Genomic DNA, 72,089 nt, shown 5'->3' with positions numbered 1-72,089 from the left:
CGGGTCTTTAACACTCTCACTAAATTAGATAAATTAATATATTAGCTTCAGTTTCAGAATGAAAAACAATCGCAGAACCCAAACAGTAAAAATGTACGATACTCGTCGTACGCAATCGGAAAAAGTACGATCCCCAAAAATGCAAGATTATCGCCGTACAAGATCGTTGGGGGACGTACTTACTGGGGAATTTGAGAAAGTACTATCCTAAAATATGCCCGGTAATCGCGGTACAAGATCCTTGGGGGACGTACGTAACGGGGAGGTTCAGAGAGTACAATCGCAAAATATGCCCGGTAATCGGGGTACAAGATCCTTGGGAGACGTACGTACTCGGGAGTTTAACCAAAATGGGCAAAAGGTACACACTGAGCATGAGGGACATAATGTGGGCAAAAAAACATCCCTACTGCGGCGGTTCGTCAAGGTTTCATTTATTGTCCTTCTCCTTCTTGCTGTCGGGTTCGGTGTGCTGGTTTTACTCGGTAAATACATCGAACTCGTAGAAGCGGAACAATACAGGTGTGAGGTGAGAAACTTTAAGTCGGCTATTGATAATGAAAATAAATACTGGATGCACACCCTATTTAATAAGTTGCTGGCCAGGACGCCTATCAGCGGGTATCAGCTGACTGTTCCTGAGCCACAACTAGAGTCATGTGAGTTTAAAGTAATTGCCCGCCGCATCCTAAACGAATATATTGGCCATTGATAAGGCTTATTTTTTTCATGTTGACAAAAAAGAAAATGTAAAAAAAAATAATTATAATAATAAAAATCACCACCCAAAAAAAATTATATGGAAATATTTTTATAAAAATTTCACCAATATGTTTGTCTCATATATTTTTACATTTAATATGAATGTATGTGTGTGTTTGTGTATGTGTGTGTCTGTGTGTGTTTGTGTATGTGAAGGTTGTCACACATTAACTGTTCCTGACACTTCATTATCCTGTACAGTATTAACCCACGATGCCTTGAGATCTATCTTTAGGATCACGTGGAGATTAGGCACCGCAGCTTATTTCACCTGATAATTAAATACCACAACACTAGCTTATCATAAACTAACATAACCCAATATAATATAATCGAACCCGAACCCCAGGAAGAGTTATGGTGTGTAATTTTTAGGTGAAATAAATTTGGGTGACTAATCTTCACCTGACCCCATCTCTGTATCGTAAGAATAAGGGTCTCACTTGGACAGGTTGTCACATCTGTAATTAGTGAAAACATTAACATACAAAGCATTGAAAATCATCCTTGTTACGCTTAGCTTAAAGGAGTCAGTTGTTTAGTTCTTTTTATATCTAGTTCGTGGAGAAAATTCACATAGAAAACTTTTGAATTTCTCTCGTAGAAGTTTTCGCGGAGAAGTATGTAGACTTGCAGCGAGCGTAGGATAATAATAATATGGTAATATAATGTTGATATATGCCATCCCTATCACACACTAACTTAAGATGCCCCACAAGAACGAGCCGCCACGGGAGGGGCTAAAGGGGGGGACACACCCCGAACTCCTTGTCGAAATTTGCGAAACTATCTCATCTACTTCAGCGCCTCCGTGGTGGTAGTAGCAGCCTCCTAGTAGAGGTTTACCCAGATAACTTCAATTTCTTTAGTGTCATTATCCCCATTTTCTTCTAGTGTGGAGCAGAGTAACTGTAGTACCTTTATCCTCGTTTTGTTCCCTTGCTGTTTTTGTTGAGTTCACCATAATAGTTTTATTTCTCCAGTCCTTCACCAACCCTCTTCTCCATTGCTTCATTTAGTTGAATCTCCATTTCATCTGGTCCCATTGTTCATGTTTTATTTTGTGTTTCTTGTGGAGCACAATGATTACTCCATTTTCTCTGGTAACTTAACCCATTTCTTTCTTGCCTTATTTAGTTGAAAATGCTCCGATAATTATTTATTTTCTGATGCCTTTTCCACATTTTCTTCATTATAATTTATACCATTTTTGTTATTCCTCTACCACCGTTTACTTCCTGTCTAGTATAGCAAAGTCTGCGGCAATAACTCCATTTCATCTTATGCCTACCTCAGTTTCTTTCTTGAATCATATAGAGGAGTCTACCATGACGACCCACTTATTTTCTGTAATGGCTTCCTTTTCTAAAACGTCTTGCTATTGTGATAGTCTTGTATTGTCACTTAAGGTATCCCAGTGATGGATCGTTTTCTTAGCATATATTTAAGTTACTCATGTAAAAAAAGAATAAATGTGGGAACAGAAATGAAAGAAAAATACGAATATATATATATATATATATATATATATATATATATGTTAGCGGGAGAGAAAAGGAGAGAAGAGAAGACGGGAATGCTGCATTTAGCAAAAGGGGTGAGGTGCAGTCCTTAGAACAAAATTTTAGGGGGGTCGTATGCATGTTTTCTCAGCACATGAGGACAGTGCTGTCTTTTTTTAGGGGGGTCGATTGTAATATTCAGAAATTTCAGAGTAATTTCAAATGCCCCGCCATGAGTGATACTGAGCGTTCAAGGTCATCTGAGGGGAGGGAGCGCTGCCTGCTCGTAGCGAGAGACTGCGGAACTAGGCCTATATGATATTAAATGTAATTTACCGAATTAATAATGATGCGATTCATGAAGTTAAGGGACTATTATTGAATTTGAAATTATTATAGATCGTTTAGCAGTCTGAATAATGTTACGGGTGTCCCAAGGAGTTATTAGTTAGGCGGAAAATATATCACGTAGGCCCAAGCTAGCGCCTTGGGGAGACGCGACGCTGGCTAGGCCCAGTCCCGGAGAGCATTCACACAGACAAGACGTTCCGCGCGTCCATCAGAAATAGTCACGTGGCCTAGTCACCTGTGCTGCGCTATTGCAGTATAACAAGTAAGTCTCATTCGATCTCAGACAGGGTTAGATAGGGCAGTGATAAAGTAAACTAGAGCTAACAGTGAGTTCATTTCAGGGTTTCCGTCAGAACCCACTTGATTGGAGTTGACCGGAGTTGACTGAGAGAGATTGACTGCCGTTGATGATTGAGGGTGGCGATTGTCGCCATTGGACCGATCAGTGTAGGCCTGTCACTGTTTAGCGGGGTAGCAAAGGATCTCTTGAGTGAACGAGTGCTCCCGACAACTAACACGACACGGGACCAGCATCAGCAGTGGGTGATCAGTTCTTACCACTCCGGTGCACAACCCCACATGTCCCGAGCAGCTAGTGAAACCCTCTTGCTAACGGGAAGCTAAAGTTTCTCTCAACTGCACAAGGTCTGATTGGCTCACTCTCTTCCTGCCCATGGACGCACTGGGAGTACACTGAGGCTATCTGAGTATATTAATGGTCACACACTGAGACCGTGAGTCTAGGACTCTAGGAGATACCTAGAGGAACATTTTATCTTCCTTATCACGGGTGTAGTTAACACCATTCCTCAGACTGATATTATCTTGACGTGTGTAGTTTAATATTTCTTAAATAATTTTGATAGTAGTGTTTTTTTGAATGTTTGTGCCATTAAGTGGAACCAGAGTGATACTGTGATTTGATTCTTTTAATGCCTCTAATTCTTCATAATTCTGATCTCAGGTATAACCTTGTTCCCCAGAGCAGTGGTTAGGTTAGGTTAGGAAGTGTACACCTGTTGGGGTGCTATAATTTTGTTGAGTGATATTATTTTGCTGAAAGCCCTTAAGGCCTATTCATTGTAGAGTATTTAATTTCTTATCTTTTATTACCATTCCTCAGTGACTGATATTATTTTGTTGAAGACCCTTAAGGCCTATTCATTGTGGAGTATTTAATTTCTTATTTTTTAGTACCATTTCCTAAGTGACTGATATTATTTTGTGAAAGCCCTTAAGGCCTGTTCATGTGTGCAAACAACATTTCTTAATACTTCAAATTTATTGTTGCCTGTGTTTCTAATAATTTCTATGTCATGTATAACTTTTATTCCCCAGAGTAGTGTTTAAAGTTTAAGTTAAGAGGTGCGCATATTGGTGTACCATTATTTGATTGTGTTTGTAGTGTTGGAGGGAATATAAGTGTCTAAATTTTACAGTGTGTCTCATTCATCCCAGTCACAGACGCTATCCTTCCACGGGTCACGGACAGTTCATTTTGTGTAGTAGATTTAAGTGTTCTTGTGCTGGTTCGGGATTTTTCTCAAAGGGGCGCTTCCACTGCCTTTACCATCTATTAAATTTTAATAAACCCCAAGTCAAGTGAGAAATTAAAGTCCAGCAAATTCCGACCGGTTACATATATATATATATATATATATATATATATATATATATATATATATATATATATATATATATATATATATATATATATATATTAGCCAATTATTAGCCTATTAACTCCAAAACCTATCAGGACTGGTGCACATTTGAATTTATGCCAATTTTCACTGAGCCAGTTAGGACCAATCACCATTTTTGCTTAGGTCTCCTTTTTTCATTGTCGCTACGGCGTTGACGTATTGGCCTACTGAAGACAGTTTCGACGCCAGACGATGCTAACCTAACACAATCTGACGATGCTTACTAACCTCACCTAACCTAACCTTACATAACCAAACCTAGAACATCATCAATGTAAGGTTCGGTGAAGTTCATTTACTTTAGAAAATTACACACACACACACACACAAAAAAAATAGATCGAAATAGAATAATTAAAACACAGAGACAAGAAATGTAAATGATATAATTACAAAAAAGTTGTCGTCATGGTAAACTCCGCTTAATAAAACAGATCTCTTAGTAATTAATTATTATTATTAATATTATTATTTATTCAGCTCTACGCTGGTAAGTTCAGGCAGTTGGTCTATTTTCGGTTACTTTGTTATGCACTTTAATGTCCAGTGTTAGTACAGGAGGAAAAGTGGAAAATAAGCCCAGAGGCGGAAACCTGTGATGTTTGGTGGATGTCACACTGGATAACACCCATCCCACATCTGTCCCGAACCAAGACACGAACCCAACACATAATGGTGAGATACGAACGTCCCGCTGCGCCACCAACACCCTACAACTGCCCACTGACAACACTCTAAAAGTCCTTTCCACTTACACTCATTCTCCTGTCACACACTCCAACCTCTTCTTCTTTCTGTCCTAGTTCTTGTAAGTATTTGCACTGGGAGGAGGATGAGGAGAGGGTGCAGGAGAAGACGAATGGGAGAAAGGGGATGGGAGGGGAAGGAGAGAAGGAACAAGAAAAGAGAAAATTGAGGAAGGAGGGGAGTAGGAGAGGGGAGGAAGAGGAGGAGGAAACGGTGAAGGAGAAGGAAGTAAGGAGTAGAATGAGGTAGAGACAACTAAGAATATTTTTCATTAGTTATAATAAGTTGTAGGAAAAGATGAAGAAAAGGAAGAGGTAAGCAAGAAGAAGTGGCAAGAAGAAGAAGAAAGCCTTGAGAAGAGGCACGAAGGAGATGAGATGAGAAGGTGGAGGTAACAAGGATGTAACAGAGTTCCCTCGCCACTCACAGTATCGTGTGTGTGTGTGTGTGTGTGTGTGTGTGTGTGTGAAATGACATGGGATACTACCTCTTCCTTTTTCTTTCCTATCCTTCCTGCCTCACTCCACCCCATCCTTCCCTCTCGTCCAAGTTTTCCGACGAAAAAGAAGAGGAGTAAGAGGAGGAAGGGGGAAGGGGTGTAAAAAATGAAGCCGTAATCTCTCCTCATCTCTACGACCATCTCAGTAGATTCTCTCCCCCCCCCCCTGGTGGAGGTAGGAGGAGGTGTTAAGAGGGGGAGGGGAGTGGTGAAGGTAGGAGGGAGTGGTGGGGGTAGGAGGTGTTAAGAGGGAGGAGGGACTGGTGAAGGTAGGACGGAGTGGTGGAGGTAGGAGGGAGTGGTGGGTGTAGGAGGGAGTGGTGGGTGTAGGAGGGAGTGGTGGGGGTTGGAGGAGGTGTTAAGAGGGAGGAGGGAGTGGTGACGGTAGGAGGGAGTGGTGGAGGTAGGAGGAAGTGGTGGAGGTAGGAGGTGTTAAGAGGGAGGAGGGACTGGTGAAGGTAGGACGGAGTGGTGGAGGTAGGAGGGAGTGGTGGGTGTAGGAGGGAGTGGTGGGTGTAGGAGGGAGTGGTGGGGGTTGGAGGAGGTGTTAAGAGGGAGGAGGGAGTGGTGACGGTAGGAGGGAGTGGTGGAGGTAGGAGGAAGTGGTGGAGGTAGGAGGTGTTAAGAGGGAGGAGGGACTGGTGAAGGTAGGAGAGAGGGTGGGAGGTAGGGAGGGTGGAGGTAGGGAGGGAGTGGTGGAGGTGGGGAGTGGTGGAGGTAGGGGAGTTGTGGCAGGGGGGAGTTGTGGCGGGGGAGGGAGGGGAGGTAGGGGGGGAGTGGTGTAGGTAGGGGAGTGGTGGAGGTCGGAGGGAGTGGTGGTGGGGAGGGTGGGAGGTGGGGGGTGGGGAGGTCGGAGGAGTGGTAGAGGTAGGGAGTGGTGGAGGTGGGGAGGGAGGTAGGGGGAGTTGGGCGTAGGGAGGGAGTGGTGGAGGTAGGAGGGAGTTGTGGAGGTAGGAGGGAGTGGTGGAGGTAGGGAGTGGTGTAGGTAGAAGGGAGTGGTGGAGGTAAGAGGGAGTGTTGATGGTAGGAGGGAGTGGTGAAGGTAGGAGGGAGTTGTGGAGGTAGGAGGGAGTGGTAGAGGTAGGGGGGAGTGGTGGAGGTAAAAGTAATAATGATGTAGGATTTTCCCTCACACCTTAGAATCTTAGATTATCTCACGTGGAGGAAGGTGTCTGCTTAGGTGCTTCTTGGAGATGACATGTGGAGTCCCTCACATCTCTGACTTCCTTCCTTCCTTCCCTCACCTCCTTTGGTTAGGTTAGGTTAGTGTTAGGTTAGTGTTTGCTTAGCATTAAGATTGTTAATCTTAAAGTGAAGCAATCAGAAAATAATCTTTAGGCTATCTCAAAAATTCTTCAGAAACTTTTATGGATTGATTAATTTGGTTTTTTCTGAGATGGATAGGAGTTGAGTGGTTAGCTGAGGTTAGAGACAAACCCCCAAGGCTGGATAGGAAAGATAGTTGTTGACAGGAAGGTGTTATTGCCCTCGACTGTTGCCTCTGATAATATTGTGTAAAAATACTGATAGGTAGATTACGACGTTCGCTGTTGTTTAGGGATATAGAAAATAGATAGATAGATAGATAGATAGATAGATAGATAGATAGACCAAAATGTATAAATAACTTTATATTTGTGTGTGTGTGTGTGTGTGTGTGTGTGTGTGTGTGTGTGAAATATGACAAGACGTTGAACAAACATAAAAAAAAGTTGCAGTACAAAGGCAAATAATATTATAGAAGACTCCGCGAGAGAGAGAGAGAGAGAGAGAGAGAGAGAGAGAGAGAGAGAGAGAGAGAGAGAGAGAGAGAGAGAGAGAGAGAGAGAGAGAGAGATATATATAGAGAGAGAGAGAGAGAGGTTTAACTCAGATTGAAATAAATGGAGAGACAGGGAGAGTGAAAATGCGGGTGATGAAAGAGTAAAATGCGGATGAGAGTTGAGGAATTGAAAATCCTGGTGTAGCGGAGTGTGTGACCAATAGTTAGGGGGGTAGAGAAGAGTGAGGAAAGGGTAAAAGAGAGAGAGAGAGATAAGAAAATAGAAGAACAGAGAAAATAGTGTCAGAGAGAGAAAAGTGCAAAGGACTAAAAGGAAGATAAAAAAACATATTGAAATGTAAAATGAAGAGAAAGAGGGAATAATAATAAAATTTGCTAGGAAAAGAGAAACACTGAGCAGAGACAGAAACAGATAGACAGTTAGACAAAGTTGAATAAAGATAGATCTAGAGATAGATACATAGGGAGATAGTGATTGGTAGAGACAGAGACAGAGGGAGGGGGATGGGGGCAATATAAGATAAATAGCTGACGCTTCCAAGGATAGAGCAAAAAGTCTTTATTGACCTCATCTCAGCCTTTGATGTAGCCAAGAGAGAGAACTCCTATTTGACAAACTAGCTAAACTTGTCTTCCAAGGTAATCACCTGTCTTGGGCTGAAGGACTACCCTATCTAACAGGTGTGTCTGTCTTATTTACGGGAGTCAAACTACAAAACTGAGAACATCTAACATTGGTACCCCACAAGGAGACGTAGTGATGTATTGATGGGCGAGGTTGTGGATGACATCCCAGCTAATAGTTGCATTATGGCACAAGACAGATCTATTCTCTATGCCTTATTTGACGCATCCCCCCAGAAAACGGTGGAATGTGGTCTCATAATATGTTGTCAAGACGAAGGTTCTCAGCTCTCGCCCTGTTCACCCTCTCAGTTTTAATATTAATGGGATGTCCTTGGAACTACAGTATGTGAGTCTTAAGACTAGCTTATAATAGAGGTTAATTACAAAAGATTCCTCAGAAAACTTCGCGATAGAACTTATTACACGATTTAAGCTTCTCAAAAAACGTTGTGGGGAAAAGCTTTGGAGTTAACTTTAAATATGCCTGTACCTTCTACCTGACCGTCACACCTTGTATCTTGTTAGTCTTCCTCACAAATAACTCGACAGACTATAAAAGGTAGCTATGAGTATCGTCTTAGTATAACCTGAATTGTTAACATGATAAAACAACTCGAGCTGCCTTATAAGACATAACACCCAGAATTATCTCTGTTTTGTGTTCAACTCTTAGAGAATAATGGTCCCCTGACACCTAACACTCCTGATCGTCTTCACAACCATCCATAAACGAATATCTGCAGAGCGTCACTTGGTGTAATAGTCTCCTGGAACTGTGACAGACTGTCTTATGGTATCATTGTACACAACAGTCAGCCCTGGTAAGATGTACACGTTTATCTCCAGTGTTGGTCCATCATAAATACTGAATTGGTGAGATGAGCAACACTCCACACTGCTCACAGTCATCTCCATAGTATAAAATTCTGTGAATATTATACCTGTTATACTTTAAATTATGTATCTTAATAGTCAAACACAGGTAGATCAGACTGTACTGTACATGTTCAATATACAAAGAGGGAGAACTGCTTATGTCAAACAAGCCAGTACTGAACATAGAGGCCAACATAACCTAAACTAAATTCCTGGGAATTTACTGAGCCATTGACTACCATAAAGAAATTGGTGGAGTATTGTGTTGTGACGAACAGTGCAGTGGAAGCATTAAACGGATCATCACCTTCTATGTGTACAGCGGTGTATCATATCAAGAGGTTTGTTATTGATGGTAATAATAAGAACCTTTATAGTGAACCTGCGTGATGTCGTCCCAAGGTTGGAGTTAGGGAACTTGACTGTGTGGTTGGACTGAACAACTAGAGAGCAACAGATAATATATAAACTGTGACCTTAAACTGTCTAATACAGTAATTGAAAACTTACAAGTAAAAGTAATTCTCCCTGGGTTAGAAAGACTGAAAAACACAGAAAGATTTGACAGTAAAAGCCCTGGCAAATTAGGTACTAGTATGATCAATACAGTGAACCACACAGTGTGACACAGTCGTAGCCAGGATCAGGTCAGGATGTAACCAGTTAGTGAAGAAGTACCCACACTGTAACACCTTTAATGTGTAACCTTGACCACCATAATGTAACACTGATAACACACCTCCTGAAATGGTCTTATCCAGTGAGTGTCTCTAGAGAGCTATGGGTTGTGGAAGAGGAAAGTGTGGGCGTGAGAGAGCCGTGGGCGTGGTGAATATGACGTGGCGAGGCTTTGGGGCAGTGGGAGGGGAGGGGTGTAATGAGGCCAGGAAGATGTGACCAAGGTACAGGAGAAACGACTGGAGTCTGACTGAGGCGCGGGGGAGTGGGAGAGGTGCGGTGGAGTGGGAGAGGTGCGGTGGAGTGGGAGAGGCGCAGGGGGAGTGGGAGAGGTGCGGTGGAGTGGGCGAGGCGTGGGGGGAGTGGGAGAAGCGTGCATAGAGAGAGTGACGGAGTAGGTGGGAGGATAGACGAGGGGGAAATGGTGAAGGTGGTGTTGTGAAAGTGATGTGACGCTCGTTAGTTATATATAGGAAGTAACAAACAGAAACTGCGTCTTTTTTGTCTGTCTGTCTGTCTGTCTTTCCTTCCGTCTGCCTGTCTGTCAGTCTGTCATCTTCCCCTTGTTGACTTTAGCTTAATCATCACCCACCACCTCATCTTACATGGGTCCTTCTGCTAGTGGTCTCTAACAGTATATTTTTTTTCATGTTTTTATATAATTTTCAGTTTCTTGCTTTTCTTTTTTTATTGTATTTTTGCTCTCCGTATCTCCCTTTTATTTTATTTGCTTTTGATTTTTTTTTTTACTTTAGATTTTATACTTTCTAATTACTTTCATTTTTTTATCTATTATTTAGTTTTTTATTTTTCATTCTTTCCTTTTCTATTTTTTTTATTGTATTCATTTTTTTTATCTTATTTTTTTTCTTTACTCTTTCATTAGTTTTACATATTTATTGGTCAGGTTAGGTTAGGGTTAGGTTAGGTTAGTGGCCTTAATAACTTAATAACTACAACTATAAACTACATCAACAACCACCACTACTACCACCATCAACTATCGCCATAACTTACAACAACCACATCTACCACCACTGTCATCAACCACTGCCATACACTATAACAAAAACAACAACTACTATTACCACCATCAATCATAACCACAGACAACAACAACCACCATAACCACCATTAAAACCACTACCACCAACACCACCATCAACCACCACTGCCACCACCATCAACACCACTAAACACACTAACCACAACCCCCACAACCACAATCCACCACAACAACCACAATTACAACATACCAGGAGTTTTAGGCAACATATGGAAATAACCCAAGACGCTTAATAAGGCCTTGTTGACACCCTGGGGAGAGAGAGAGAGAGAGAGAGACGCGTATATCATAAAGACAAGGATTAAACACAGAAGGAGAATGAAGGAAGAGAACGAGAAAGAGAACGAAATAAATGGATAAACAGGAGAGAAGGGGTGAAAGGAAGAGGGTGATAAAGGAGAAGAGAGAATGAAAGAAGCAGGAAAAAGTTAGAGACATGAAAAACGATAGACTGTGTGTGTGTGTGTGTGTGTGCGCGCGCGTTCATATCCATGCTTAGAGAATATATATGTATATGTATTCATATGTATATGTACTGTACGTCACTCACTTCTCGACACCCCAACACACCTGCCCCAGCCTGTCAATCATCCTCATTAATTTATCTCCAATATTGATCAACTTACACCTGTTCTTTTAAAACACTAATTAAATCAACACCAAACCAGAACAAAGGAAACATCTTCAATATGTTTATGTAACGTCTGAGAAGTTGTCATAATTCTGTAAATGTATTCTCTAAATTATATACTTTTTATATATCATCTAATTAATTCCATATACGCCCTAAATCCCAAGAGACAGGTAACATGCCTTACCTGTGTACTTAATCTATATAATCAGTAGAAACTTCTCCAGCAAAGTCATACTCACCTGCAAGGGAAAAGAAACTGCTGTAAAAAAGAGGTAAACAGATATATAAATAAATAAACATGTATTTAAACACACACACACACACACACACACACACACACACACACACCATAAAATACCTTCACACTGCACCTAATGCACAGTAAGTTACCACCTGTTCAATATCAAGTGTAAACACGTAAAGAGGGACCCTGCGTCACCTGGTAAACATTTATACCAGGGGTCCCTTGACCGAGGATATTGGCTGCCATACCCACATTCTTTGAGATTCTTGAGTCCTTTCTGCTTCCTAACTGGTGTTGAGAGAACGTGGCTATAGATAGAGTTTCAGAAAAACTTCGACGCCATTTAAGCACTACATCTCTACTTCGTTGCAGATGTGAGGAGATAAAGAGATACGTCTTCACATGTCTCAATTAAGATTTTTTTTTCACAAACAACAATCTTACGAACTTTTTATCCAGTTTCACCTTTGACTATATTTCTTTCCTCGCTTATTTCATATCCCAATATATCCTATTATATCCTAATATGTCCTTATATGGATGTAATGTCCTGTAAGGAGGTCATATTCCGCATGAAAAAGGAATAAGTTGAGCGGAAAGGCGGGAGAAAAGACAGGTCCAATATTCTGTGACGCTCAGGCTTGTTTTTCTGCCCGGAGATGGAGGAAGTGTTTAAAAGAGCCACCAAGAGAGAGAGACGCTTTGTTCTCAGTTATCAATGGAGACCAGGTTATTAATATGTGTTAAAATAACCTTTGTGTGTTCTACTCAGTGACACTTTATTAATTTATAAGTTAAAGGAGGAACTTAGGATTTATTGACATTCAATTATACATCTGTGTTAAGGTAATATTGTATGTTATATTGAGTATTATTATATTGGATAAAAGAAAAATTAAAACTGATGTATTCAGTTATTCTATTGTGATTTCATTCCTTTATATGGTGGAGGAAGACTGTGGTGATTGTGGATTGTCATTGTGTTTTTTTAATGTTGTGTAGTACGCTGCTCAAACAGGGAGGTACTACCGCCTGGGAAGATATTGGAAGCATAATGTGTTGTCCAATGGTAGACCCTGCTGCTGTTATACGGCATCACGAAAATTGTGACCAAGTCCCAGGTTGCTGATCTGACTTTCTGTTTGTTCAATAATGATTTTTTTCTTTATGGTTCTTTATTACTATTATTACAGTGTTGCTATTATTATTATTGTTATCACTATTATTTTATTCTTAATTTTGTATTTTTATTATACGTTTTGTTTACTATGAATTATTATTATTATTATTATTATTATTATTATTATTATTATTATTATTATTACTATTATTATTATTATTATTATTATTATTATTATTATTATTATTACATTTTCGCCCCCCAGGCCCCGATGTGGGTCAGTAACCTGTGACCGGATGGGCTAATCCCCGTAAAAAAAAGAGAGAAAAGAAAAGGGGGTCGTTGTCTCTCTCTATTTATTTCTCTCGTGTACAGCAGAAGGAGGTTTTAATCTCTCTCTCTCTCTCTCTCTCTCTCTCTCTCACACACACCGGAATAGGTAATCCCTTCTAAACTTAATTAACCTAATTAGCCAAAAGTGTTTAACAAGCTCTTACCCCCAAAAGCCTCATTATAGCTTATCACCTCCCACTCATATCCACCATCGTTATCACCTTCTCTTCTGTGCACCATATTACCATTCCTTTCCTTTATCCACCACGATCATTAACAATCCGCATTATCTTTATCTTCTTTTATTATCGTATTATCATCTCTTCTAATATCCACCATTATTATCATTTATTTTCTATTCATCCTATTATTCGGTTTTCCTCCCATCTACCATCTTTATCACGTATCCTAATTATTATTATTCAATCATTACCTTTATTTATCCTAGTACCCCATTTTCTTTCACCCACAGTTATCACTTATTATCGTTATTATATTTTTTCCTATGTACCTTGTTATTGTATTTTTATCATCGACTATCGTTATTAATTATCCTTCTTCCCTACTTCTATTTTTTGAGGTAGTTTAAGGTTTTGTTCTTTTTTTATTGATTGCGAAAAAGAAGAGAGAAAGACAGAGAGAAAGAGAGACAGACAGACAGAGGAAGAGAGAAAGACGAATATGAACGTAAGGAGAATTGGGGAAAATAGAGGAAGGGAAAATTAATTGAGAAATGGGGGTCTTTTTTTTTTTTACGGGAATTAGCCCACCAGGGCACAGGTCAAACGACCCACAACGGGGCCTAGGGGGCGAAAAAAAAAGCAGAAAGAAATTGAAAATAAAGAAGAAAAAGGTTATTGTGTTAATCTACACCACGAAGATGCCGGAAAACCAGCTTTTTAAAGTGAGACAGATTGTATAAGTATGGAAACACAGAAGAAGGCAGAGCATTCCACAGTTTGGCTGTGTGAGGAAAGAAGGATGTACTGTAGCGGGTTGTTCTAGTGTGACGACAGCCACAGAGAAATGGTGGACACCGCGGTACACAGGATGCGAAATCCGCGGAACATTGCCCGTTAAAGTACTTGTAAACGAGAGAGAGTGAAGCAACATTGCGGCGAAGAGAAAGGGAAGAGAGATTGTCGACTAAAGGAGGAGAGTTAATAAGACGAAATGCCATTGATTCCACCCTATCTAACAGTTGGACAGCAGAAGAGCCACCCCAGATATGAGAGAGGTACTCCAAGTTAGGACGAATGAATCCCTTTTATACTTGGAGCAACTGCTCAGGAGTGAAGTAGCTACGGCATCTGTACAGCATTCCCAGCTTTCGGGAGGCAGCTTTAGCTATATCAACGATGTGTGATTTCCAGGACATATTGGAGGAAATGGTGAGGCCTAACATATTTATTTCAGAATTTGGCAGGATGATAGCGTCCTGAAATGTAATTGGTGGGAGATCGTCTAATTTACAAAGTGTAACTGGGAAATATTGAGTTTTATTACTGTTGAACTTAACCAAGTTTGTACCTCCCCATGCAGAGATGCTGCACAGATCCGCATTGATAGAAGTAAAGATATCAGTTCTAGAAACAGATCTAGTTTGAGAGTTAGGAGGAAGGGGAAAATGTGAAGAGTGAAGAGTAGAATCATCAGCGTAAGAATGGATAGAATTAGTTGTAGAGTGAAGTAAATCATTGATAAAAAGAAGGAAGAGAGTAGGTGAAAGAACAGAACCCTGTGGGACACCACTACTGGTAGAGAAAGGGCGAGAGATCGATCCCTCGACAACAACTGCCATGGATCGGTTCTCAAGGAAGCTAGAGATTAGAAAACAAAGTGGAGGATAGAAACTAAAAGAGGGAAGTTTAGATAGCAAAGACTTGTGCCATACCCTGTCAAATGCTTTGGAGATGTTGAGGGCCACGACCAAAGTGTCCCCATAATCCCTAAGAGAGGATGACCAAAGATGGGTGCAATAGGAGAACAGATCACCAGTAGATCTCACCTGGCGAAAGCCGTACTGGTGATACGACAAAAGAGAAAGGCGTTCAAGGTGACGGAGAAAATGGGAATTCAAGATAGTTTCGAAAATCTTAGAGAGGGATGAAGTTAGGGCAATGGGGAGATAGTTAGAGGGATTAGAATGGTCACCCTTCTTCGGGATGGGCTGAACCAAAGCATGCATGGATAGGAAGTGAGAGAGAGAGAGAGAGAGAGAGATGAAGATGTACTGAATTATGTATAGATAGATAGATAGATAGATAGATAGAAGGATAAGCAGAAATAATGGGAAAATAAGTGTGTAAATCAATGAATAACTGAAGAGAAAGATAATGTGAGTGAAAAACACTTCCGAAAAGTTCCTACAAATTTCAGTCTCTTCCTCTACACTGTCTCGCGGTCCGCCCGTCTCCCCTTTTACTGACAATATCTCCTAATCTCCAATCACCAGATGTCTCCTTTCCTTGATCTCCCTCTCCCTGGACTATAACATCTCCAGATTATCTCCCACATCAATAGTTTCGGCCTCCACACTCCATCCTCCATGCCCACGTCTTCGTCACATACAGAAAAACAACTGAGCAACGACACCCTAAAAAGGCTTCTGAACCTTTATGATATGACATCCTGGTCCATGAGTCTCAAAGGATCACCCATCAGATAGTAGTGATGTGGGAACTTATGCAGGTGGACCAGTTAAGGTATCTATACAAAGATGGATTCTCAAACATCCATAAGTTAAATCGTCTCCTTAACTGATGAGTTGAGAGCGAATCAAACTGGCTCAATTCAGTTACGACACAAGGATGCATTCTCAAAGGTTCGTATATTCGATATTCTTATTTGACGGGTGATATGAGAACGTATCTAACTTGGTCACTTAACTTGCGATTTTCAAAAGATCGGATTAACGAATTTGTCCCTAACGTATCTAATGTTATATTCCACTAACTGGTAATATGATGTGAGAACGTATCTAACCGACTCATGTTAAGGCACACATAGAGTTCTTCGGCCACCATAACCACTAGAAGTGACGCCAGGCTAGAAATAAGGTCAGGAGTCATAGTCCGAGTGACCCAGGCTAGAAATGAGGTCAGTGGGGTCATATCAGTAGTGACCCAAGTTAGAAATAAGGTCAGTGATCATAGCAAGAGTGACTCAGGCTAGATATAAGGTCAAGTAGTCATAGCAAGTGACCCAGGCTAGAAATATGGTCAGTGATCATAGAAGAAGTGACTCAGGCTAGAAATTAGGTTAGGTGGTCATAGCAGTAGTGACCCAAGCTAGAAATAAGGTCAGCGGGGTCATAGCAGAAGTGGCCCAAACAAGAAATAAGGTCAGGTAGCCATAGCAGTAGTGACCCAGGCTAGAGATAAAGACGGGTTGTCATCCAAGAGTGACCCAAGCTAGAAATAAGGTCATGGGGTGTCATAACAGTAGTGACCCAGACTCAAATTAAAACCATAGGTCAAAAACGGGGCGAGGGTCAACGTTATACCAGACCTCTTGTTTTTTAGTATTTTTTTTTAGCTTTAATCGTAATTCACTATAACTATTTTTAGTCATTTACATTTCATTGTCTTTTATATGGATTTTCTTTCGTTATTTTTTCAAGTCTTTGTTGTGTTTCTTGTCATGATTTTTGAGTTTGCATTTTGGTATTATCTTATCTGTTGATTTATATATTTTTTAATATATTCAAGTTTATATTATATAACTGTTTCTTTCACCATAGTTAACATTCTCTCTCTCTCTCTCTCTCTCTCGACATAACCCGCTATTAATGAAGGGGACAAACACAAAGCAAGATTTTCCCTTCTCTATAACATGTATCATTTTTGTTTACATATTGTTTTTGTTTACATATTGTTTTTGTTTACATATTGTTTTACTCATATAATGTATCAATAACTTAACTCTAGTACGTCACTAATCCTCTTGGTGAGATATTCTGCCGAGCGTCATCACTTATCGGGAGTATTTAATATTCTTTCGTTTATCCTTTCTGTTGGATTTTTCGATATTTATGTGTTTCATTTCTTATTATTTTGTTCTTATTTTCTTTTCTTGTTGTTTTTTTAGTTTCTTCATACTATTTATTCTTCTCCATCTTATTATTATTATTATTGTTATTATTATTATTATTATTATTATTATTATTATTATTATTATTATTATTATTATTTCTTCTCAAAAAATTACGGACATCACTAACGCATTTCTTTTAACCCTTTGAGTGGCAGGGGATTCACTGAGCTGAATGAAATCGTCTCTGTTAGTCAGAATAAAATACTTAAGTGCGAGAGATATTGCCCTTTAAAGAGTTAAGGAAATCTTCCAGGCTAATTTAATGAAATCTCATCCATTAGTCTTTCCTTAAAACTTATTTTAAAAACATTAAATAAAAATTCATATAAGTCTTAGAAAATCTCATTCGCAAAAAATAAAATCTTTAAAATGTCCCAATTGTGAAAATATCAAGAATATTCCACTCAAAGGAATACTGAAGAAATCCCAATCAAAATAACAACATAATCCCACTTATAAAATAACAAGGTAATCCCACTCATGCAAACAACCTCCAGAAGGTCAAGGAATAATGTAACAATGCAGGAAGACCTGAATGAGCTGTTCAAATGGCCTCGAGACCGACAAATGCAAGATCTTACACGTAGGATACAACAACACTAAGCACAAGCTGGGGTAGCAGTGAGGAAAATGCTCCTTTAACTATACAAATCTCAAGTAGGTCCCAATCTGGATTACTGTATACAAGCATGGAAACCCTACCCCCAGAAAGATCTAACATCCCACAAAATTTTAGTTTACGTCAACTGGATCTTGTGGGTTTGTGAAGGTGTGTGAGGGTGTGGCAAGATGGATTTATGGGGTGTGTGAGTGTCAGGATGGCTTTGTTGGGTGTGTGGGTGTGCCAAAGTGGATTTGTGTGGGTGTGGTAGATGGGTAACCTATACGTGGTGGTTTAGGGTTAGGTACCTGGCGACATAAACATCTGAACAGTGACAACGGGAGTGTGTGTGTGTGTGTGTGTGTGTGTGTGTGTGTGTGTGTGTGTGTGTGTGTGTGTGTGTGTGTGTGTGTGCGTGTGTGTGTGTGTTTACATAAGTGTATAGATTCCTTTCCATTATCCTCAACACTCCTCCTCCTCCCTCCCATCTTACCTCTTCTTCAATCATCCTTCTCCTCTTCTTCCTCTCCCGCTTTCATCACCCCTCTGGCACCTTTCTCCTCCCTCTTCCCTCACACCTCTCCTCATCTCTCTCTTCTCCTTCCCCAGCCCTTTTCCCCTCCTCTCCATCACTCTACTTCCCCCTTTCTCCACTCCAGTCACCCTCCCCTCCTGTCCTCTCCCCACTTCCCCTCTCTCCCCCCCTCTCCCTTAATCTCTTTAAATCCCCCTCCAGGATTAGGTTCACTTCCTCGGGGATAAATCGCTGTTACATGTTAATCCCACGAGCCCAGTCTGCCTGACGCGATACCTGGCGGAGTAAACTATTGTGACGGGTAATGCTAAACCGCCCAAGCCACCCATAGATCATATTAAACCACCCAAGCCATCCAAAGATCATATTAAACTACCCAAGCCACCCATGGATCATATTAAACTAACCAAGCCACCCATGGATCATATTAAACTACCCAAGCCACTCATATATCATTTTAAACTACCCAAGCCACCTATACATCATATGAAACCACCCACAGACCACATCAAGCCACAGACAATTTTAAGTAACTCACAGACGCAAAGTCATCCTTGGACCACGCCAAGCAACCCAAGGACCACACCAAGACACCAAAGGACCACACCAAGCCACCAAGGACCACACCAAGACACCAAAGGACCACACCAAGACACCAAAGGACCACACCAAGACACCCAAAAACCACGCCAAGCCACCCAAGGACCACACCAAGACACCAAAGGACCACACAAAGCCACCCAAGGACCACACCAAGCCACCCAAGGACCACACCAGGACACCCAAGGACTACACCAAGACACCAAAGGACCACACCAAAACACCCAAGGACCACTCCAAGCCACCCAAGCCTCCAAACAGTTCCCTAGTCCAGCCACACAGCCCCTTGAAATGTCTCCTCTGCCACCATGAACACAATTTCCTTAAGCCACCCAAGCCGTATACACGGTGCATAAAAACTGACCACATAATCCCATAAGCCACCCACACAATCCTCCATGCCGCCCACATAGTGTCCTTAAACGACGCCCACATAATCCCTTTAGCCACCCAGACAGTCCACCACGCCGCCCACACAGTCTCCTCTGCCACCATCCTCACAAACCCATACAATTCCCCGCGCTGCACGAATCCCTAATCTCGGCCCACAGGTCCCAGCGGGCGGCGGCAATCATCACTAACTGTGCTGGATGAGATTTGAACCCCAGACACTAACCTCAACACACTCCTTCTACTCTGCCACCTCCTCACGTTTTCTTCCACTCCTACCCACTTAACATTAAGCTACAGAGTTAATTTCATTAATCCATCTAGTTTCTTTATCACGCCCACGCCGCCCACTACCCACGTAGAGACCACCCAGATATAGGGAGGCCAAGTAAGAGTAACTATGGTGGATGGGAAAAGGCAGTGGCGCCATTCCCCCTGGGCGGTGGTTCTGAGAGTAACTCACGTAAACAAACATACAGTTTTGGTTGACTCTCCGTACATGTTTGTGTAAGTTTTGTTTCTCTGTTTGTATTGATTTTTTATTCGTTTTTGCTATTTGCAGTTGTAGTTTATTCTTGTTGGTTTATATTCGTGTATGAGAAACTTAGGTGCGTCTGTTTGTCTACTGTTCCGCTTCTCGCTGTCTATACTGTATATGTATGTATTTGGAAGTATGTATATACAGTAAATACGGTATAATAACCCTGCCTCCCTATATACTTTATAATTATCATCATTATTACCATCATAATCACTACTACCATCACCACCACCAACACTACCACTACTACCACCACCACCACCATCATCACCATCATCAGCCTAAAATGACTCACTGTCACCCAAAACACTTACCCACTAATTTATTCTAATCTTTCACTGTCCATTCACCCTCTTCAAGCTTCATAACTTATTCATCCAACAAACCTCTTGTCTTTTTTTGTCTTCCTTGGTCCTCTCTCTCTCTCCGTCTTTTCTTCCATTCATCCATTCCTTCTCCCGTCTATATTTCTATCCTCCCGTCCACCCATTCCACCTCTCGTCTATTCTTCCATCCATCCGTTCCTTCTCCCGTCTATTCTTCCATCCAACTATTCCTTCACCCATCTATTCCGTCCATCCATTCCTCCTCCCATCCTCTCTACCTTGCAACCCCCCCCTCACATACACACACACACACACACACACACCTCCCTCCGTCCTCCCAAGCTCTGCACTCAAGACAAAGTGCATCTGGTTTGATAGTAAAAGAGCAGTTTGAACGCAGTATTAGTTTACATAAGTGTATGCAGCTCCGTTCTCCGTCATTATCAAGTTACGCCATCCACTGCCTCCCGGTCCGTGCCTCTTGAGTCAACCGTAAAATGAGACGGGAGATTCTCGCGGCTTTTATCCTCATTGTAAGATATTGGGTCTATACTATACTATACAATTTATAATATACTATATTATACTATACAATCTATACTATACTGTAATAATTAAGAATATTATGCACTCTATGTCCTGTAATTACAATGTTCTTTACTGCACAGTTTGTTGAGGTAAATGTATTCAGTCCCTCACTTGGTTACTGTAAACATGAGTCGTAAAATATATACCACAAATAATAGCCAAATTCAGCTCCATCAGAGTAGGAATAAACATCTTTCTTTGTCTCTTTGTTATGTTTATTGTTGTCCAAAAGATGTTTTTCACGGATGATTTAATCACTTCCATGTTAGTGTCATTAATGATAAGAGATTCTTATTTGGCGCCATAACATTCCACTTTCTTGCCAAGTTGGACTTTACTGGTTTCCCGCCAAAAGGTTTCCCGCTAAGACGACTTTCCTTTTTTTCCCGCCAAACCTTCCTGGTTTCCCGCCAAATCGACCTGGATTTTTATCAATTCGACCTTGTTTTCCGCTAAATCTTTCTAGTTTCCCACCAAACCTTTCTGATTTTCCACCATACTTTCTTGGTTTACTGCCTGTCATGGGTTGTGTTAGGCTTACCCACGCAACCAACTCCAAAGTTTATTTACTAGAGAAGGTACCTGGCGAGCCATGACCACGATATATTTTTTCCATTAGTGGTATGTTAGCCAGTCTATAGGGGGAGGCCATTGAGACAGTGTTGTACTGTTCATCGCCTCACGCCCCAAAACCACATTTTGAGTAGTATCCCCTCGGTCATGGGTTAGTTAAGACGTCGTCCCCACCCTCTCCCTCCTGAAGGGAACGGGACACCACGCAGAGTCCTCCACCGCCACCCCGTACAGTGACCGTCAGTGACACGAGACAAAGTGTGCTAACCTCGGCTGTTATCTCCGTGGAAATATCACGGGTGGATGCCTGGTTGCGACAAGAGCAATCCAGGCTGGCCTATCAAACCTACAGTAAATGGTTAATCAAGTCACGCTTACAGAGTTCTCCTGTGCGACACCCGTCTAGTGACCGTGATCGACACGAGATTAAGTGTGTTAACCCAGATTTGTTATCCCCGTGGAAAAATTACGTGGAAGCCTGATTGCGACAAAAGCAATCCAGGCTGGCCTACTGAACCCAAGTGGTTAATCAAGTCACGCTTACCAGTTCCCCTTGATGCGACAACCGTCTACAGTGACTGTCAATGAAGAGTACCTTTTTGTTGTTATTCCCCGTGGAAAGAAGTTCTTGTACGGAAGCCTGGTTGCAACAAGAGCAATCCAGGCTGGCAGTAAATGTATCACTTGAAGAATTAAGGCTCTGTTAAGTCATACCCACAGTAGAGTAATCACATGTGTCCCCAAGTTGAAAATTCCCTCTTTTAGAAGATTAATTTTATTACAGCGTGAATGTGAGTGACTCATATATACATGCAAATTGTAAATCATTGTATGGAAGCTTGACAAATAAATGTAAGTGCAATTATCTGCCAGTATCTGTGATCCTATCTTATTATTACTAAAGGTAATGACTGATTGGTTATGACAAAGTAAAACCAATAACTTAGATGGATGTTGGAAATTAATGGAACTCATTAAATCATCATTTATCAAGAATAAATCATGGAATGTCGGGTGGTGGAGAGTGAATTTCTACGTAGATACACCATAATCTCCTGTAAGTAACCAGTGTGAAATTATCGAACTCTACGGTAAGAACTATAAGAGACACAATATAATATAACCTTATATAACATCCACACCCAGACACTCAGACTTTAAATAAAATCCATGACACCGCCAAATCGACCTGGTTTACCGCCAAATCGACTTAAGTTTACCGTTAAATCGTCCTTGTTCCCATTCAAAACGTGTACTAGATGGCGGGAATTGTGAGTCGTTATTGGAACCATAAAAGAAAGAAGTAAATTCTTCACGTCGTCAAGAAAACGCTCTGCTGGTACTCCCGCCAAACAATGGTAGGGCGACGATAAGGCGGACCCAGATATTCATTATTTTACGATGGATATCTGAGAAGCGCCCGCAGCCTAAGGCATTTGAATGTCAACTGTCAACTCACCCGTACCGTGTTCAAAGAGACCCTACGGTATATCTCGGTAGTGCATACATCATCGTCATTGTATACATCATAATGGTCATTGAATACATTGTCTTCATCATTGTACACATCATCGTCGTCATTGTATACATCATCGTCGTCACTGTATACATCATCGTCTTTAATGTATACATCATCGTCGTCATTGTACACATCCTCGTCGTCATTGTACACATCGTCGTCATTGTATACATCATCGTCATTGATAAATCTGCAACTCTTCATTTTATAAAGTTATTACTATAATTAAATAACACACGTGTCCGCCCAGGCCCAACTAATGTCTGTCACTTCTCAGGTCACATCTGTGTCCACTCTAGCGGGGTCTTATCTGTAGTAATTTTACAGCACCACAACACAGGATGAAGCAGCGGGACCTGACTAACGATGTATATACTAATGGAAGGCGGGACAATACTTCACTGCAGCTGTGTTATGAAGTATATTTCACCACCTAACACATGACGTCATATAAAGTGGACACAAAATAAACTCACTTTATTCTTTCCACTCCGCCAGCTGTCACAAAAGCACAGTTATAAAACAATTGACCAGTTTGTCATGCGCTGCCAGTGTACCCGAGGGTTTGGTATGAGCTTGGCCAGCCTGGTGAACAGGAGGCCATTCTGTGAAAAACACTGGAAGAGAGGAGGCAGTTAAGGGGCTCTGTGTACACACAACTATGTTACGGCATTAAGCTAGATTTTACTGATAATACAATTTTACGTTATAATGTAAACACAGCGAATACAAGAGGACAGGAACACGTAGTAATTTTATACGGGAGCGAATCCAGGACTTTTCCATGTGTGTGGGGGGGGAGGTGTCCACACAAACAAGGGCACACAAGATAGTACTAGTAGAAAGAGGTCTCCAGTACACCTCTACAGACACTACTGACCAGACAGACTTAATTCCAGCAAGGATATTTTATTAACTACGATAAATCACGTAAAGATGAGACACCCCAGATTATTTGAACCTGGAGATTAACCACCATAACGCTACATGGTGAGAGGTAGGTTAGGTTAGGTTAGGTTAGCGTTAAAGGGCTTAATCTTCGGAAGAAATAAGCTGGGGTGTCTAATCTTCAGGTAATCGATTAAGATGTTAACACTGTGCACTGAAGACATCATTCTGCTGAGCCAGTATTATTTCCAGCCATACACACCCATAATAATTCATAGATCCATTGATTAAGGGAGAAGGGATGAAGGGGGGTGATTGAAGGGGAGGGGGTGAAAGGAGGGTAAAGATTAGGGGGTGACGGGTAAAGGGTGAAAAAAAGGGGTGAAAGGGTGGGGGTGAAGGAAGGGTGAAGAGGAGGGGTAAATGGGTGAAGGGGAGAGGAATGGGAAGGGTGAAGAGGAGGGTAAAAGGGTGGGGGTAAAGAGGAAAGGGAAGGGGATGAAGAGGAAAGGGTGAAGAGGAGGGGGTAAAAGGGTGGGAATGAAGGGGAAGGAGTGAAGGGGAAGGGGTGAAGGAGGTGGGGGCGAGAGAACCTCTTCCATAAAACCATATTTCTAAAAATTAGACTTTAATGGTGCAATTCGAATACGTTAAATATAGTATTTTCTCGGGTTTATGGGAATTTTTCTCACAAAATTGAAAATTAATAATATTTATAGATAAATTATGTTCTGAACCTACACGCAGGTGCTAGGTAAGGCAGGAGGTGGGTAGTGTGGTGGGGCGGTGGGCAAGGCAAGGAGTGTGGTGGGCGGTGGTGGGCAGGGGGCAGGTGTAGGGTGGTGGGCGGTGGTGGGCAGGGTAGGGTGGTGGGAAGGGGTAGGTAGGGATGGGGGTGGGCAGGTAGTGGGGGGTGGGGGTGCAGGGTGATGGGGGGTGGGGCAGGGCAGTGAGGGGTGGTGGGCAGGGTGAGTGCAGGGGGGCAATGAAGTGGGATGGTGGGCAGGGTAGTGAGGGTGGTGGGCAGGGCAGGAGGGGTGGTGGGCAAGGGGTGAGGGTGGTGGGTGAGGGGTGGTGGACAATGGTGAGGGGTGGTGGGCAGGGCAGTGGGGTGGTGGGCAGGGTAGTGAGGGGTTGTGGGCAGGTTTGTAGGGGGTGTGGGCAGGGCAGTGAGGGGTGGTGGGCAGGGCAAGAGGGGTGGTGGGGCAGGGGTGGTGGGCAGGGCTGAGGGTGGGGTGCAGGGGTGGTAGGGGTGAGGGTGGTGGGTGGTGGTGGGCAATGGTGTGAGGGGTGGTGAGGTGGGCAGGGGTGGGGCGGTGGTAGGGTGGTGGGCAATGGTAGTGAGGGGTGGTGGGCAATGGTAGTGAGGGGTGGTGGTGGTGGGCAGGTGGGGTGGGAGGGTGGTGGGCAGGGGTGGGCAGGGAGGGGTGGGCAGGGGTAGTGAGGGGTGGTAGTGAGGGGTGGTGGGCAGGGTAGTGAGGGGTGGTGGGGGGGTGGGGCAGGGAGAGGGTGTGGGTGGCAAAGGGTGGTGGGTAGGGCAGTGGGGTGGTGGGCAGGGCTGTGAGGGGTGGCGGGCAAGGAAGTTTTTTTTTTTTTTAGATAAAGGAGGGGTGAAAGAAGATTAGAGGTGGGGGAAGGAAGTTATAGTTCGAAAATTGAAGAAGTTTAGGAGGAGGTAAGAGAGGGCGGGCTGGCCGCCTAGCTAAGCTAATAGTGTGTTAGGGTTGTGTCATGGGTTAGTTATTGTCTGTCGGTACAGGCACTAGACATCCTACCCTATCCCATACATGGGTGTTTTAAGGGCCTTATTTCACGTTCCGCCGACCTTACTGGCGGCTGTTGGTCTAGGGGGGTTGTTTATTGCCTGGCCGTGTAGATCGGGAGTGGGAATGGACCTTTTGAGATTTGGTAACTTTTTGGAAACCATGCATGGTTGCTGTCGTTATCTGGTGGGAGTCTTTGAAGGAGTTCTTGCTCTGATCGTTCTATCTTTTGCCAGATTCTGCTGGCCAGGGTGTGCAGCTGCTGGTTAATGGGTTTCATTCTCAGGTCTCTATGTATCTCGGCTGTGGTTCTGGTGAAGGGGTATCTTTCACCTGTGACGAAACCTTAGGGCTTCATTTTGGACCACCTGTAATTTTAATATTTGAGTGGTGCTCATAGTATGAAGTGGTATTGCTGGGTAAGTTAATATCGTTGTGATAAATAACGTTACCAGGCTGAGTTTTATTTTCTCAGGAAGCGCTTTAAAGCGGTATAGTTTTCTCAGCTCTCTTCTTGCTTTTTCCTTCCTGGTGTGGACATGATGGGAGTAACCAGTCGTGGATATATGCAGGGCCAGGAGGGTGCCTCTGCTTTTGTATTCTATCTGGTCATTATTGGTTACTAATGGATGGGTTTTCCTTCTGCATAAGGGTATCACTGTGAATTTCGGGAGACTGGTTTGGATTTTCCATTGTTTTTCGTAGTTATTTACCCTTTCTAATTCCCGCCTGGTGTTGTCGGCCTGTAACGCTGGCGATTTTCCTTGATGTGTTGTTATTTGAGTGATGTCATCTGCATACATAATATCTTCGTTACCTATTCTAGTGGGAGGCGGGGTGTCACTTGTGTAGATAATATATAGGGTGGGGGAGAGGACGCTCCCCTGGGGGATGGTGGGCAGGGTAGTGAGGGGTGGAGGGCAGGGTAGTGAGGGGTGGAGGGCAGGGTAGTGAAGGGTGGTGGGCAGGGCAGTGAAGGGTGGTGGGCAGGGTAGTGAGGGGTGGTGGGCAGGGCAGTGAGGGGTGGTGGGCAGGGCAGTGAGGGGTGGTGGTAGGGCAGTTAACTCCCATGTAGCGTGGACTTCGGTGAGGTCTTAAGATGTGAGAATGATAACTATTAGGACGTGTGGTCTGCCAGCGTCGGCTTGATCACATTGTTAACATCGCCAGCGTTTGCATTATGTCAAAACACTGGCCATGGAGGCGGTGATGTCAACGTACTGGGCTGGCAGTCCACTGGCCACGGAGGTTGAATCCCCAATCAAGAGGCAATATGTGCGAGATATTTGATGTGAATCAACACTATTGGTACAATATAACCATATCCCTAGCGGCTTGTCACAAAACGATCCACTTGGTCACATACAGTATACTGTATATCCAGACTACCAGAGAGACCTGGCTGTTCTGTCTCCACCTGTTTGGCGAGACTTCCCCGGGGATTTTACTAGTGAGTAAAATATAACAACAATGACCCTCTACGAGACATCTAATTGTCGAACTCAGAAAATTGTTTACTGATTTACTTGCTACTATGATTGAAGCATATCTTAGCGTTTTGTTATGATAAAAAAAGATCAGGAGAATCCACGGTGTTCGTCCTGAGGGTAGGACAAAAACTCACCGAACAAACCTAATATAACCTAACCTAGTGTTAATATTGTGACGCCTAATCTGTCCGGTGAGTGTTAGCCTATGATACAACGTCCACAAGACTGCATCATGGACTGATTGACGCCCCGGGTGTACTTGTAACCTCCACCAGGGTGTACAGTACATGTACTAGAAAAGTCTAGCTTGTGTGTACGTAGCAGAGTAAACACCCTAACACCCCCATGTGATATTGTTTAGTAAACGTTTTCTTTGTTACAAAAGACATTTTTATCTCTTCTCAACTGAGCTGCAACAATACAACAACAAAACACAAGGAAGGACAGTGTGCTGGCCCGAGGGAAGAGGACCCAGCCCCTAAAATACGCCGCTGGTTTATAAGATGTGACACCCAACTGAATGACAAGTTTATATTTCACCAAAAATTTTATGTTTGCGTCATAGCTTAAGACAGACAGTGAGTTGTATTATGACGTCTCCAGTTAGATGGAAAATTTAAGTATGACACTGTGAGAATTTCAGCAACTTCCGGGTTGCAGTAATAACGTAGTGCTGCTGTGAGACGTAGACGCGCTAAAATATTTCCCTTGTTGCCTGTTTACCCTCTGAGCTGGTCGCACTTTTATAACTTGTGGCCAAATAAAGCCAACCTTCCCTCCTCTGACTCCAATAAAAAAATGAATTAAGATTTCCGCTAGCGTCGACCGCAGGGATAAAAGATAAATCAACTTCTTTACCCCCCCCCCAAAAAAAAATGGAAGAGCTTATGTATAACAACCAAGAATCAGTAAACAGAAAACGGACGATAAAATTTTATTCCTTTTCTTCATTATTTTTGGCTTTTCTTTTTGGCGAGGAAACTGAATAAAACGTCTGGTCTGTTAAATTAACGGCTGTACTGTTTCTATAGCTTTATACGAGCGAAATGTCGTCTCCCAGGATTAATTTGTCTATAAAAGGCGATGAGGGGTGAAGACGGTACTACGTAAGGGCGAACTTTAGGCAACAACTACTACTTTAAGATGGAAAGGAAAATTTAATGTGTGCTGGGGAAGAGCTGCGTTGGGATGTTTCTCTCTCTCTTACGAAACCACACACACACACACACACACACACACACACACACACACACACACACACACACACACACACACACACACACACACACACACACACACACACACACACACACACACACACACACACACACGTCAGTAATCGATAAAGGAAGCTTTAAATAGACGAGAGCAATAGCGGTCACCATCCCTCGCATGACTACCTTATCGATTCCCATCTCCACATATTGTAACCCACCTTACTTCCCCCTTAACTCTCTTACCTACCCCTTACCTCCCCTTAACCCATTTACCTCCCTTTAACCTCTCTTTGTATCCACTCACTGTAACCACCCCGAACCCCCTCCTTCACCCCTTTACCTTCCTCCCCCATTTTCCTGAAAGTCCCCCACCTCCTTCTCCCCCAAAGTCCCTCACCTCTCTCACCTCCCACCGTCCCCTAAGTCCCTCACCTCCTCCTACCCCCACCTTCGCCTACCTTGCCCTAAATCCCTCGCCCCTCTCACCTCCCCCCACTTATTCCCTCTCGTGCCACAAATCTCTTAATGGTAATAATACAGGTATCAGGTGAACTTTTCTTTAGCCTATTTTTAGTTCCGTTCCCTACCATATATATTACTTTCCCCAATTACTGCCAAGATTAAGAAATGTCAGAGAGAGAGAGAGAGAGAGAGAGAGAGAGAGAGAGAGAGAGAGAGAGAGAGAGAGAGAGAGATTCTTTTTGTGTTCAGTATATATCTTATATTTTTTTTTACTCACTCAATTTATCTGTTTAAAATTCTGGTGTCGTGTTGCTTTTTTTTCTATATCCTCGTTTTGTCCTCGCTTTCATTATATCTTTTATTTTATCACTTCTTTTTGTATTTTGTGTTTTTCTGTTTTATTAGTGTTCTCTTCTTCGGTTTTTATAATCTTGTAAAATGAAATTATACTCTAAAGTTATACATCAAAATTTCCACTAATATTAATAAAAAACACAAACAGACACGACTCCATTTCATTTTACGTATCTTGACCATCTTAAAATTATTTCTGTCGAGTTTTCAGCATTAAAATTCAGGTCAGGTTTTATGAGGTTACATTGAAATGTTTCTGGAAAGATTTCAAGTTTTTAGACACCCTTCATCATGTACTGTGTGTGTGTGTGTGTGTGTGTGTGTGTGTGTGTGTGTGTGTGTGTTCTAATTCCAAACTTATCTTGAAGTCTTCCGTCCTCATTCCTTGAAGCTGGACACGTGAGAGCACAACTAATCACGGTGCAAGTGTAAATTTAGCACCACCTTGTCAGTCCTCTTTGTGTTGTATCTTAGGTGTCAGTTACAGATGTATTATTAAATCATCGCTTATGGGGAAAATTCACGAACGGGTTTTGGAAGAAAATTCGCCTCTGAATAACTTGGTTTGTGGTGATTATGACAGTAAAAAGATTAAGAAATGAGGTTTACTTTAATTTATTTTCCATCTAGTTTAAAACAGTCGCATGTTCCCAAATACTTCATAACTATAACTTGAAACAGAGAAATACATTACCATAATTAACATGTACTTTATGATAAAACTAATTAACGCTAAGTGTAATTAGCTACAGTTTTCATATAGCAGAGATAATTGTGTTTTAGGGGATATTTTCACACACACACACACACACACACACACACACACACACACACACACACACACACACACAAGGAAGATATCTTGACATATTCGCAGTGTCGCATCAAAGGCCTCTGATTTATCTTCTTACCTCTGTGTTGTGTCTGTCTGCCTGTTTGTATGTTATCATAAAACTCTGAGTTGTAAATGTTGTTGTAAAGGAATTTTCTTGTGCTTTCTATTATTATTATTATTATTGTTGTTGTTGTTGTTGTTGTTGTTGTAGGACATCTAACAGCAAATCTACTGAGGGAAATCTGCCACGACATCATGGTGGAACCGCCCCTCCTTCCATTGGACGGTGAGAACCTCCGTCACAGGACTTCAAACACATCCAACGAAGCCCGTGTACACGTCAGTGGTCGAGGATTCTGGACGCGGGGACAGCGTGCCTTTTTTTACACAAGGATTTTTGATCCCAGGGCAGCATGTCACCGCAACCTAGCTCTCGATGCTGCACACAGGAGGAACGAGAACGGCAACATTAGGGCATATGGGGAGAGAATTCAGAACGTTGATCAAGGCAGCTCCACTCCCTAAAGCCGACAACAGTCGCAGATATCGACTTTGAATGGCGCATAGATCTGCGGCTCAACTAACTCAACACAGCTAGGGTAGCTACTTATGTATTAGGATAGTTAATTTTAAGGTAATAAAATGGCGGCGAAGGTGTGGCTGTTGGGGGAGGCTGGAGGCAACGATAAAAAGTAGTAGTAGTACAGGTAACTAACTCTTGCACTTGAAGTTCTTGACTAATTTAATGTTTTTACTACAAAAATATCCATAAAGCCTGAAATAAAGACCGTCACCCCCTTGTTTTACGGCTTACGATCCCTCGGCGAATATTCTCCTCTACTTTAATGGAAAGATTTGATGACCTTCCGAGGCCGTTAAAACGGTTATCGTTTTTTACTTTTGAATATTTAAACTCTCAAGAAGTCTTTCACGGTCTATGATTAGTTTGATTTATTTTTCCCTTTTCATTTTACTGTTATTTTCAAGCCTTTCATTATTTATCTCTATTTACTATAAATATGTATTCAGTAAATTTATGTAATTATTTAGTATTATCTTATTGTATTTATCTCTTCATTAAAATAATTTCATTCATCAATTTATATATTGTTATTACTATCCCATATTATTAATCTGAACCTGTCGTACGATAGTTCAGGTGTTTGCGAGCACCATCACCCTTATGACACCTGAACACTACTGGCGGACGTAAGAGTTATGACGAACTCTTTATAACCTCTCCCCCCCCCCCCCTTTTAAAATTAAACCCTTATTGTCATCCCTCTCTGAAGCACCCAGGGGGGACCACCACCCCACAAGCCCCAGACAGACATACAGACAGAGACTCTGATCCTCATTATAAGGTAGATTTTTTATCAGTGTATAAATTCATCAGGTACATTAATTACTGTATCTTTTCGTCGGTTAATTTTTATTATTAATATTTCCTAATAATTTTATTGGAACGATTTTTATGTATTGGATTAATTCTCTAAACGGAAGTGGCAGAAATGTTGAAACCTAAACTTGGAACGAGTTTTATGTATTGAATTAAATCTCCAAACGGAAGTGGCAGAAAAGTTGGAACCTAAACTCCAACCTAATTTTCTGTCCACGAGTAAAGTCTTGTAAAAATGTTTCGGCTGTGACTCAGGGATGTGATGCCCGGCTCCTGTTATGAGCTGGAGCTAAATTTAGCTTTTTCGTTTAACTTTCGGGATAGCTTTGTATGTGCATGTGTGTGTGTGTGTGTGTGTGTGTGTGTGTGTGTGTGTGTGTGTGTGTGTGTGTTCCAGCATAGCAGTCCAGAGAGAGGATATTTGCGGCACACTGGGATTTCGTCCCTCACCTGAGGAACTCGAGGGAGCTTTCTAATTGTGATGTGTGAGCATGTGTGTGTAAACAAGATTAAATAAAAATTTTAAAAAATTATCAAAAAGAAAAAAAAACATGGCAAGAGACGACAATATCTACCCAGAATTCAGGAAAATAATTCCCAATCTTCTTTGAGTTTTAGTGTACAATTGAATGCTGAAAGCCTTTGTCACAGTTTAAATTTGGATAATCTGAGTTGATTCCAATAATACTGTGATACCTGCATAGTTAGCGTAGATTGGAGTTCTTTTGTATGTGTGTGTGTGTGTGTGTGTATGTCGATACTGGTTTCATTTCCAAGTCTCGATCTCGGCCTTGGACATCCTTGGTCTCGGATTTTTGTTCGAGGCGCTCCGAGACCACAAATTAGTTCATTTTTAATTTTCAGGTTTGTTGTGCGTGAGTTTCCAAGTGGTTAAGTTTAGGTTCGGGCAGTTAGAGTTACTTCACCTGGGTGGAAAGGTTGACCATAATATAAGTAAAAATTTCCTGGTCACATTATATTTTCTTAGACGTATGCTTTATATTACCACGCTCTGATTATTACAACAAGGTGAACTTTTAATCAATGTGCTTTATTTATTACGGGTTCCTGGACAAACCTCTGCTGGTGACCCCGGGTGCCTCACACCAAGGTCCGGTCCCCACCTCACCGATGACGCTACTTTGTCATACCAGCGCTGATGACTGACATTTCTCTGTGTAGGGTACCAGCGACAGGTTGACTCTAATCACACTGTCAGATGTCCTGATCACATGACACGACACACCCACGTCAACGAAGGTGCCTCAGTGGACCCCTGACAGCGGTGTTGAATTACTCATATTTGTATCATTAAAAAAAAACTATAAATCATTTGATAGCTGGTACACATATACCCGTATTAGTTAATAAATATTTCCATGTTTCACCATAACTGATCTACATAAGAAAAATTATTTGCAAGCATTTTCGACGAAATATTGCTTCAACAGTACGTATATCTTGTCTCAACAGCACGTATATCTTGTCTCAACAGCACGTATATCTTGTCTCAACAGCACGTATATCTTGTCTCAACCGCACGTATATCTTGTCTCAACAGCACGTATATCTTGTCTCAACAGCACGTATATCTTGTCTCAACAGTATATCTTGTTCTATATCTTGTCTCAACAGCACGTATATCTTGTCTCAACAGCACGTATATCTTGTCTCAACAGCACGTATATCTTGTCTCAACAGCACGTATATCTTGTCTCAACAGTACGTATATCTTGTCTCAACAGCACGTATATCTTGTCTCAACAGCACGTATATCTTGTCTCAACAGCACGTATATCTTGTCTCAACAGCACGTATATCTTGTCTCAACAGCACGTATATCTTGTCTCAACAGCACGTATATCTTGTCTCAACAGCACGTATATCTTGTCTCAACAGCACGTATATCGCCAGCAAACTTGATCCCTGTTCTCACATCAGCTGAAATCTGATCATCTCTTTTTAACCACATGTCCAATAGTTGTTCTGTAACTTTCTCGACTCCTCATCTTTAATATATTCCACACTGGATGCATCAGTGACACGATCTACATGACAGACATATACATCTTAACTTTCTCTGGCACAAATCAAACAACGTTTAGGATAATCATAAACAGATCGAGATTCTGATGTGTTGGGACTACATGAATGTTTTTGTGCTGAGAGTAACCAAGGGACTAAAGCTCTATACCCAGGATCAACATCACCTGCTCACAGTTACATCCTGCTGTACACATATGATATTCTCAATCAATAAAATCATATAATAGATATGTATTGTTTTTAATTGTAATGAACTTTGTAAAACATCCCAGCTGCAGATATACAGACATGCTTACAATGCCAAGTATATAACCGTGTATTCACAGGGTATTACATACAATCCCTATCATAAGAATTAGAATGGCCGTCATCAAGAAACTGGCCAATGTGCAATACAATAGGAGCCATTTTGAACTTTGATATATATAGTGAGTTCCCACTGCAATAAATCAGCTTTCTAATCACTATCAAATTAAAATGCGGTAAATTTAACGTTAGAGTAACAACAACTAAACAATATACACGAAAAATCATAAATGGCAGCCACCTTGAAATCCAAGATGGTGAACATAGAACTGTGGGAGTACTTTTAAATAGATTCCTTGACCCCAGTAAACATGGGGTCAGATCTTCAAACCAGGACTCTGTTTTAGAAATGGAGATATTGAATAAAACACATATTCGATAAAGTGCCCAGCGGCTATTTTGAATTTTTGCTCATACATCAGTTTCCTCGATGTTGATTATAGTTGATGGTAGTTGTTGTTTCTATGACGTACCAGGACCCCTGAGAGCGATTTTAAAACAAAGGCAAATAAATAAATACCAAAATTGCGATTGATCTTGGTCTAGATCTCGAATTCTAAGGATCTTGGTCTCGGACTTAGTGGTCTCGACTATATCAATGATGCATGTGTGTGTGTGTGTGTGTGTGTGTGTGTGTGTGTGTGTGTGTGTGTGTGTGTGTGTGTGACGTTCATGCTACTGAACCTAATTTTACACAACAAACTAAGACAAACATGCATTTCCTCTCCGATTTCAAACCATTCCTCACCATCCACATCTACCCTCAACCACACCACTTTACATCTCTCACCTACACATAACATCCATGTAACCATCCCTAACCCTCGCCAACCACTTCCCCAACACTCTGAACCATCCAAACCCTCTACTAACTACCCCCAATCACACCCTTCCACCCCCAAGCACCCCCTAACCATCCCTCAACCAACCTGCCAAATTACCAGACTGTCCACCGTAAAATAGTCTCGATCTTAATTTATCAACGGGGAATTCCCTCAAAATTATTAATATGATTACAAATACACACAACCCAATTAAGCTGCCTCGAATGCCTGCATCATGGCTACAGCTTCAGCTTTCAGATTAGGTGAGCTTCTAATAGCATTTTGGATGGTATTAGCTTTTACTGTTATAGCTTTTAATTTTATCTTGATGTTAGCTTTTATAATTAATGTATATTTTTAACGATCTTTAGCTTTTACTGTTAGGGCTTTTAATAGCATCTTCATAATAGCTTTTAATAGCATTTCCATGACTTAAATTTACTGTTGCAGCTTTTATTGGAGTGGAGATGTTAGCTTCATTAGCGTTCTCTTGGTGTTAGCATTTTACTGATATAGCTTTTATTAGCGTCTTGATGAAGCTTTTGTTCTTGTGATTGGATTTTCAGATTCAGTCAATGGATTAATTAAACTTCAAATAGCTTGACGTGGCTTCTGTTAGCTTGATGTGGCTTCTGTTAGCGTGATGTTGCTTCTGTTAACTTGATGTTGCTTCTGTTAGCTTAATGTTGCTTCTGTTAGCTTGATGTTGCTTGTGTTAGCTTGATGTTGCTTCTGTTAGCTTAATGTTTCTTCTGTTAACTTGATGTTGCTTCTGTTAACTTGATGTTGCTTCTGTTAGCTTAATGTTGCTTATGTTAGCTTGATGTTGTTTCTGTAAGCTTGATGTTGCTTCTGTTAGCTTAATGTTTCTTCTGTTAACTTGATGTTGCTCCTGTTAACTTGATGTTGTTTCTGTTAGCTTGATGTTGCTTCTGTTAGCTTGATGTTGCTTCTGTTAGCTTAATGTTGCTTCTGTTAACTTAATGTTGCTTCTGTTAGCTTAATGTTGCTTCTGTTAGCTTAATGTTGCTTTTGTTAGCTTGATGTTGCTTCTGTTAGCTTAATGTGGCTTCTGTTAGCTTAATGTTGCTTCTGTTAGCTTGATGTGGCTTCTGTTATCTTGATGTGGCTTCCGTTAACTTGATGTTGCTTCTGTTATCTCTCTCTCTCTCTCTCTCTCTCTCTCTCTCTCTCTCTCTCTCTCTCTCATCTTTTCTTTGGGGACGTGAAAAATAATCTTACACCCCATAAGAGGGAGAGCGTCAATGCAGGCGTAACGTGGGCGAATGGTCGTCTGACGGAAAAAAACAACCGTGTCATTTACCAATAAGAAAAGAGAGGAAGATGAACGCCAGGCGCTAGTGATTGCCCCTTCAGACGCTTCCTTTATGTAATAGAGGATTTTTTTTTTTTTTACAAATATCCAGTGAAGACAACATGGCCGCTGTGAGCTGGTACCTGCTCGGTTCAATTTCCATGATGGCGTTAATTAAATTCACCTGTGTGTGAAGGTGGCCTGATTAACCCTCTCCATCCGCCTTGCTTCATTAGCTAGCGGGTCGAAAGAAAAATATTACCTCTATCCTCCCCCAACACTTGTGAGTTTTGTAGGCGAGATACTGAGTGTTTGGAGGGAGGGGGGACTGAAGGCGGGGGAGTGGGGGGGAATGTTGGAAGGTGTGGCTGTTGGGATGTACTGGGACGATGTTGGGAGATGTAGAAGTGTGGGGTTGAAGCGTGGGAAGTGTGGGGTTGCGGGAAGGTATGGGGGTGTGGTGTGGAAAGGTGTGGTAAGGTGTGGAGGTGTGGCGAGATGTAAGGAGGTATGGGGGGTGTGGTGTTGTGGGGGTTGTTAAACAGGGCCGAATTAAAGGTTGGGCAAAATGAGCAGCTGCCAAGGACCTCCTAGATGTTAAAAATAAAAATATAGGAGATGAAAAAAAAAAGGAATATAGTAAAAATATAAATAAACTCATTAAAATAAACAAGTCAAACTTTATCAATTCTAGAGGGAATTCTAAGATGGTGTTAAACAAGGGCCCCTAAAATGGACCCTTGCCCTAGAACCCTTCGTCTTAAGTAGGGCCCAGGAATTGTGAAGGTGTGTGGGAATTTCCTGAGTGCCCGGACCCTTCCCCCCCCCCCCATACCAAGATACGAGAAGTGTTCAACAGATAGAGTGATAGAGAGGAAGAAACAGACCATGATACAATAAGTTGATAGAGAGATCACAATATAAAGGAGAGATGAGGAATAAAGAGGTGGAGATAAAACGGATAAATAACCCGGTAATTAAATACATGGAAAAAGAGACTTAGAGAGAGTTGGAGAGAGCAGATGTTGTGGAGAATTTCTGCTCCAGTCAAGTAATCTCTCACACACACATCAAACAGCACCTCTCTCTCTCTCTCTCTCTCTCTCTCTCTCTCTCTCTCTCTCTCTCTCTATATATATATATATATATATATATATATATATATATATATATATATATATATATATATATATATATATATATATATATATATATATATATATATATATATATATATATATATATATATATGTATATATATATACAGGATAGTCGCCGATTAAGCTTGAAAAAGGCAAATTACATTTTTGGCTAAATAAGGATAAAGTTTTGTGTGTGGTAAAATTTGCTGTTTCTTTTAAGACGTCATTTGTCATCAAAACCTAACCTAAGCTAACCTAACCTAGCCTAACCTAAGCTAACCTAACCTAGCCTTTCCTCGTGAGTTAAAGAGAGTCAGGCAGTTACAGAAACAGTGACTCGTTACAAAAGTTAATTATAAGACAAACACTTTGGCTCTGGTCTGAGTCTTTGATCCTGGAGCTTCTGTGAGAGCTGGCAGAGTCCTACAGGTGAACGTTTGATGTCTGAGAGAGAGAGAGAGAGAGAGATATGGGACAGGGAGAGAAAGATAGATGAAGAGGCTGGGGGTGACTGGGAGAGAGGAGGTGCTGGGGAGGTTGGGCTAGGGGGTGTCGTGCTTGTTGTTGTGACTGTCTTCTCGTTGTGCGGAGAGGGAGTGGGAGGAGGGAGGGAGGATGTGGAGGGAAGATGTAGAAGGAGGTGATGGGAGAGAGGGGGGGAAGGAGAAGGATGACAGAGGAGAGGAGAGGAGAGAAGGAGAGAAAGAGGTGGGAAGGGAGAGGTGGGGAGGAGGGGTGGGGGGAGGAGGTGGGGAGGAAGATGGAAGGTGGAAAGGAGAGGAAGAGAGAGGATGAGGAGAGTAGGAGGGAGGAGGAGGGAGGAGGAGGCAGGGAGGGAAGGAAGGAGCAATCAGCTGATGATGTTATTATCTTGGTTTTAAAGGCTGGACAATTTTATCATTTTCTCTCAGGTGTTTCTCTTTCTCTCTCTCTTATTTCACAGTTGATAATATCGTTAAAATTTTACATTGATGCAAAGAAAATGTACACACACACACACACACACACACACACACACACTCCCAAATAATACACTAAATATATTAGAGGTAACATCTAAACATTTCTATTTTTATTCTATTAAGATAATTTTCATCTCCCGGAAACTAATTTAGAGATACGAAAATTACCCTGGCCAGTGTGGTGAAATAGAAAGGTCACTAAGGCTCATAACTATGTGGCTAAAAATAGAGAAGATCGCCCTTATAGTAGATATTAAAGACAGCTGGCCTGTAGTTTGTATACCATTGTATTGTCTGTTGGTGGAAGTCGCCATGGATTATTTTTACGTGGCTAAACATATAGTTAATCGACCTTAAGTGTTACAGTAAGCTTGGGTTATTATAGCACTATATTGGCTGCAAGTCGTATGTGTCAGTAAGGTTCATATATTCGCGGCTGTATATTTATATATTAAAAACATGTTGCAGGGGGGGGAGTATTATAGCACTGTATTGATCTCTGGGTCATAATTACGTGACTATATATAGGGATTATCGATCTAACATTAACATTCTGAAACACGTGTTACGAGGAGGGTATAGCACTATATTGGCTTCAGGTGTGTGTGTGTGTGTGTGAAAGTGGTGGTGATGTGGTTCGGTGGGTGGGTGGTGGTTGTGTGGTGACTGTGGTGGTCTTTGTGGTGAATCTTGGTCTAGTGAATGTAATGTTATTAGTGTTGTGGTGTGGGTATGGTGACGTTGTGGCGAATGTGGTGTTGGTGTGGTGGATGTTGCGATGATGGTGTTGTCGTGGTAGTGGTGTTGATCGTGATGATGGTGTAGTAGTAGTGTTGGTGATGATGTTGTAGTGATGATGGTGATATAGTGATGGTGGTGTGGTGATGTTGATGGTATTGATGGAGTGTTTAGTAGTGTTAGTGGTGATGGTGGTGTTGTGATAGTGATGGTGGTGTGGTGGTTGATTGTGATAGTAGTGTTGGTGATGATGTTGTAGTGATGATGGTGATATAGTGATGGTGGTGTGGTGGTGGTGGTGTGATGATGGTGTTAGTGGTGGTGAGGATGGTATAGTGTATTGATCATCACCCAAGGAATATCAACATTTAAAATAAGTGAAAATAACTCGTTCCAACATTCTATATCCAGTAACTTAATTTCTCTGGAGACTTTTACCTACATATTATAGTTACATTTATATAGTTTATCTCCATTAATTATCGTCATCGAATTATTTCATACCTTAAATAATTGTCCAAGTTTATGAATAACTAAGTGACCAATTGACTAAGGTCCGCCTAATTCTGTGCGTCACTAAGAAATCACGCCTGCTCATTGGCTGGTGTGAGCTTATAGGTAAACAATAGCTTAGACATACGAGTGATCCCATTGGTCTATTATTTTCAAGTGGTCATCGACACGTCACAGTTTACACACCTTTTATCCCCTTGAGTACGATGATAACCTCTTGAGTACAATGATAACCATTTGAGTATGTTAAGTAAGGTAAATTAACCTTTTGAGTACCATGACTACTCCTGAGTACAATGTCATCTTGCTCAAGGGAACATTTTATCGTAATCAAAGGGTTAAAATATTGTACTCGAGGTTAAAATATCGTACTCGAGAGGTTAAGTCATCGTATAGGAGCCACGGGGCATACATTTAACTCTATAATTATTAACTGTTCTTGTGTTTATATCTTCTCGTTAGAGTTAGTTTACAGGGTCTCCTCTGTGCTGTAGCCAGTCTGTTTATGTTTTCCATGTTCGGGGAGCATAACAGTACTGTGTGTTCGAATGTGGTGTAGCTGTGGGTGGTTTGGAGAGTGGAAGATTATAAGAGAGATAGAGATAAAACACAAACACACACACACACACACACACACACACACACACACACACATGGAAGACCACAAACACAATCACTTCATTCTAGTCACTAAGGGCAGTGACATTAATTCGGTCTTCCTCCTCCCTCCCTCCCTCTCAGCTCTATCTCTCCCTCTCTCCTACTTTTATCCATCCCCCCTCAACATCTCTCCCTACTCCCTTTTCCCCTTCTTACTTCTATCTATTCCTACCTCCCTCCTCTCTGCTCCCTCTTTCCCTACCTTTGTATCTTTCCCAATTTCCCTCTCTCTAAATTCCTTCCCTCCCTCCAACCTCTCTCCCTTCCTCTCTTTACTTCTCTCCCTTCCTCCCTCTTACCTCTGTTTCTCTCTCCCTCCCTTCTGTTTCTTCTCTCCTCTCCTCTACCCCTCTTACCTCTCTCCCTCCATCTCGCCCTCTATCGTCCTTCTTACCTCTCTCTCTCCCTCTCCTCTTACCTCTCTCCCTCCATCTCGCCCTCTATCCGTCCTTCCCTCTTACCTCTCTCCCTCCGCCCTCCTCCTCTCCCTCTCCTTCCCTCTCACCAACGCTACCCTGAGGCTGAGTTGTGGTGCTGGAGGACACTGATAATCGGATTATCTTTGTCCCAACGTTTATCATAGTTCCTCTGTTTATTTTAGTTCCTCTGTTTATAATAGCTTCCTCTGTTTATAATAGCTTCCTCTGTTTATAATAGCTTCCTCTGTTTATAATAGCTTCCTCTGTTTATCATAGTTCCTCTCTGTTTATTTTTAGTTCCTTTGTTTATTTTAGTTCCTCTGTTTATAATAGCTTCCTCTGTTTATCATAGTTCCTCTGTTTATTTTAGTTCCTTTGTTTATTTTAGTTCCTCTGTTTATAATAGCTTCCTGTTTATCATAGTTCCTGTTTATTTTAGTTCCTTTGTTTATCATAGCTTGCTGTGGTTATCATAGTACCTCTATTTATTTTAGTTCCTATATTTATCATAGCTTCCTTCCTTTGATTATTTTAGTTCCTCTGTTTATTTTAGTTCCTTTATTTATCATAGGTTCCTTCCTTTGATTATTTTAGTTCCTGTTTATTTTAGTTCCTCTGTTTATCATAGGTTCCTTCCTTTGTTTATTTTAGTTCCTCTGTTTATCATAGGTTCCTTCCTTTGATTATTTTAGTTCCTCTGTTTATTTTAGTTCCTCTGTTTATCATAGGTTTTTAGTTTTTCTGTTTATCTAGGTTCCTTCCTTTGTTTATTTTAGTTCCTCTGTTTATTTTAGTTCCTCTGTTTATCATAGGTTCCTTCCTTTGTTTATTTTAGTTCCTCTGTTTATCATAGGTTCCTTCCTTCGTTTATTTTAGTTCCTCTTTATCATAGCTTCCTTCCTTTGATTACAGCGGTCAACACAATTTTTCTGGCACAAGGTTTTTAAACGGATTTTAAGTAAATTTGGGGTGCAGAATCCAAATATGACTTTGGTTTTTGTCTATCACATCAGGTTTTTGAGATATACCATATTGCACTTTTGCTGGGAAAAGTAAACTTTTGGATCAAAATTGACGGTTTAAACATGTATACATAATTTTTTTCAGCATTATAATTTGTATTTTTCTATAATCAAAAATTGTTAATATCAAATTGGAAAGTTAATGCACATATAATATTTAAATGTAACATTGAAGGGTGAAAAAAAACAATTAATGTACGGTAGAAATAGTGCAAGTATTAAGATCAAGTTACAGTTACATAAACTTCCTCTTTTTGGCCGATCTCTTGTGTACAGCTTCTGGAATGTCTCTCATCAAACTCCAGCAGTAGTCCGCCATCATGTTCGAGTCCCATCGACCTTGGTAACGTTCTTCCATTACTTTAATGTCTTGATGAAAGCGCTCCCCTTGCTCCTCGCTCACTTCTCCCAGATTTTCTGGAAACTCGTCCAAGTGACTGTGTAAGTAGTGAACCTTGATACTCATTCTGCATCCAAGTGCTTGTAAACTCAAGAGCAGCTCTTCCACAATTTCTTGATAGTTGTCCGCTTTCTTGTTCCCTAAGAAGTTCCGCACCACATTAGAGAAAGCATTCCAAGTTCTTGCCTGTGCCTCAGTCATTGTTGCAAGGAAGTGTGGATCTCTGAGTAGTGTTCTTATTTGAGGTCCATCAAAAATCCCTGCCTTTTTCTTCTCGTCGCTTTCCACTATGATCAAGAGCCTTGACGAATTGCTTCATGATACCAAGTTTTATGTGCAGAGGAGGAAGGACAATGTTTTTCCTGTCAACCAGAGGATCGTTAATGATATTCTTGTCACCAGGCGTCAAACTATGTCTTGGTGGCCAATTCTTTTTCACCCAATGGTCTGCTGTAGCCCTGCTGTCCCAGTAGCACAGAAAACAGGGGTATTTTGTGTACCCTCCTTGCTGGCCCAATAGAATGTTTACCATTTTCAAGTCCACACAAATTAACCATTCATGAGCATGGTATTGTAACCTCTCTAGAACAGTCTTAATGTTTTCATACTCTTCTTTAATTTGTACAGAATGTCCGATTGGAATTGAACCATACTTGTTTCCGTTATGAAGAAGAACACATTTCAAGCTCCATTTAGAACTGTCAATAAAAAGTCTCCAATCCTTACTATCATATGCTGGTAGTCCCATGGAGAGAAGAAGTCCTTCTACATCATTACAAAAAACAAGCTGGTCATATGAATGAAAGTACTTCCGCAGTTGCTCTTCTCTGTTGCGATAAAAGGAGACACTCGTGCCAGGTTTTAAGAGTCGTTTCTCTTGAAGCCTGGAAGCTAACAATTCAACAGACTGTTTTGGCAAATTTAGATCTCTGACCAGATCATTCAATTCTGACTGAGTAAACAACGTTGGCTTTTCACAATCTTCACCAGATGGCTTGAAAAGATCAGTCTTTTCATCTTCATCAGTAGAAACAGGTGAATTCCGGTCTATATCCTCAATCTCTGGTAGCTCAGTAAATTCTGGCACGTTACGTGATGGAGCAAATCTGAGATCAGATTTGGATTCAGCACCTTAAAGTTAGTAAAAAACAGTTAAAAGGTTTCATGCCAGAAAAAAAAATATTTTTTTGTAGACCAGTGTTATTTTAGTTCCTCTGTTTATCATAGCTTGCTGTGGTTATCATAGTTCCTCTGTTTATTTTAGTTCCTCTGTTTATCATAGCTTCCTTCCTTTGATTATTTTAGTTCCTCTGTTTATCATAGGTTGCTTCCTTTGTTTATTTTAGTTCGTTTATTTTAGTTCCTCTGTTTATCATAGGTTCCTTCCTTCGTTTATTTTAGTTCCTCTGCTTATTTTAGTTCCTCTGTTTATCATAGGTTCCTTCCTTTGTTTATTTTAGTGCCTCTGTTTATCATAGGTTCCTTCCTTTGTTAATTTTAGTTCCTGTTTATCATAGGTTCCTTCCTTTGTTTATTTTAGTTCCTCTGTTTATTTTAGTTCCTCTGTTTATCATAGGTTCCTATGGTTATTATAGTTCCTCTATTTATTTTAGTTCCTTTATTTATCATAGCTTCCTTCCATTGTTTATTTTAACTCCTGTATTTTAGTTCCCCTGTTTATTTCCGTTCCTGTTTATTTTAATTCCTGTGTTTATCTTAGTTCCTCTGTTTATCACAGCTTCCTGTGTTTATCATAGTTACTGGGTATAAACTTCAGGCCAACGGAAACGAATTGAAAACGACAGACTGTTAACTTCACACGGTTAATGATGTTTATGTACACGTGTGTAGGTATGTGTGTGTGCTAGTGTGTGTGTGTGTGTGTGTGTGTGTGTGTGTGTGTGTGTGTGTGTGTGTGCCATGGTCGTGTTGGCTACCTCTTGTAGTTGTTGTTCTTTTTCTTCATTTAATGCCTTTTATTTTTATTATTTTTATTTGTTGTTTTGTTGTTCTTCTTGTTCTTCGTTTTCTTATTATTATGGTAATTATTGCTATTATATTATTATTATTAATATTATTATTATTATTTTTTATTATTATTATTATTATTATTATTATTATTATTATTATTATTATTATTATTATTATTATTATTATTATTATTATTATTGTTGTTGTTATCATTATTATTATTATCATCAATTTATTATTATTATTATTATTATTATTATTATTTATTACGGTTATAAAAAGACTCATTCTCTGAACTAACATAAAGTTTGGACAGCCGTAAGTCATAAACCACAAATGATATCAGCAAGAGGTGTACCAATTACATATTTATTGGACCAAAGCCTATAACACGCGAATTATTTTATTGACCTCATTCCCAAAGGTCAAAGTTCAATGGTCAATGATTATAAAAATGGGTTTATCAGATCAGTCTACATAATTGGACCATTAAGGTTGGGTCTAATTACAACTATACCAAGTTTAATGGTTAGGTTAAGCTGGGTGTATTGAATTAGGTGCTCATTTGACTACCTGGGATGGAGGTAATAAAGGAAGACAGGTTTTATAATACTTAAACAAGACATTACATATATTAATAACCCGAAAGCGTATTAAAGGTTAATATAGGAAATAAAATATAATTTAATTTATATTATAACAAATTAACTGTTCTAAGAAGTAACGTAATTATATCAATATCAAAAGTCTGTCATAAAGAAAGTTAATGATGGTGGAATTAAAAGTTAATTATAATTGGGTTAAATCTAACTTATATCAAAGTCCAGTTAATCTCAAATAAAAATCCATTTGTAGTAGAAGTAAAATATGATAAAAAAAATCATTGTTAGGAAATCTAAAGCCAATATCAATATTAAAATCCAATATTGCACTGTAATAAAAATTCACGCGCGTTAAATTTAGATCAATTGTTATCCAAATTAAACTCAAACAAGTGAAAATTACAAACCAGCCCTGAGCTAACACCCACTGTATTATTACTTATCACTGTGTGCCTTACCTGGCTATATAATAATAATAATAATAATAATAATAATAATAATAATAATAATAATAATAATGACTACCTGTTAAGGACGGTGTGGATATAGTACACTGTAAATTCAGCCTTCGGTACACAAAGAGGCAGCGTGGTCGAGATTGCACTCAGTCGCCTTCACTTTCCTAAATTCCAAAGTTAGTTACCCATTATAGCTGGTAGTGCCCCGAGATCGAACTAACGACACTTAGGGCAGGAGGACATTGTTGTATCCACTCGGCCTCCACATAATAATGGCAATATATGTTAGGGGCGGGAGGAAGGGATTACAACTTGCTCGAGTGCAGGATATATATTACATTCCCCTCCCTCCCTCCTCCCAGTCGCGGCCAGGGGAGACTACTGCTGGTGTGTGTGTGTGTGTGTGTGTGTGTGTGTGTGTGTGTGTGTTACCGTATATCGTTATATATATAATACACCTGCCTCAACACCTTAACACACGGTCAATCTCTAGCACTAAACTAACAACTCTTCAAGATTTAAATAAAGACGATATAATTTATTCTTAAACCCTTCCACTGTCGCACACGATTTAATAATTATACCAACGTCTCCATTATTCTCACCTCTTCCACTGTCGCACACAATCCATCTCAACTCTGGTTATGTTAGTTTGCCAACAATCTATCATTAATCACAAGCAACTCTGGAATATTCAAGTTATGTAACCTGAAGCGTCGTCCCTGTGTACCAAGGCTCGCGGGGTCACGGCCTCAGGTACTGTGTGTGTGTGTGTGTGTGTGTGTGTGTGTGTGTGTGTGTGTGTGTGTGTGTGTGTGTGTGTGTGTGTGTGTGTGTGTGTGACCAAACGCTGTGGAATGAACTATATTAGTTACACAATAACCACTGAACTTTTTGTGAAGGCTGAAGGGTCAGGTCATAGGTCATAGGTCATGAAAAGTTAAAATATATGTTAAAAAAAAAACTCTGGAATCAAGCATCGCAGAAGGAAGGGATTTCATGCATAAGATTTCTCGACAAAAGTTATGTCACAAGTGATTTCAAACGTTTCTCTCTATGACATTACGTTTGTCCACAAAATAACGTTAAAGATGACGATTTTATTTTTATTATCATTACTCAACCAATTATCAAACCTCTCTCTCTCTCTCTTTGTGTTTGCCAGGAACAAGACCAATTCGTCTCTGCCATGCCTGTTCTGCACCTCCATGTAGACGGATTAACTTAGCCACCCAGACCACGAGAGAGGAGGAAGGAAAGTAAAGAGAGAGAGAGAGAGAGAGAGAGAGAGAGAGAGAGAGAGAGAGAGAGAGAGAGAGAGAGAGAGGTAACGCCATCACCCTATGTAATAATGAATAAGGTTGTAATAACCATAGTTGATAACGAAGGAACTGGGGAATGTAATAACAGCGAGTGATGGAAGACAGGGAGAGGGAGAGGAGTGGAGAGAAGGAGAGGGAAGAGAAGGAGGGTAGAGAGGAGGAAAGGAAAGGAAGGAGAGAGAAGAAATGGGAGGGAGGGGAGATAAGGAAGGGGAGGGAGAGAGAGGGGCAGAGGGAGAGATGGAGATGAGTGGAGAGGAGAATAGGGAGGGAATGGAGAGGAGTGGAAAGGGGGAAGGAGAGGGAAAGGTGGGGTGAACAAACAGTGGGAGTAGGGAGAAGGAAGGGAGAAGAAAAGGGGAGAAAGAGAAAAATGGGAAAGTAGGAGGACGAAGGGAGAGAAGGAAGCCGAATGAGGTGTAAAAAAAATGCGAAAGGGGAGGAAGAAGGGGAAGAGAGAGGGAAGATGAGAGGGATTGGAAAAAAATTAAATCTAATGCATCTATCATTCATTAAGCATTGAGAGAGAGAGAGAGAGAGAGAGAGAGAGAGAGAGAGAGAGAGAGAGAGAGAATGCAATTAAAACCCGCTGATAAAGAGAGATTAAGACAAGGAAAGATGGAGAAGCACAGAAAATACGAAAATAAAACAAATGGGGAGAAAGGAGAGAGGCAAATAAAATCAAGTTAACAGAGAAGCAAAATGAGAGAGAAAGAGAGAAAGAAAGAAGAAATGAGAATAAGGCAATAAAACAGAGAGAAAGACAGAGACAGATAGACAGACAGAATGAATTTAAGAGGAAGGGTCATAGAGACAGTAAGAGAAAGAGAGACAGACAGACAGACAGGTAAGTAATTATACGAATACTCTATTGTGTGATTGTCCTCATGTCATAATTTTCCTTATTTTTCTCATAATTTTCCACACGCCTTACACGACTTTCCTCACTTCTAACACTATTTTCCTCATTTTTCACCTGATTCTCCTCACCTCTCACATGATTAACCTCACTTGCCTCACTCCTCACATGATTGTCCTCATTGTTCACATTAATTACCTTACTATCTCCTTCTCCTGTTCCCCACTCCTCTTTCATTGCTTCTAGGAATCGTTGTAAGGTTATTCTTCGTAGGGCCAAGCGGAATTTTATAGAAAGAAAGACCGCTTGTCCTGACTAACGCTTCTTCTAGTAAATTATTCTGGTCCTTAACCAAAAACATCTGTAATAACTTCTGCACTCCCTCTTTTCCTCCTCTCTTCCGACCTGATAACTCTATAGCCAACTGCCCCCCTTGATAAACGCAATCTCTTTGGCACCTTGTTCTCCTCTAACTCCACCTTAGACGATTCCAACTCTATACCTCCTACTGAACCTTTGCACTTTCGTACAATCTCCACTCGTAGGGTTGCTGGTGTGTTATCCAGGTTGGATGTGTTCTGAGGGAGTGTGCTGAAATTTTAGCTCCTGTACTTGCTCGCCTCTTTCAACTTTGCCTCAAAACCCAAACTTTTCCTTGTTCTTGGAAGCATGCCTTGGTTCAGCCCATCCCGAAGAAGGGTGACCATTCTAATCCCTCTAACTATCGCCCCATTGCCCTAACTTCATCCCTCTCTAAGATTTTCGAAACTATCTTGAACTCCCATTTTCTCCGTCACCTTGAACTCCATTCTCTTTTGTCGGATCACCAGTATGGCTTTCTCCAGACGAGATCTACTGGTGATCTGCTCTCCTACTGTACCCATCTTTGGTCATCCTCTCTTGGGCATTATGGGGAAACTTTCGTCGTGGCCCTCGACATCTCCAAAGCATTTGACAGGGTATGGCACAAGTGTTTATTTTCTAAACTTCCCTCTTTTGGTTTCTCTCCCCCACTTTGTTCTCTAATCTCTAGCTTCCTTGAGAACCGATCCATGGCAGTTGTTGTCGAGGGATCGATCTCTTGCTCTTTCTCAACCAAAAAGTGGTGTCCCACAAGGTTCTATTCTTTCACCTACTCTCTTCTTCCTTTTCTCTTCACCGCAATCTTGCTTCACTCTTTCTCTTTTACAGGTATTTTAACGGGCAATGTTCGGTGGATTTCGCATCCTGTGTACCGCGGTGCCCACCATTTCTCTGTGGCTGTCGTCACACTAGAACAACCCATTACAGTACCTCCTTCTTTCCTCACACAGCCAAAATGTGGAATGCTCTGCCTTCTTCTGTGTTTCCATACTCATACAATGTCTCACTTTAAAAAGTTGTTTTTCCGGTATCTTCGTGGTGTAGATTAACACAGTAAAACGTTTTTCTTTTCTATTTTCAACTTCTTTTTACTCTTTTTTTTCGTCCCCTAGGCCCCGTTGTGTGTCGATAACCTGTGCTCGGGTGGGCTAGTCCTCGTAAAAAAAAAATCACTGCTTATATCAATTTCCTTCACTTCTGATATTACTTGCCAAACATTCTCTCAATCCTCACATCACTTGCCTCACTTTACTCATTTTCTTCCCTTACCTCACTTTCTTCACGTACGTACCTAGTTTTCCCTCACTCGTCACATTATCTGTCTTACTTGCCTCACTTACCTCACTTTCCTCAATGTACCTGGACACTCAGTTACGTAATACTCACCTGTTGAGAGAAAAAAGAACAATACGTTAGATAAATAAATGTACATTATATATATATATATTACATGTGTGTTAGTTGAGGTTACTGTTTATATATATATATTCACAATTGGACGTGAGAACCAGAAAGGCCTAGGACAAACTGATCTGAAATAGGCCTATATAATTTTTTTTTCATGTCTATCACAATTATGATTCTGATAATGAAAACATATATCGTGTATCAAGTAAGTAAATATTCTCGATCTGGTAACACTGCAATGATTAATTTTTGTAAACATATATTGCCCGTAATATAGAACAAGAAAGTATATACTCCGTTCTCAATGTAAGTATATTTAGTGTATATAGGAATTTCTGTATATAGATAGATGAGTGTGTACAGGTATATAAATGCATACAGGTATAATAGTAAATTTATATAGGTGCAGTACATTAGTTTATATGCAAGTATAGACAAGTTTTTCTTATTTATATTTAATGAGCCTGGGATAGACAGACACATATAAACAGACAGATATAAGGAGAGAGACAGTTAGACAGAGATAGATGTAAGAAATATGAGAGAGAGAGAGAGAGAGAGAGAGAGAGAGAGAGAGAGAGAGAGAGAGAGAGAGAGAGAGAGAGGTCAAATAAAAGAAGAGATAGTGAGAGAAAACAAATTGAAAATAGAGACAGAAGGAGAGAAAGAGACAGAGGATGATGACGGACACACACACATACACACACACACACACACCAAAATAAAAATATAGATAATAACAAAAATAACATCCCCCTATTTCCCGCACTATCTCCGGTCCCAGACATTGAAATTTAACTCCCTAAAAATAGGTGATATTTCCACGCCTTACGACACCACCAGGAACCACTCTCTCAAAAAATCAAAAGTTAAGATATTCCTCTTAAATGGCGTGATGGAAATATGTATAGTTGACTCACTTAAGATACGACTCAATGGTTAATTACTAAAGGTTCGTACGTTAATTTGAATCACCTGAAGATTAGCAACCCCAGTTTACTTCACCTGATGATTAAACACCTTAACCGTACTTGAGGGAGGGGCTAGGTTAGGTTAGGTTAGGTTAGATTAGGATAGGATAGGTTTGGTTAGGTTAGGTTAAATTAGGTTAATTTTACATACGCTGTTATTAATCAAGTAAGCTTACATAAGATAATTTATTGAACTTTTTAGCAGTTTTGTGAGTTTTTGTCTGAACAGAATAAGGCAAGTTTCTGAGCTAACAATTTCTACAATGGGTGGAGTCATTATCGACTGGGAAAACCAGTCAATTTTGATCATGGGAAAAACATCGTCAACAACTTTTCGCGACTTTTAAACCGCCCCTTCCTTTTCCCCTCCGTGTGGGGTCGTCGAGGATAGGGTTGCTGAACCAGTCCCTTTCCCTAATGCATTATGGGTCATCCTACTCTATGGCTGGTATGCCGGAGGACCTTTTGTTTACAAGCGTTGGCGGGAACAAGTGAGTCTGGTAAAGGCTAAACCGCTAAAGAGTGTAATAAATAACAGCGTTTGTAAATGAGATGTCTCCAGCAGCTAGACGAGCATGCATTTGGCGGTAGATGCGGCAGAAGTCTCTTGAAAAGTTCACAATGTTGACCATAACAAAGGTAAAGTAAAAAAAAAAACATGAAATAACTGATCTGTTGTTCTTCATTCACAAAAAAATACGATCGGGTAGACCAAGGGCAGCTAGTTGTCAACACTTCACATTCCAATACTGTTAGTTCGTTTTACCGCCACACCCCCAAGTCGAGCGTTGTGGTTCGGTGTCCTTCGCTACACAAATTTTATAAAATTATGGTTGTCAACACGACGACCCCCGTCGACGGAATTGTATTTAAAACTGTAGGGGTGAGTTTTGTCCGCTACGGTGAAATTAACAAAGTTTTTGAGGAATCGACCCCACGTCATGCAGATTTACGAATCTTTTCTTTGTTATCTGATTTATCTCATTTGTTTACTTCCTCCCTTATTCTTTCATTCTCCTATCTTCCCTTTTCTTTACTCGTTAATAAGACCGACGTCCGCTTAACTCCTTTAATACGATGCCAACGCCTTGAATACGATGATTTAACCCCTTGAGTACGATGACTTGATAACTTAAGTTATCTTGTCAAGAAAGATATGTGATTGGAGAAGGCAACTGGACATAGAGACATAGACCAAATAGGAAGTAAATTTGTGGAAAGTGAAATAATGAGAAAACTGAATGATGAATGATAAATGGGAATAGAGATAAATAATAAGAAGGTACAGAATGTGTGTGTTTAGGAAAGCTGTTGAGGCTTTGTGAAAATATCCAAGATAAAACTTACCATTTAATTAATAAAGTTTTAATATTCATCAAGGAAAATTAATTGATTTTTAATTTTGTTTTTACTTTATTGAAACTTAGAGGAGAGTTTGGCGGGTGGCTGACGTGGCCGTATATATCAGCAAACTTACCCTAACTTAATTAAGCAAACCTAACTTAACTTATTTTTATTTTGAAATATTGAAAAACAATTTCTTATCATGGTTTTGACGTAAATTATCTCTGAAAATTAAATGGGCTGAAAAAATTCTCGCGTTCGATGCACGGCGTGACGTTAACAATATGTACTGTATAGAGGGTCACACCGCGGCTCCAGGTACTGTAGGCCTTCACCCTACTGTTACAAATACATCACCTTTACACCACGTTTATATGACCTCAAAATATATGGGAAATAAACTAAAATTATAATACAACGCAGGCACTAATAAACTTATCAATTTCAAGGAAAACTTTCAATAAGTGGCATTGTGGATTGAAATTTGTAAGTGTCGTTTAAAAAGTGTTTTTTTTCTCTAACCTGTTTTCATACACCATAGCAGCCTTCCCAACGCTGAATGTGTAGCGCCTCCAGTGTCACGGTCGCGTCATGCTGACTCTTATCTTTTTAATTCAATTTAGAAAAAGGTGTTCTTATAAAGATTTTTACTGAGGCGTGAAAGATATCATTAAGGTCACACCAGGGGTAAATTTTTTGTGTGCGCGTGAGTGTTAAATAATAATAATAATAATAATAATAATAATAATAATAATAATAATAATAATAATAATAATTTACGGTTTATTGAAAGAACATGGCAGCCAAAGGGTTGAAAATAAAGTCATCACACACACACACACACACACACACACACACACACACACACACACACACACGTTCCATTATCAGTTTATCGCCTCAACTATAAACCCCGGATATTAAACATGTACATTAATAATTCAGGTGTGTGTAGGTATATGTCTACCAGCACACCTGAAATTTTCTTACATATTTAAATTAACACGACATTAATTTTCAGACCATAACTACACTATAAACATATTCACACACACACACACACACACACACACACACACACACACACACACACACACACATACACACACGTTTGAATATTTGTATCGAAGTAGCATTGCCTCCATGATATTACCACTTCAGCATTAGCCTTCAGATCTGTGTGTGTGTGTGTGTGTGTGTGTGTGTGTGTGTGTGTGTGTGTGTGTGTGTGTGTGTGTGTGCGTTTTACCTCTTTCATCTCATCTCAACCTCATGCCTCCATATCTCTTATTGGTCCCGTTTTCCCTCAATTTATCACATTTTTCATTTCTTCCTCCACTTCTACGTTATTTCTCGACGACTTTCTTCACTTCTTTATTTGTCTTCCTCTTCCTATTCTTTATAAATAGTCTTCTCTCTGTTCCTAATCCTTCGACATTTCTGCCTCTTTTATTGTTTTGTTTTCTGTATTTATCCATAGTGGTTCATCATCTACCTCACACACACACACACACACACACACACACACACACACACACACACACACACACACACACACACACACACACACACACACACACACACACACACACACTTTCAGTAAACTCTATTCACTCCATAAAAATCCACATGATGAAAACAATTCTAGATCTAAATCCGACTTGTTATCCAAAAACGGATTTATGAGGGCTCGTGACAAACAGGAAACTCTTAATTGTCGCGTTCACCTGAATCATAGAAATTTAGAGTGTGTGAAGATGTTTTTGCTCGAATCTTAGAAATTTATAGGGTGAGAGTGTTTGTTGGGTTTACTCATAAATATTTAGGGTGTGTGAGGGTGTGTTAGAGTCACTCATAAATATATAGGGTGTGTGAGGGTGTGTTAGGTTTACTCATAAATATTTAGGGTGTGTGAGGGTGTGTTAGAGTCACTCATAAATATATAGGGTGTGTGAGGTGTGTTGGGTTTACTCATAAATATTTAGGGTGTGTGAGGGTGTGTTAGAGTCACTCATAAATATTTAGGGTGTGTGAGGCTGTGTTAGGTTTACTCATAAATATTTAGGGTGTGTGAGGGTATGGCCATAACTGTGCCGCTGGGAATTTTTAAAAGAAATTTCAGAATATTTGGTGCGATCTCATGTAGTTATCATTAGTGTGTCTGTTTGTATGTGTCTTGTGTCTGTATGTCTGTCTGTGTGTCTGTATGCTTGTCTGTGTGTCTGTCTGTGTGTCTGTATGCTTGTCTGTATGTCTGTCTGTGTGTCTGTATGCTTGTCTGTGTGTCTGTCTGGGTGCATAATTGTCTGTTTCTGTCTTTTACTGTCCATGAATCTATCTATGTAGCTCTCTCTCTCTCTCTCTCTCTCTCATTCTACCTAGTACCTGTAGCGTCTATCTATCTATCTATCTATCTATCTATCTATTACCTGTAGCGTCTGTCTATCTATCTATCTCCCTTTCTCTATCTCTCTCTCTCTCTCTCCTTCATCACACTTCATCTGTTCCTCCTCTGATTTATCGTCATAGCCAATCTCATTCCCCCATTTCTCATTTTTATCTTCATTATCCAGTTTTTTACCTTCTTCAGATTTATCTTAGTGCTTCTCTTTATTATCTTCATCTCCTTCTCTTCCTCATCTTCTTTCTATCTTTATCTATTCTTTATCTCTCTCTTCTTTCTTCTTCTGTCATTAATTTTCTTTCTTATTATTTTCTTCATTTTCTCTCTCTCTCTTCGTCTTCATCTTTCTGTCTTAAGCTTTCTCTTCCTTATTCACTTTCTTGTTCGCATCTCTCTTTCTTTCTCTTTATTCTTATACTTCTTTATCTTATTCTTCCTTTTCCTCTTCCTCTTGCTTCTTCCTCCTCCCCGTATCTCTTCCTCTTCCCTCATCTCTTCCTCTTTTCATCTTCCTCCTCCCCACATCTCTTCCTCTTTATCTTCCTCTTCCTCTTTGGTGTATTTCTCCCGATCTTTCCACCTGGATGACGTTAACTCCTATAATGGCTATATAAAATGACTCTATAATAGCTTCATATATTAGCTGTCAGGCGGTCTAATATAAAGCTAAATTTTGTTACCTGCGGCAGAGATCTATGTTGAAGATTATGGGGAGAGGTAAAGGGAGGGTGAAGGAAGGTGAGGGTGAAGGGGTAACGAGGAGGGGATAGGGTGAAGGGGAAAGGGTGAAGGGGAAAGGGTGAAGGGAAGGAGCTGATGAGGAGGGGATAAGGGTGAAGGGAAGGGTGAAGGAAGATATAAGGTGAAGGGAAAGGGGCAGGTATTGAGGGGATGGTGAGAGGGGGAGGGTAGAAGGGGAGGGTAGAAGGGGAGGGTAGAAGAGGAGGGGAAGGGTATAAGGGTTAGGGGGGATGTAGGTGGAGGAGTGAAGGGGAGGGTGAAAAGTGTGCGTGTTTGTGAGGTGTGATGGTGTTGGGGGAAGGATACGCACATTCAGTGGAGACAGACAACCAAAGAGAGAAAACGAGAAAGATTGAAAGTGAGAGACAGAAAAAAAAATTAGAGAAAGAGGAATATTTCACAAATAAAATTATTCCCCCAACTTTCTCTCCGACCACCACCCTCCTCCTCCTCCTCCTCCATCTTGATATTAATTAAAACTTTACTCGGCAAGTCTTCCTCAACTCAGCAATGTCCTTCTTGAGGGAGAACTTCTGACGGTCTGGAAGTGATACAAGTGAGGTAGGAGATTTTAGTTGTGATGTTCCCAACTATATTCGTCACAACACTAACCTGCATCATCAACAGGAGTAACCTCACCTCAAGAATAATAATAATAATAATATCACTTCTACTACTACTCCTACTACTACTACTCCTACTACTACTACTACTAATAATAATAATAATAATCTCCCGCTCTCAGGACTCAACCAGGTGAGGAAAGACAGTTAACTAGACGGGTTTTTTACACCTTCCTGAACACAACACTGGAAGTTGTTTGACCTTGGCACCACTAATGAGGATATCCATGTCAATTATGAACATTCTGATCCCTCATGACACACACACACACACACACACACACACACACACACACACACACACACACACACACACACAACCATGTCACCAACAACCATATCACCATCAACCATACCAAGACCATGGTTATGCACATCAACCTCTCCTCCGACATTGTCCCACCTCCTTCCATTACTCTAGGTCCGAATACACTCCAGGTTGTAGATTCCACGAAGCTCCTCGGCGTCACCATAGACAACAAACTAAATTGGAAACCACACGTCAGTGAAGTTGTCAAATCCTCCAGTTTCCGTCTCCACCTCCTCCGCCGACTCAAGTCCCTCGGAGTTCCTGCACACGAGCTCCTCAGTGTTTACACAACATTCATACTTCCCAAGCTCACCTATGCCTCCCCCACCTGGTCTTCCTCCCTAAATGCCACACAACGTAAACACCTAGAAAAAGTGCAAAAGAGGGCATGCAAGATTATTCTCTCCCTTCCTACTCCACATATCAAGAAGCACTCAACACACTGACCCTTTCGACTCTCACTGACCATCACCACGACCTCATCTGCAAATTTGGTAAGAAGCTTCTACACCATCCCCGACACCGGCTCCTACTACCACCTGAGATCCCTAGTCCGAGAATTGCATCCAGCCCATACGTGCACGAACTGATCGCTATAAGAACAGCCCAGTCCCAACCATTGTAAAAATTATCAATAACATGTAATAAATCAGTGTATTCACTCCCAGTAAACACTGCTCCCTACACTGTCACTATAAAGAAATGCCCTGTAGTTTGAGCTTTCCCCATCTAGTTATTATATGTCTTATCGAAGCCACCTTATGTTACTTGTATACATTGCAATTCGTAACCCATTCTCAAATATGTAACTGTATATTTTCAGCCTCTGGCTGCCAAGCTCCTTCAATAAACCGTTAATAATTATTATTATTATTATTATTATTATTATTACACACACACACAACAGAGCAGAACATCAAAACTCTTCCCCCTCCCTCAACTATACTAAGAGACAACCAAAACATCTAAAACGAGGCTAAAATCCGTCATCAGGATTCCCCAGAAGAACGACCTAAATGAAAGTTACACGAACGCGGATGAAGACGGATGCCATAACGTCACCAGAATGGGAATCAAAACAAACGCTTTCGTCTTGACAACAAAGCGAAACATTAAGACAAATTCGCACCTGGGACACAAGCTCAAATTTAATTTCGTGTGTTTTTATTTTGGGTTAGATGAAGAAATATGTCAGAGATTTATTGCGATTGAGGAGTATTATGACTGGGGCCTATTAGGGTTGGGGCCTATTATGACTGGGGCCTATTAGGGTTGGGCCTATTAGGGTTGGGGCCTATTATGACTGGGCCCCATTAGGTTGGGGCCTATTATGATCAGCCTTATTAGGTTGGGGCTCATTATGACTGGGGGGCCTATTAGGCTAGCCCACAGTGACTGGGGCCCATAGGATTGGGGCCCATTATGACTGGGGGCCTATTAGGGTTGGGGCCTATTATGACTGTACTTGGCTAGGTTGGGCCTATTAGGTTGGGGCCTATTATGACTGGGGGCCTATTAGGCTAAATATTATGACTGGGGGCCTATTAGATTGGGGCCTATTATGACTGGGGGCTCATTAGGTTGGGGCCCATTATGACTGGGGGCCTGCTTAGGATTGGGCTCATTATGACTGGGGCCCATTAGGTTGGGGCCCACAGGACTGGGGGCCTATTAGGTTGGGGCCCATTATGACTGGGGCCTATTAGGATTGGGGCCTACAGGATTGGGGCTCATTAGGTTGGGGGCCCACAGACTGGGGCCCACAGGTTTTAGGGGCCCATTAGGTTACCATTAGCTGGAGCCTATTTAGGGTTGGAGCCTATTATGACTGGGGACTATTTGGAATGGGGCCTATGAAGATTGGAGCCTAAATGGATTGGGGGTCATGAGTGGTTGGGACCTATAACGACTGGGATCCATTAACATTAGGGCCTATAAGGACTGGGTCCCATTAGGTCAGGGGGTCACTTATTACCGAAGCCCATTATTAATAGGGACTCCTTAGGATTACGATCCATTAAGACTGGCCCCTCTTATGGTTAGAATCCATTAACACAGGGCCCCATTATTATTGTGAACCTTTAACACAGGGGCCCCCTTATGATTATGAACCATTAACATAGGGGGCCCCTTATGATTATGAACCATTAACACAGGCGCCCCCTTATGATTATGAACCATTAACACAGGGGCCCCCTTATGATTATGAACCATTAACACAGGCGCCCCCTTAAATTATGAACCATTAACACAGGCGCCCCCTTATGATTATGAACCATTAACACAGGGGCCCCCTTATGATTATGAACTAACACAGGGGCCCCTTATTATTATGAACCACAGGGCCCCCTTATGATTATGAACTGTATCACAGAATATAAAGGTCCCCTTATGATTATGAACCATTAACACAGGGGCCCCCTTATGATTATGAACCATTAACACAGGGGCCCCCTTATGATTATGAACCATTAACACAGGCGCCCCCTTATGATTATGAACCATTAACACAGGGGCCCCCTTATGATTATGAACCATTAACACAGGGGTCCCCTTAGGACTCATTAACACAATCAACTTTCTGAGTGTGGTGGGAATCATCCTCATAGAAGTGACTTACTTTAATGGTGACGACTATAAGAAGTTGTTTGATACCTCTCTCTCTCTCTCTCTCTCTCTCTCTCTCTCTCTCTCTCTCTGTATGTATGTATGTGTGTAGACAACAAAGGAAGTGACAATACAAAAGCAGATGAAGAGAACGCGAGACAAAATGGAGAAGTCAGAGAGATACAAAAGGACAAACAAAAAGGTAAAAAAAAAATCAATGACAACACAGACGAATTTAGAGAGAGGGAGAGAGAAAAGTTAAAAATAAACTAAAGCAAAAAAGAAGAAAGGAAGAGCCAGAGGGAAAAAAAATGTGACAGAGACAGACAGACAGTGCCAGGGAAACAAACAAAGAGACAGAGAAACAGAATTAGAGATAGCACGAGAAAATGAGACAGATAAACAAATAAAAATGTAGATAAAGAGAAGGATAGAGAAAGAAAGAAATGGAGAATTAGTTTTGTAAGAGAAAGAGATAAAGACAGAGAAATAGAATATTAGTGAGAAAAGGAGATAAACAGAGGAATTAAAGGATACGTAATGATATATTCAGAAGTACACGGAGAGAGTAAGAGAAAACAAATTAGAGTAAGAAAGATAGAGAGATAAAGAGATTAGAGAGAAAGAGAGAGAGAGAGAGAGAGAGAGAGAGAGAGAGAGAGAGAGAGAGAGAGAGAGAGAGAGAGAGAGAGAGAGAGAGAGAGAGAGAGAGAGAGAGAGAGAAAGAGAGAGAGAGAGAACAGGAACTATATAACGAGACAATAGCCTGGTCGTTATGGGTGTCATACGCTGCACTAACTGTGGTCAGGTGCGGCTCATGACACTCAACCCCTGGCATCGAGCGGTCTGTCACCTTGGCACTGCAGAACCACCACTATATGCACAGGGATAATGTAAATATAACGGTGGCACTGTAAAATAATAAAAATATATATCCCTTGGGGGTGTAAAAATTTTGTAAATTGTTAACAAAACATTTACAGGATTTTATCTAAATGTTGTAAAAATTATTAAAGTGTATGTGGTAATTTTTACCAGTGTATTTGTTTTCTGTAATGCTAGAAATCCCGTTTCACTGTGGCATATGGTGTTGACAAACTCATAACACACACACACACACACACACACACACACACACACACACACCAATACCCAGCTTAATCAGTGAAAGTTTCGTGTTTGACTGGGCTTGGCTTATGCTGATATTACAGGCGCTATAGATCCTCAGCAATTTGGTATTATGAAAACTTCCTCCACCACTCACTGTCTTGTCAGCTTTCTCGACTACATATACCACCATCTGGAAAAACGAAAAACGTCTCTGGCTGTCACCTTCATTGACTTCACCAAAGCATATGACTTAGTCGACCACAATTTCATCATCAACAAAGCTATCGACTTCGGGTTTCGAAGAAGTCTTATACCATGACTTACAGACTTCCTCAGTGACCGACGCCAAGCCATACGCTTCCGAAGGGATGTCTCCACTTTTCAGTCACTCACCTGTGGCGTCCCCCAAGGAACCAAGATAGGACCACTCTGCTTCCTTATGCTTATCAATGATGCCCAAAGAGAAACCTCTGCTCGCTGGAAATATGTCGACGACACCACTGGGATCAGTGTCAACAACTCTGCTCCCGACTACACCGCCCTTTAGGATATATTGAACAGTCTCCAAAATTGGGCCACCAACAACCATGTCACCATCAACCATACCAAGACCATGGTTATGCACATCAACCTCTCCTCCGATCATCTCCCACCTCCCCCATTAATTTTGGCCCCAACACACTCCAGGTTGTGGACTCCACTAAGTTCCTCGGCGTCACTATAGACAACAAACTAAATTGGAAAACACACGTCAGCGAAGTTGTCAAATCCTCCAGTTTCCGTCTCAAGTTCCTCGGAGTTCCTGCGCCCGAGCTCCTCAGTGTTTACTCAACATTCATACTTCTCAAGCTCACCTATACCTCCTCTGCCTGGTCTTCCTCCCTAAATGCAACACAAAGGAAACACCTAGAAAAAGTGCAAAAGAGGGCATGCAAGATTATTCTCTCCCCGTTTACTCCACATATTAAAAAGCGCTCAACACACTGACTCTCTCGACTCTCTCTGACCATCACCACGACCTCATCTGCAAATTTGGTGAGAAGCTTCTGCACCATCCTCGACACTGGCTCCTACAACTACCCGAGATTCCTCGTCCGCGAATTGTTGTTCGACACCACAACCGCATCCAGCCCATACGAGCACGTACTGATCGCTATAAGAACAGCCCAGTCCCAACCATTGTAAAAATTATCAATAACTTGTAATCAAACAGTGTACAAGTATTCACTCCCAGTCAATCTTACCTTTTTGCACTGTCACTATGTTGAAATGCCCTGTAGTATGACCTTCTCCCCACCTAGTTATTATATACCATATTTGTATCACATGTGTTAATTGTATATTATTTGTCAATCAAGAGACCCATTACCCAATTATATCACTGTATATTTTCAGCCTTCCGGCTGCCATGCTTTTTCAATAAACCGTTAATTATTATTATTATTATTATTATTATTATTATTATTATTATTATTATTATTATTATTATTATTATTGCACACACACACTCACACACCTCTCCTACCCACCGGAATATAAAAAAAAAATCGCCATTAGTTACAATTTCGTTTCCGAAAGGAGTAGAATCGATTTTGAACAGCGATAAACAGTGCTTTAAGCCAAGAAGTCAATGTTGAACAGTAAAAGCTAAGTCGTGGCTAAGTTAACCTTCACACAGTGAGGTCCCAGGGACCCAGTGGTAACTGCCGAGTGACCATGAGACCCAACAATCGCCGGCCATGTGAGGTCCTATGACACCAGACCACGCGGTGTCCTCATGACACTACGACGCTACATAATGAATGAATTACTGCACCAAGTGAGATCCCTCATAACACCATCTTTGACCATGTTACAACACTTCGTATTTGCTATTCAACACCTAAGCGCACGTGGCCTACGTGATCTCCACTGTAAACATCAATTTATGAAATATTTAAGAAATATTTTGCTAAACACCTCCCCTCCCCTCCCCAATTACAATGTATGTAATATGTCATTTATGTCCATTGTGTATTTTCAGCCTTCAGGCTGCGGAACTTTTTCAATAAACAGTTAATTAAATAGCTCAAAACTGTGTAATATATTACTCCATTTACCCCAAACTTACGCCTTTTCACATTAAAACAGTAGAATTCTTTATAATAGATTAAAATTTTGAATACAGGATTTTGTTTGGTGTTTCCTTTCATTTTCCCTGGACAATTATTTGTAATAATAATAATAATTTATGGTTTGTTGAAAAACACAGTAGCAAGAGGCTGAATATATACAATGGACAAATACACAAGTGACATACAGCATTAGGTATATTAACACTGGGGGGTAGTGTTCAACAAACGCTCTCAATACAAAAATGAGTTATGGTGTATACAAACAAGTTGTCTATGAATTACTGATAATTTGGTGCTGTAGAGGATCTCATGTGGTTGTAGTACTTCCCTCTCTGATGGTTTGTGGAGGATAACAGGTGGTTGTGGTACTTTCCTCTCCAGTGTTGTATAATATCTCATATGGTTGAACTTCCCTCTCCAGTGAAGTTGTTGAGGATCCATTATGGTTGTAGTACCTCCCTCTCCAGTGGTGTTGTAGGGATAAAACGTAAGGTTGTAGTGCCACACACGCTGTTGGTGTGGAGGGTTCCATGTGGCTGTCACAGAGCCTCCCCTCCGGTCTGTGGTAAACACTGTAAACACTGACTGCGATAATATAGAGTTCCAACCGATCACTTCACTATGTTCACTGTTTCACCAACATGTTCATTCTTTTTCGAATTGAAAGTGTCACTCTTAAGTCAGTCATGAATTGATCATCAATCCTTGCACGGTTTCCTTGGTGGGAGATTGCTGGTGAGTCCTGGGGGAAAGTAGTTGAGGAGAGGGGAGTCTACAGGTGACTCTGGCAGCTCATTCAGAATGCCCACAGTATACGTGCTCACGGCATGATGGGCAGGTGGAGAATGAAAGAAAAAGAGAGAGAGAGAGAGAGAGACGCGGGAATTCCAGGGGACTTGAGACGACGAAGGATGTGAAGTTTTGAAGGTTGTACTGACGTGTATTTTCCAGCTCAGTTTGTTATCTACAGTGACGCCGAGGAGCTTGATGGAGTCCACAACCCGGAGTGTGTTGGGAACCAATGTGATGGCGGAAGGTGGGGCATGGTCTGAGAAGAGGTTAATGTGCATAACCATGGCCTTGTTGTGGTTGATGGTGATAGGTTGGTGATGGACCAATCTTAGAAACTATTTAGTTTGCTTTGGAAGGCGCTGTAGTCAGGAGCAGAGTTGTTCACACTGATGTCAAAAGTGGAAACGTCGATATATTTCCAGCGAGGAGGAGTATCTTTTAGAGCGCCGTTGATGAGAATGAGGAGGCAAAGTAGTCTCAACCTAGTGCCTCGGGAGACACCATTTTGTTATTCACCCTCACGTAAACCAGTTGAGAGGTAAAAAAAAAAGTGAAGCAACGAACCTTAAGAATGTTGACCCAGATGGTGAAGTGTGTAGTCACCATGTTAATTATGGTGTCAACAGTGTGTGTCAGTGACCTCACACCATAAAGGTCCACCAAATACACAGACTTTATCTTATTTTACCAAACCTTAATATAGACTATGAAAAAATGACTCTTTTTTTTCGTATAATTTTAGGGAAAAACCATGATCTGAAGCGTGTACAAAATGCAGTTAGCTCTCTCTCTCTCTCTCTCTCTCTCTCCGCCCACCACCGGTACCATAACATATTATATAAAGCAGAATATGAACAAAAGATGACACCATGATAATGCAAAATAAGAGCTATGACACCATGGCAATTTTAGAAGAGTTATGACAATACGACTGTAAAAGAGCTATGACACCAACACCATAACAGTATCAATTATATGTCACCATGGAAAATAAACAAGAGTTATGACACCTTTACAGTATAAACACGAGCTATGACACTATGATAATGTAAACAACAGATGACACCATATATTTTATGTGATTCAACTGTCAAGGTCATTTACTGCCGTTCTCTAATTGCCTCAAGATAATAGTGATTTGTTTTTGTTGTTGTTTTAAAGTTTAGTGCTTCAACTGTCGGGGTCATTAAGCACCGTTCACTAATTGCCCAAAGCAAATTGTTGCTGTTGTTGTCTTAAAGTTAGGTGCTTCAACTACCAGGGTCATTAAGCACTACACACACTCGTCTTACGAGAGGCAGTCAAAAAGTTTAGCAAACTGGTATACAATGAAAAGGCAGAACAACATCTCACATTTTATTGTTCAAGAGAATCTTTCCTGACTTCAATACACTTGTTCCACTTGTCCTTCACACACAATATGTCAGCTTACGTAAGTCTTCCGATTATTCCTCAAACTACGCCCCAGTAAGCCTCTTTCAGCTCCACATCATCCCTAAGGCGGAGGTCGGACTTCAATTTCAAAATGTATAATGGTCGCTTGTGGCCAGATCTGGGTTGTAAGGAAGGTGGTCGAGTTCCTCGAATCCACAGTCGCAAGTGACATTTGTGTGACAATGGTTTTGTGGACCAGCGCATTGCCGTACAGCAGGAATACACACACCTTTAATGAGCTTTCCCGGCGTTTTTCTCGAAATCCTTTACACAGTTTTCGCATAAAACCAACTTAATTGTCACCTATGATCGTTGTTTTATGCGGCAGGTAGTTTGTCAGCAGAATCTCTTTGGCATCCCAGGAAATCGAGGTTATGATCCTGTCAGCATAGGGTTAACTTCTGAACCTCTTGGGGGTCGGAGAATTCGCGTGCCTCCATTACATGGACTCCAGCCTTCACTCGTGGCCCATGATGGCTCTAGGTCTTATTTCCTGTTACCAGACAAGAAAGAATGTTGGCTAGATCAGGTTCGTACAGTTCAAGGAACTCGCGAATTGAGGCCATCCTCTGGTGTTGATCCTGACTGATGAGGTTCCGAGGAACTCATTTTACAGAAACTTTACACATCCTTAGATGTTCATGGACAATGTTCACACGTTCACAACACTTTTACATGAAATGCCGACCTCAGTGCTTATTTCAACGAATCTGATATGCTGGTCCACCATGATCTAGCTCTCACTTCAGGCAACTTGTAAAGGCCGACCTAACCGACTCTCACGATTACGAATTAACTACTTGGCCCACCTTGTCATGTTGGTATATGGAAGGAGCATCATTACTAGTCATCCCACTGTAATGATGAATTTCCTTTACTGTGTATAATCCCCCGTTTGGAGTTTTATAACACCCCAAAAATATTTACGTTTGCCACAATCTGTAATTTTCTCTGATTTCATACCGTAAGCAAATACCCAAGTATTCAACTTACTGCTACCAAAAATGATCACCATATTGCTGGAAAGTCTTTACATCGCTTCTCTAATTTAATTTGTATACAAGAGAACTTTTAACACACTGAAGACCTTTGACCTTTCAGTAAGAATTTTTGTCATTATTGAACCTGTAACTTTAGGAGTTTGAACGAGCAGACCTTCATCTTGTAAGTGTTTGATTCTGTACTGGACAAAAACTTTCAAAAACCAAGGTTAATGATGGTGGTCAATGATGATAGTGGGTGATGAGGGTGGGTGGTGATGGTGGGTGATGAGGGTGGGTGATGATGATGGGTGATGATGGTGGGTGGTGATGGTGGGTGATGATGATGGGTGGGATGATGGGTGATGATGGTGGGTGATGATGATGGGTGATGGTGATGATGGTGGGTGGGATGGTGGGTGATGGTGGAGTGATGAGGGTGGGTGATGATGGTGGGGTGGGATGGTGGGTGATGATGGTGATGAGATTGGGTGGTGATGGTGGGTGATGATGGTGGGTGGATGATGGGTGATGATGATGGTGGGTGATGATGATGGGTGATGATGGTGGGGTGGGATGGTGGGTGAGTATTGATAGTGGAGTGGGATGGTGGGTGATGATGGTGGGTGATGAGGGTGGGTGGTGATGGTGGGTGATGATGGTGGGTAATGATGGTCGGTGATGATGGAGTGGGTGGTGATGGTGTGATGATGATGGTGATGATGGTGGGGTGATGATGGTGGGTGGTGATGGTGGGTGATGATGGTGGGTGATGAGGGTGGGTGGTGATGGTGGGTGATGGGGTGGGTGATGATGGTGGGTGGGATGGTGGGTGATGAGGGTGGGTGATGATGGTGGGTGGGATGGTGGGTGATGATGGTGGGTGATGAGGTGGTGGTGATGGTGGGTGATGAGGTGGGTGGTGATGGTGGGTGATGAGGGTGGGTGATGATGGTGGGTGGGATGGTGGGTGATGAGATTGGGTGATGATGGTGGGTGGGATGGTGGTGATAATGGTGGGTGATGAGGGTGGGTGGTGATGGTGGGTGATGATGGTGGGTGGGATGATGGGTGATGATGGTGGGTGATGATGATGGGTGATGATGGTGGGTGCAGGATGGTGGGTGATGATGGTGATTGATGAGGGTGGGTGATGATGGTGGGTGGGATGGTGGGTGATGATGGGTGTGAGGTGGGTGGTGATGGTGGGTGATGATGGTGGGTGGGATGATGGGTGATGGTGGGTGATGATGATGGGTGATGATGGTGGGTGGGATGGTGGGTGGTGATGGTGGGTGGAATGGTGGGTGATGATGGTGGGTGATGAGGGTGGGTGGTGATGGTGGGTGATGATGGTGGGTGTGATGGTCAGTGATGATGGTGGGTGGTGATGGTTGTGATGATGATGGGTGATGATGGTGGGTGATGATGGTGGGTGGTGATGAATTGGGTGATGATGGTGGGTGATGATGGTGGGTGGTGATGGTGGGTGGTGATGATGGGTGATGATGGTGGGTGGTGATGGTGGGTGATGATGGTGGGTGATGGTGGGTGGTGATGGTGGGTGGTGGGTGGGTGATGGTGGAGTGATGGTGGGTGATGATGATGATGGGTGATGGTGTGGTCAATGATGATGGTGGGTGATGATGGTGGGTGATGATGGTGGGTGGTGATGGTGGGTGATGATGGCGGGTGGTGATGGTGGATGATAATGGTGGGTGATGGTGGTGGATGACACTGGTGGGTGATGCTGGTGGGTGATGGTGGTAGGTGATGATAGTAGTGATGATAGTGTTAGGTGATGATGGTGGTGATGATAATGATGGATGACAATGATGGTGGATGACTGAGCTAGTGAATGGTGCTTATTATCTCTCTCTCTCTCTCTCTCTCTCTCTCTCTCTCTCTCTCTCTCTCTCTCTCTCTCTCTCTCTCTTTCTCTCTCTCTCTCTCTCTCCCAACACTCATCATTGTACACTGACCATGATTCACTCGCCTTCAATATGACCCACAGTATCTATAAGTCTTCATACATCACTATTATGCCTCACCATCACCTGTAAGATCTCCTATAAGCCTTTCTATCGATCACTATTATGCTCGTTTATACCCACATTAAGAGCTCATAGTATTTATGTGCGTTTATTGGTGTTTATCAAGCTTATTACTCGGGGGATTGGCCGGTCAGGGACACGTGATGCAAGAGAGTGTGTGTGTGTGTGTGGGAGAGGGAGAGAGAGAGAGATTTGGAAGGAGGGAGAGGAGAGGAAGGAGAGGAGGAATAGACGGAAAGAAGGGAGGAAAGGAGGGAGGGAGAGAGGGAGGGACACAGTAGCAGGGAGGTTGCCAAGCGTCTGTCAGATGACTGCGATAAAACACCAGGGGTTTGGGGTGAGAGATGGGGTGAGGGTGAGGGACGGGAGAGAGAGAGAGGTGAAGGGGGAACAAGAGAGGCGTGAAAGGGGCGGAAGGAGAGAAAAAACACACAAACTATTAATTTTTACATACCAGCATATCCATAATAAGATACACCTAGGAGAAGGGTGGAAGGGAGGTGTGGCGAGGTCGAGGTTCGGGGGGGTGGAGGAGGAGGAGGAAGAAGAGGAGGAGCAGGATCGCTGGTCACGTCAGGGGGGACACCATGTTTGGTCAGGAAGAGTGAGGGCGCTAACACACCACCCTGGGGTGCCTCGACTACCATGTTGATATTTTTAACCTCTCAGTCTGCTACCTGGACTCTCTCACCCGGACCATCCTCTATCCTTCCATCATCCCTCAAGGCCTGAAATAGTAGTCCCCTCTCCCTCTTACTTTCCCTTTCCTATCCTTTCTATCTCTCTCTGTATCCAGTCCAGATGTAAGGGACCTACAGACCACCCTGGGAAACCTCTACCTTGTGTCCTTCTTCCCCAGAGCCCTTCTTTACGATCCTCTATCCTTTCTATCGCGTCATAAGAATTTAAATATTCCTTCTATCCACCCTCAGACTATCATCTAATTTCCCTATCCACTTCTAGCATTTGAAATAACTGCTTCCCGTTCCTAACTATCCCCGAGTCTTTTTTGGCCCATCCTATAGGGCTTGAAATAAACCCCCATCCACCCAAGACTATCCTGTACACTTCTCTTTCATCCTCAAAATACTATCCTTTATTCCCAAGAGTTTGACATAAACACTATACCTTGAACTCTCCCCCTAGCCATTCTCTCCATCTATCCCTTCAATCGTCTCCAATCTCCTTTGTCCACTCCCCGAGCCTGAAATAATTATATAAAGGAAGCTTTTAGACCCAATTCTTTTCGGATTCAAATGCCCTTTATCTGGCCCAACAATTTGATTTCGGGTGAGGTGAATATCGAGTCCCTGGGTTCGATGATTGATTTTGTGGAAGACGAAAATGTTGCCAGAAATAGACTCTTCCCCCTCAAGAAGTAAAATTCCTGTTGAAATGATGTTATTTTTTCTCCCATGTTAATTTTTCACTAGAATATATATGATGTTTATGTTATCAAACATGTATTTATGATTTTTTTCAGATATATGAATTTTTATTCGTGTTTATGTGATGTTTATGTTCGTGTTCTTATTTGTAATGTGTATTTATATCACTGTTATTCTTATATGCTACAAGACATTAATTCCCGGATATATATATAAACATTCTTGATAATTTGCATATGTTTCATCATAATATTAGCCATTAGTATGTAAATATATATACTTGATGTTATTACTGTACTTCAACAACTAAGGTCTTTAAGCGCGTAACAAGGTTAGTAATGACACTGGTCCATCAACCATTAAAAATTATAAGACATATAACTCTCTCTCAGTGTGAATAATTATCATTTATTTTTATTTATTCTCTTTTTATCTGTCAGTCTTTAATCTTCTAAAAGTTTGCACGAATTTATTTTCCGTGTTCATGATACTTGTATTTTGTCGTATTTATTTATTAGGGTTTTTTTTATTATTGTTGTATATTTATTTGTATTATTTTTTCTTGCGCTCATATTAGATTTTAGATGAAAAAATGTGTGTGTGTGTGTGTGTGTGTGTGTGTGTGTGTGTGTGTGTGTGTGTGTGTGTGTAGCATACAGGTGATGTTCTTCAGATGTTTCGCCACCCCCCTGCCACCCGCCTTCACACTCACCCTCCATCCCCTGTCAACCTCCCTCTAATGCCACACATCGTCCCCTGCCACCCATTCTCCTCTGCTACCCCCCTTCCCCCTGCTACCCTCACTCCATTATCACTCACCCTTCCCTGCCACCCATCTTCCCTTGCCACGCACCCTCCATTGCCACCCTCCCCTGCCACCCACCCTCCCCTGCCACCCCGCACACCCATGACTTGTATATGTGACGTCACGGTTGACTTATTCCCTCATATTTTGTGAATAAAAATAACCATATTGTACTCTTAATCTTTCTTAACGTAGTGATGGACTGGCGTGTCTCCGTACAGTTATGGCTAATAATAATAGAAGTATTATTTTATTACAGGTATATAAACTACAGGTGTTGGCCAGGTAGGTGTACAGTATGGTGAGGAGCCGACGACTCACCTGGCGACGTGACCTTGATTTTCGAAAGGTATACCTCCACGTTCTATACTGGTCCCCTGTTGCCATACACACAAGACAACAGGTATATATCGGCGGAACAATGACGTCTGATTGGCTTATATATCTCATCAGTAAGAGACACATTTGGCGGTCAAAACAAATATGGCGGACTAGCGCAGAGTCCTAATTTGATTTGATGGTGAATCGTCTCTCAATGTTTACTAAATCACCTAATCAGACGCTATTTTTTTCCACCAGTGAATACCTTTTGTCTATACATATGACAACATGGGACCAGCTCTCTCTCTCTCTCTCTCTCTCTCTCACGTTTCAAATAAATTACGTCATTATCCTTTATATGTCATGTTTATAAAGTCACATTTTAAATATGCAGTAGCGCCCCACATTCTATTAAAACTAGATTAAATAACTGATAAGGTATATATATATATATATATATATATATATATATATATATATATATATATATATATATATATATATATATATATATATATATATATATATATATATATATATATAATTTAGTGACCACGAGCGGGTTCCTCAAAGATCTCTAACTTAATTGTACACGTTTAAGAGAAGATCAGAGATCATATCTATCCGGTTCACTTAAGTTACGATAACACACATTCTCAATGGTTGTTTACTTAATTCCTGCCAGTAATTAAAGATGTGAGAACGCATTAAGGTATTTAAGTACGGTGAATTAGCCCATTGATTAAGGTATGTTAACCCTTTTAAGTACGATGACCTAACCCCTTTGAGGATGATGATTTAACCCCTTGAGTACAAAACTTAACCCTTTGAGTATGATGACTTAACCCCTTGAATATCACGACTTAAACCTTTGAGGATGATGATTTAACCCCTTGAGTATGAAAATTTAACCCCTTGAGTACGAAAACTTAACTCCTTGAGTACGAAAACTTAACCCCTTGAGTACGAAAACTTAACCCCTTGAGTACGAAAACTTAACCCCTTGAGTATGAAAACTTAACCCCATGAATACGAAAACTTTAACCCCTTGAGTATGATGACTTAACCCCTTGGGTATGATGACTTAACCCCTTGAGTATGAAAACTTAACCCCTTGAGTATGATGACTTAGTCCCTTTAAGCAAGAAAAGTTAATCCCTTAAGTGCGAAGAATTACCTGAGTTTTTTAATTAACTTCTTGAGTACGATCACAACCACTTGAGTAAGATCACAACCACCTGAGTACGATCACAACCACTTGAGTACGATCACAACCACCTGAGTACGATCACAACCACTTGAGTACGATCACAACCACCTGAGTACGATCACAACCACCTGATTAAGATCACAACCACCTGAGTACGATCACAACCACCTGAGTACGATCACAACCACCTGATTAAGATCACAACCACCTGAGTACGATCACAACCACTTGAGTACGATCACAACCCCTTGAGTACGATGACCTAACTATTGACGTTGTTGTTATAATGTTAATACTTATAATAGTTCATCACCAATTAAATATCATGAGAAATAGAACACTGTTTACATGAACACTAAAATACGAAGACTTAACCCCTTGAGTACGATAGACAACCCTTTGAGTACGGTAGATAACCCCTTGAGTATGGTAAACAACCCCTTGAGTACGGTAGACAGCCCCTTGAGTACGGTAGACAGCCCCTTGAGTACGGTAGACAACCCCTTGAGTGCGATAGACAGCCCTTTGAGTACGGTAAACAACCAAAAGTGTGTACGATAGACAACCCCTTGAGTACGATAGACAACCCTTTGAGTACGATAGACAACCCTTTGAGTACGGTAAACAACCAAAAGTGAGTACGATAGACAACCCTTTGAGTACGGTAGACAGCCCCTTGAGTAAGGTAGACAGCCCCTTGAGTACGGTAGACAACCCCTTTAGTACGACAGAACAACCCCTTAAGTACGGCAGACAATCCCCTTTGTACGATGACATCCTCTTGAGTACGATGACTGACCTATAGAATTTGAGGAGTTAAGTTAAGTACGTGTCTAACTTAAACCAGGGTATTGACAAGACGACAAATGTCTAAAATGTCGTCAAAACAGCACCGACACTCTAGCATAACAGATAACGTCGTTTTACAGTTCCCGGTTCACTTTTAGTTCACCCAGCTGTGAATGTGTACCTAACTTTACAATTGGGGAAGTGAAGGCGGTCGAGTACAGTGTCGACCACGCCTTCTCCTTGTGTACTGAAGGTTTAGTGTATAGTACAGAGTGTTGTATCCTCACTAGCCTATGGGACCCACCCCCCCCCCTTCTAGCCATATCAGTTGATTCATCTACCACCAATACGTGACGTCATAAGTCTCTCTCTCTCTCTCTCTCTCTCTCTCTCTCTCTCTCTCTCTCTCTCTCCATTAATTTATTTTTCTTTATCACATTCGCTTTCTCCCTTTTTTCTTCGCTCACGTTTTCTCTCTTTCTTAATCTAATTTTTTTTCTCTCTCTCTCTCTTTCATCCATGCTTCCGTTTCCTTCCTCGCCTTTGATTGATTATTCTTGTTTTCTTTATATTTTTACCACCCTCCCCCTTTTCTCTCTCTCACCTTCTCTCACTATCTCTCTCTTTCTTCCTCTCTCTCCCATCCTTATTTTCTCTCTCACCCTTGCTTTCTCTCATCTTCGTTTTATCTTGGTCTGTCTGCCTCTGTCTCCACCTGTCTATATCTCTCTTTCTTATTCACTTGTTTATCGTTTTTCTGTCTGTCTCTCTGTTGCCATTTTTTTCTGTACTTTTTGTCTCTCACTATTTATCTTATTCTTTATATATTTCTACTCTTCTCCCTATCTATCTATCTATCTATCTATCTATCTATCTATCTATCTATCTATCTATCTATCTATCTATCTATCCATCTATCTATCTATCTATTACGTGTCTTTTCATATATAACTCAAAGGGTTAAATATTCGTATTCAAAAAGTTAATTCATCGTACTCAAGGGGTTAATTTAATTCATCGTATTCAATGAGTGGCCATCACACACACAAGGGATTAAGTCATTGTAATCAAGGTTTATGTCTTCGTACTCAAGTGGTTTCGTACTCTAGTGGTTACGTAAAGAGGCTTCTGTCCCCCATGATTCTGTACCAGCGAATCACCTGGAAATTAGAGACCCCAGCTTGTTTGACCCTATGATTAAATATCCTGACGTTAACTTGACATAACCTAACCTAACCTAATTTAACCTAATCTAACCATCCCAGGTAACATTAGGGTAGTTAATGATCAGGTGAAATAAGCTGGGATACCTAAGCTTCACATGACCCGTACTGACAACCATCAATATATGGCCACTAATGACGTAGAGATGAAGTGATAATCGGGACCACCAAAGTTGACAGTCAGGCAGCCATTCACTGGACCACGATGGGCTAAAACCTTAGTATTACCCCTCCTGACCCCAGCGTGTTCCAGTGGGTAGTTGTGTGCTAAATGTTGTTGTTGTTGTGTCTACTTCATGTAACTGATCTTACCCTAAAATTATACGAAAAAAAAAATAGAGTCAGTTTTTCATGCAGTCTATATTAAGGTTTGGTAAAATAAGATAAAGTCTGTGTATTTGGTGGACCTTTATGGTGTGAGGTCACTGACACACAC

The 72,089-nt window shown here is 41.2% G+C and overlaps 1 protein-coding gene across 1 annotated transcript; it reads left to right on the top strand.

The window, feature by feature from the left end:
• Nucleotides 1-16,022: 16,022 nt before the first annotated feature.
• LOC121870380 (extensin-like) lies at nucleotides 16,023-57,384 on the top strand. Its single transcript, XM_042372195.1, has 3 exons — nucleotides 16,023-16,027; nucleotides 18,700-19,027; nucleotides 57,241-57,384. The coding sequence occupies exons 1-3, from the start codon at nucleotides 16,023-16,025 to the stop codon at nucleotides 57,382-57,384; spliced, it is 477 nt and encodes a 158-aa protein (XP_042228129.1).
• The last annotated feature ends 14,705 nt before the right edge of the window (nucleotides 57,385-72,089 follow it).

The sequence above is a fragment of the Homarus americanus genome, unplaced genomic scaffold (genome assembly GCF_018991925.1).
Source record: "Homarus americanus isolate GMGI-L3 unplaced genomic scaffold, GMGI_Hamer_2.0 scaffold32583, whole genome shotgun sequence".
In the NCBI taxonomy this organism is placed as follows: domain Eukaryota; kingdom Metazoa; phylum Arthropoda; class Malacostraca; order Decapoda; family Nephropidae; genus Homarus; species Homarus americanus.
The sequence above is the reverse complement of the archived record's forward strand: the minus strand, read 5'-3'. Positions and strand labels throughout refer to the sequence as shown.

Bases quoted from the DNA above. Each gene is read 5' to 3' on its own strand.
- LOC121870380 (XM_042372195.1), top strand. The intron at 19,028-57,240 runs GTCCAGCCACAC...CCATTAACACAG, and splicing joins AGCCTCCAAACAGTTCCCTA to GGGCCCCCTTATGATTATGA.